Source organism: Octopus bimaculoides, chromosome 21, assembly GCF_046866305.1.
Source record: "Octopus bimaculoides isolate indiv1 chromosome 21, ASM4686630v1, whole genome shotgun sequence".
Classification (NCBI taxonomy): Eukaryota; Metazoa; Mollusca; class Cephalopoda; order Octopoda; family Octopodidae; genus Octopus; species Octopus bimaculoides.
This window is the reverse complement of record NC_142948.1, coordinates 7,462,185-7,534,273: the sequence shown is the minus strand read 5'-3', so window position 1 is coordinate 7,534,273 and position 72,089 is coordinate 7,462,185. Positions and strand designations below refer to the sequence as shown.

The window sequence follows — 72,089 nt, the reverse complement described above, 5'->3', positions numbered from 1 at the left end:
GTTGTTGTAAACCAGTGTCACCATCATATAAGCAATATCATTTGTTTCCAGCTATCCTGTCATGGGGAAATATTTCTTTGCTTTCAAACAGGTGAGGGTTGATAACAGGAAAGGCATCCCAGCTGTATAAAATCGGTCTCAGTGAATTCCATCTGACCCATGCAAGCATGGGAAAGTGAACATTAAAACGATTATGATTATAATGATCATGATGACGAGAGCATGTTAAATCTAAACAAATGCAAATACTTTCATTTCATTGAACTTTTGGTATTTTATGAGTAGGTCTGGTGGAAACATTCATGTGATAGGATCTTTCTTAGCTTTTGACCTCTTACGAACCATCATACTTGAAACTCATGAGTCAATTCTTTGCAGCATGCATTAAAGGAGACTACATCAATCTATTTGAGAGTTTTCCCCTCTTTCTGTTTATCATGAAATCCACTTTAGAGTAACTGTATCCAATCCCCACTTTGTGTATAGTAGAATACATTGAAAATAGCCCAGACCGAACTTCTGCATTATGCTATCTTTGAACATTCTCTGCTCCACTCCCACCCTCTTCAGAGAAAACTGGCATTTTTGTGTGAGAACTAATATGGGTGTTGCCGACTGCATTAAAGAATGAGCATAAAATAAACTGATAAATGTTTGGCATGGAAAAATAGCGATATAAGTTAGCATTATGTAATATGGTTTACTATAGAGCTGTTTTTTTTTTTTAATGAAATTTTATTTCTTAATACTAAATTTATATTGATGACACACACACACACACACACACACACACACACACACACACACACACACACACACACACACACACACACACACGTCTCTTGTGTCTATATATACATACACTTTTATTTATATATATATGTGCGTGCGTATCAATAGAAATTTGGTATGAAAAAATTGATTTCATAAATATACACGTTTGTGTATACATATATATATCATTGTTTTAATGTGCACTTTTTACTTTTTGTCATTTTTATTTTAATTTGATGATTTCAAAATAGAGCAATCTTCCATACATAAGAGCTGTAAGACATAGCCCCTGGCTAGATTCTTAACCATTGTCTTTGTAAATATCTCACAATAACCTATTTAGTGTTTGCTTCCTGTTCCCTTACAACTTTATCATTCTGTAACGGTATTGATTTTCAGCTTCACTATTATTTTCTAAGGTTAAATTTTTAAACAGTTGTTGCATCGCCTAAATTAAAGGTAAAGTTAAACTGATGGAATTTTTTGAAAAAAAAAAAAAAAAATTATCATGCAATATTGTTTCATAACAGGGTTGAGATGACTAGTGATGATTTAGAAGTTCTCTTTTTTTTTTTTTTTTTCAGTTTCTGATAATCTCACCATTTGAGTTTCTCTAAATTTTACTCGAGAATAATTCCATATTTCAGACTATTTGCAATCCTGTTTTTCATCTATCTCTTGGTTGAAATAAAATTATTGCTTTCAATTTCAGATTCAATATGAAACTGGCAGTCCTAATCTCCCTCATGAAGGTTTTTCCGATACACATGTTGGTGCCACTGGTTACAATGACAGTAAGTAAAAACCAATACTTTGAATTATTTCATACATGGTTTCACAGAATCACCTGGTACTGGGTGTCTCTAGTTAGTTCACTTTGTTGAACTCGTTTATACCAGGTCTCTAACCTGAGGATAATTTCCTCCAGTCTTGAAAGCCATAACAAATGTCAATGCTGCTATGCACAAGCGTGGCTATGTGGTTAAGGAGTTCACTTTGCAACTACATGGTTTCAAGTTCAGTCCCATTGTGCAGCAATATCCTTTTTCTGGTAGCAGCATGTCTATACCAGTAATTGAATCTAACTTTCCAAGGACAAGTTCTAGCTGCATTGCAAGTGGTATTATATTGACAAATGTTAGTCAGTTCATTGTTTAATTCAATTTCTTCTAGAAATAGGGAAAACTGTCTGCGGTGGACTAGTTTATCAAGACTAAACATTTATCTCAACTTAGTAGTTGCGTGGTGGATTGAGAAAAGTAAAAGATTTATTCTCTTCAGTTATTACAGTTGTTGATTGATAGACAATTTCCTTGCAGTAAATAGGAAACTGTTTCATGAGATAAGGGCCAAGCAACTGAGATTTCTTGGTCATGTGATGAGGAAAGAGGACCTGGAGGATTTAGTGATGGCTGGAAAGCTTGAAGGGAAAAGAAGCAGAGGAAGGAGAAGGATGATATGAATGTCAAGGTTGATGAGATGGTTGGAAGAAAGAGGTGTGGTGGGAGATGATCACCTATGTCATACATTCTGGGCATGGCAACTAAAGAGAGAGAGGGAGGGAGAGAGAAGTTTAGGCATAACTTAGAAAATATTTACTTAAGACCAGACAATGTTGGTGCTGGTGATGATGGCAGCTGTGTTGGTGTTGGTGATAACGATATATTGAAATTACCAATGATGTTTACTTATAGCAGTATTTTTGACTAAAGAATTCACGTAGAAGAGAAGCCTTTAGATTGAATTTAGTCATAAATAATGTAACGGGTAAAGACCTCTTTCAGTCATTAACGACCATAGGATTGCACCTAGAAAGTTACCCTCTGAGGCACAAGTCCGGGCAAGATTGTTTATGGAAGACCAGCAGTCACCCATGCATACCAGCCTCTCTTCTCCACGTCACCAATGTTATCCAAGGGAAAGGCAAAGACTGAGTGAACTGGAGCAACGTGAAATAAAGTGTCTTGCTCAAGAACACAGCACACAGCCCAGTTCGGGAATTGAACTCACTACCTCATGATTGTGAGCTTGATACTCTAACCACTGAGCCATGCACCTTCATAATGTAAAAATTCTTGAAATACCATGGCACAGATATTTAACTGTTGGTGGAATGGTTATTATGAAAATTTCAAAATGTGTGGTCAATTGGTTGAAAGTTAATGGAGTAGTAGCAGCCTTTTCAACTCTGATGTTTTAGGGGTGTGGTCATCTTGAATTGAAGTTCAGTTAGAAATTTGTAGGATCTTTAAAAGTTGCTGACAGAAACTTAAAAAATTAAATTATAAAATTGGTATAATATAGAATTAGTGGCCAAGTGGTGTGATTTCACTTGAAAGCAAAACAGCAAGTTGTTGATAGACTGAGAAAAATATGAGAGATTTCAGTTCTTTGTAGATTCTTGGGATTTGAACTGGAAGTTGACTAACCATTTTGCAGGCTTCAGACAAAAATTCTCTTTGAACTGTTTCTCACTTCATCTCTCTCTCTCTCTCTCTCTATTTTTGTCTCCTACTATTGCCTACTTGTTCTCTATCTCTCTTTCTCTCTCCTATTTTTGTTCACTTGTTCACTCCTTTCTCTCTCTCATTCTCCATCATTTTCACTTATTCATTCTCTCTCTCTCTCTCTCTATCTTACACGCACACTCAGTATCCTTCTTGTTAAGTATGGTACTTGGTTTCCTCATTAGTGCTCCATAAACTGGGATTATTTGAAGATACTAATTGGCAAATGTATTACCATTAGTGGCTTGTTTGTAGGAAATCCCTACTATGTAGGAGGATGAAAACTATTTGACAGCTCATCATTTAATGAGGCTTTTGTATTACTTTCTATTTCCTATCCATCATGACAAGCTTTTATTCAAATGACATCCTTTGGAAAGGCCTTAATTAATGTTTGTTTAAACCAAGGACTGTGTGGAACATTACCTGAGACAGGCAACCTGTTGTACTACTCACCCCTGCATACAACACAGAGGTCTCATAACTATTTCAATATCAGTAATTTTGTGTTGTCCTTAAGGCAAGTGGGTTACACTGTTTTCCCCTGCAGAAGAAGATACAAATAAAAACCGTAAAATAAAACTCAAAGCTACCACTTGTAAGTGAACATAACATGGTTGTGTGCAACACACTTTTGCTAACTGGTTTTAGGTGCCGATGTAGTCAGTCACAAGCAGACCTTGAAAATACATCGTTCAAACTCTATTTAATACCTGACCATCCTGTATGTGTGTGCTATAGTCTCCTTGCTTTGGCTTCATGTGATGGTTGTAAATGAGTACCAGTCTTGTCAACAGCATCCTTCATTTCCAATTTTCCATGAAAAAAAATGTCGAGTTACAGGGAAACGTGACTCAAAAATACCATCAGAAAAGATAGGCACGCAGCATAGGTTTACAATGTAGAAACAAACTTCGGATCTTTTTTAAAACGGGGGCCACATTTTTCATTAATGTTTTACGTAGTGTTTTTGGTACCGAAAGACTTTCAAACTTCGTATACTTATCTATTTTGTGTTATAGAACAGAAAAATATTTTTGTATTCGAATTTATTTCATGTAAAAGATTGTCTTATTTCGATAATTTCAACCAATCACTGACGTCCACTCAGCCGATATACATTAAGTGCCGACTACATAAACAAACGATTCTTCGTTTTATTTGCTTTTTTCATTTTAAATTTGCTTTAACCCTAACCCTAAGCCTAAGCCTAACCCTAACCCTAACTCTAACCCTAGGGTTAGGGTTAGGGTTAATTGTTTCAGAATCGTTTGTTTATGTAGTCGGCACTTAATGTATATCGGCTGAATGGACGTCAGTGATTGGTTGAAATTACAGAAATACGACAACTTTAACATGGAATAATTTATGGATTTCTTTTTTTTTTAAGAAGACTAAGAGAAAAAGATGTTTTATATGACACATTCTACCAGTGTTCCAAGTTTCAAAGTGTTTCGTTAATGAAAAATGTGGCCCCCGTTTTAAAAAAAGATCCCAAACTTCATCTTACAGCTGTGCCTACAGTTATATCTTGGCAATACTAACATTGTCATTTGGTATACTTTAATTTTTCTCTTTTTAAATCTTTGGGTTGTATATAAACTGTGAGCTTTTTTGATTATTTTCTTTTTATTTAATCGAAATATTTTAATGTAAAAATATTATTACGTAGACAAACAGCTGTTAAGTGAGAGAGTGTTTAATGATTCAGTTTTGTTGACTAAGACACATTAAAGTAATGAGTATGATCTAAATGTGCGGGTGGTATGAAGTACAGATGAGGTTAGTGACTGAGACTCCTTAAAAACACTTATCATTTTGCCTCTTAATTACCTCTTTGTGTGTGTGAATTTAAATGTATTTTGCGTTCTGTATGTGTGTATATCTGTACTCACACCTCTTTTTTTATTTTTTGTATTTTCTGTTATTTGTCACTCAAACATAAATTAAAGGCTTTTTTTTTTTTGTACTTGTTGCAATCATTAGATTGTGGCCATGCTGGGGCACTGTGCCTTGAAAGGTTTTAGTTGAATGAATTGCCCCAGATCTTTTCCTTTTTCAGTCTGGCACTTATTCTATCGGTCTCTCTTGCTGAACCATTAAGTTACAGGGATGTAAACAAACTAATAGTGGTTGTCAGGCAATAATGGGGGACAAGCACATACACAAAACACACACACACAACAGACTTTTTTCTAGTTTCCATCTTCAAAATCCACTCACAAGGCTTTAGTCAGCTTAGGTTCACTCAAACATAAATTCTTTTCTGCTCTAGGCACAAGGCCCCAAATCTTTTTTTGGGGTTGCGAGGGGGAGTTGATTAGATTTACCCCAGTACGCAACTGGTACTTAATTTATCAATCCTGAAAGGATGGAAGGCAAGGTCGACCTCAGTGGAATTTGAACTCAGAACGTGAAGACAGGCAAAATACCACTAAGCATTTTGCCCGGTGTGCTAACGTTTCTGCCAGCACCCTGCCTTCACTCAAACATAAATTAGAGGCTTTCTATAAATTCCAGATATTTGTAGAAATTATTGCCCATCTCAATAGTATCTGCATAATCGTTTGATACTCAAACTAATATGATTCTGGGTATGAAAGCAAGTGGTTGGCAGAACTGATAGGACATTAGACGCAATATCTTGGGATATATAACTCTTTTCACATTCTGAAAACAGATCCTGCTTGAATTTGACTGTCTTCCTTCCAGGGTTGATAAAATAAGTACCAGTGAAATACCAGTGTCAATTTGAAGCATTTCATAAGTAGCATTTTTATCCAGCATTTCATAAGTAGCGTTTTTGTGTTAAACAAAGCTTTAATGCATCATGACCTTCCAAATTCTCTTCATATGCTAACTGCATTCTGCAAACTAGTCCGTAGTGACAAGCAGTGTTTAATAGTGAGTGTTCAAAGTGCTGTTATAGTTATTTCCTTCAATCCAGAATAACAAAAGTTGGCAGGTCAGCTTATTAGATGCATAGTAATGATATACTAAGATTACAATAACCTAAGGCAGTCATGACTGCTTCTCTTAAAAAGAAGTCCAAAGCTTTTGGAATGCATCTCATACGTACAATTTATATATTGATATATACACATGTACACACAACAAAATAGGCTTCTTTCAGTTTCACTCACTAAGGTTTGGTTAGCTTGAGGCTGAAGGAGAAGATACTTGCTCAAGGTGCCACACAGTGGGACTGAGTTCAGGACCACACAGTCGGGAAACACACTTCTTCACCATATTGCCACACCTGTGCCGATTTATTATTGGTTAATGCTTGTACGAGTCTCAAAATTTGTGTATGAACTTTTATTCATCTTCTCATCTATATTCACCATTTCTTGTTATTCTCTGTTAACAGATTCTCCTACTCAGCGTCGGAGATTGTCTTCAGATCTGGAATCTGCCCGTCCGTCGTCTCTGGGAGAGGAGGAGCTGCAACTTCAGTTAGCATTAGCTATGAGTAAAGAAGAACACGAAGAAGAACTTAAAAAACAGAAAAACGATGACATCAAACTGGCTATGGCAATAGAACAAAGTAAACAAGATAACAGTGACGAGGTTTGTTGTTTTACAACTGAACTGATTGGTTCAGAAGAATTTTTGTTTCTCAATATTGTAATCTTCCAAACCTTGGTCACAATTTATGTTCCTAACACTAGCTTAATGATAACTAAGCTATTTTACTAAATTCTTTGTTATATTTAAAATTAATTGAAAGAAACATAGAGCATCTCAACAGAAATATGGTAACAAAAGGGTTAAACATTGATGATGTATATCCTAAGTAAACTAAATTCTCATTGTTAATACATTTGACACCAACTTGCCTGAGAATAACCTTGGTTCTGTGATACCAACTTCCTGTTTTAAGGTGATAAATTAACTCTATCTACACCACAGATGCATTTCAGCATCTTTGGGATTTTGTGGCTCATTTATCTGCCACTGGGATTTCACATGGTGTTAAAACCTTTCATTAAAGATTCATGTTAATTAATATTTAAAACACCAGCTTATTCAGATTATTCAGTCAAATGTAATGCCTTTTCACTCATTGTTTTTTAATTAATCGTGCATTATCTTGTAACTTGAAAATTTTGATGATGTTTACTGTATATTTTTAGAATAACACTGAAGGTGTGTGATCGATTGGATATGGTTGAACTGAAGATAAAACATCATTTTTTGGCCGGATGTGGCCGTTTTAAAATGCTAATGGCTTAACCACTGTCATTTTACTAAAGTCTTCGTTATTTTAGAAATTGAAACACAGGCGGTGTATTTAACCCTTTAGCATTTAAACTGGCTATATCCAGCCAAAATAATCTATCTGCTTTATCTTCAAACTGGCCAAATCCAGCTTCTCACACTCACCCTACAATATTATTCTAAAAATAAACAATCATGTCATTGAAAGCTCAAAGCTACAAGGTAAGGCATGACTAATTCATAGCAATGTGAATAAATAAGCATTACATTTGACTGAGAAATCTGGACGCTAAAGGGTTAAACAAAAATAAAGAAAAGGGACTGTTATAATCTAGCATGTCATGTCTTTATTTGCTAACTAGACACTAATGGACCCCACGAGGTTCATTTTAGTTTGTCTAATCAAAGCAGTTGTTCACTATGATATTATCCGATGTCTTTCATTTTTCATAGATGATGATAATGTAGAGTTTGAGGCAGGGATTTGACTATTATTTCTAACAGGTCATACAACTATATGCATGCATGTTTGTATGTATATTAGAAAGACTCATACACACATTTGCATTTCATTTTTTAAAATTTTACTTTTCTATTTTAGCCTGGAACTCAAAGTGGGAATAGATTGGCTGACAGTTTTGAAACGGGAACAATGAATGCTAACCACGGGACCACAACAGACCCTTGGGGAGTTCCCTTGCCACAAACAGCTTCTATGTCAGATCCTTGGGGTGGTGCTGGTGCTGGTAGTAGTATGTCTTCACCCCGGGCAGGTAGAAGAGAGACAACGACCACGACGACAGCCTCTGCATGGGAATCTCCTGTGGCCCTGAATCCCTCATCTAACTTGCAAGCACGTGCTCAGACACCAATAACCACCGATCCTTGGGGCGTACCAATTAGTAGTCCTGAAAGGTCAACACCACAATCCATTTCTACTCCAAGTAAGTACAGAAATAAATATATACATATATATACACCTATCGATGTATATTTTTATACACTCAAGAATTCCAATTACTATTCGCAGTCTTTTATTTAATTTTAAACATTGTGATAGAATAATGTTAACCATGCTCATTCTAGATTTAATTGGATATTTAACACTTTGCCTACCAAATCCGTTTTGCACCACACTTTCTTCAGGAAGGCACGTGGCTTAGTGGTTAGGTTCTTCGGTTTACAATCGTAAGGTCGTGAGTTCAATTCCTGGAGGTGTGTTGTATCCTTGAGCAAGACACTTTATTTTATGTTGTTCCAGTCCACTCAGCTGACAAAAATGACACGTTCGTTGTCATGCTGGATTTCCTTGAGAACTACCTTAAGGGGACATCTGTCTGTGGAGTGCTCAGCCACTTACACATTAATTTAATGAGCAAGCTGTTCTGTTGATCGGATCAACTGGGACCCTCATTGTGATAACCAAGAGAATGCCAGGCAGGCGGGTTCTTTTGCACAGGCATCTAATCTTGTTATAAATTATGCATTTTATTTTTTGTAATCATATGTTCTAGTTCACCACATTGATTTTTAGCAAGAGTATCACTGGTGGCTAACATGGTACAGAGCAAATATTATATCCATTCTGTACTGTGGGAGTTGCCAGTAATGCACGTTTAAGACTTAAAATATCCATCACACCTCCATTTATGGATTTTGTTTTCATTTATTTATGATATTTTCTCTATAGATTAAAACTCTTATTTAATTATATAAGCTTTAATGCTTTCATTTTCACAAAAATTATTTGATTGTGAGCAACATTGCAATGATGGAGATAACAGTGACTCATACCTTTCTGATATCTGTGTTTTTGTACATTTTGTAAAGTTCAAATAATGTAGTTTGAAGCACAGTAATGTGAGGTTCCATAAAAGAGACCTCACTGTTGGGAGTCACTAGTGACTCTCACACTAGATTAAGAATATAGCCTGAGGTATCGCTAGTGACTCCCATGGTTTATTAAAGAATATAGTATGGTGAGTCACTGGTAATTTCCATGGTATGCAAAGTGTTAAATGTTTGTTTTAATGTGAAATCTAAATTTTGAATATCACAGTTCAAGTGTTTCCGTTTCATTTTGTAGTACTAGCAAATCATCTGATTTATTATTATTTCATATACACTTAACAAATGAGACTGTTGGAAAAGAAACATTTCTAATATCAGGCTACAACAAGTAACCTTAGATGCCAAGAACCCTCCTAAGTATCTTAGCTGTCCCTAATAACACTTTTTCTGGAGCTGTTCTAAACTGGGTTTTATAAATATTTCCTCTATCCATCTATTCAAATCTTTAGGGATAGTTCCTACAACTACAAGGATACATTTTACCCACACTTTCCATAGTCCCTGTAACTCAATGGCTGGGTCCTGGTACTTTGCTAGTTTTTCTCTATACCTCTCACATTGACTTTTCTCGTCATTTGGGATTGTAAAGTCAATTATCTGACACTTTCTATTCTCTTTATCGATTACTACTACTAAATCAGGCCTTCTAGCTTCAGCAAGCTGGCAGAATTGTTAGCATGCTGGACGAAATGCTTAGCTGTATTTTGCCTGTCACTACATTCCAAGTTCAAATTCTGCTGAGGTCAACTTTACTTTTCATCCTTTAGGGGTTGATGTAATCGACTAGTCCCCACCCCTAAAATTGCTGCCTTTGTGGCAAAATTTGAAACTATTATTATTATTTAGTAATTTCTAAACTTTAAACAAAAGATTGAGTACTTTATAGACATAGGTATATATTGGTGTTAGGAAGGGGCTTTGACATGAGGAAGGGCATCCAACCATAGAAACCATTCCAAAACAGATGGCTGGAGCCTGATGCAGTCCTCCGGCTGGCTAGCTTCTGTCGAACTGTCCAGCCCATTTCAGCATAGAAAACGGAAGTTAAATAACAATGGTGGATGATGATATAAGTGTATTCACATCCTCCCTCTCAGTTATTTATTCAGGCTGATTTTGAACAATTAATTCATGAGCAAACCTTTTGTTTGTTGGAAATCATAATTGCATCCCATGGATGTTAAAACACATAGGGTTGAGTAGTTAAAGCACCAGACAAATATGAGGTCAGTGACTCATATCCTGTCACCTCCACAACAATGTGTCTCTAGTTCAAACACTTAACTCTCGGCTGTCCTAGTCCATCTGTATATGTAAATAAGTACCACAATTAGGAAGAAATTCCTGCTGCAGTAACAATGCTGTAAAATCAAATCAACAATAGCTTTATTTTTGTGTGTGTGCTAAAAATCGAATAATTATCAGAGGGAGATGGAAATACAGCCCAGCATGACTGCTTTCCAATGATGCGTTAAGCTCTGCCATTTGCCTTGAACATGTTTATGACAAATGTAAATTATGAATCCAGTAATTTTTGCAAAGGAAGAAAGAAAAAAGCACAACTCTAAAGGCAGGATAGAACAGATCACTCCTACACTCAAAGGATATCCTATCAAAGTTGGGACTCTTCAGTTGATTTACACTCTTCTTTCTTTTCCTACTGAGGTAGCCAAGTATCTCCTCTATAGTAAGACACTTATCTCTGTTACTTATTTATATTTTAACCTATCAACTGACACAAAGCCACTTCCCTTGGTTCCACTCCCTCTCCTAGCTGAGATGTCTACATTTCGCAAGTTACTTGGCAATCCCACTGGTGTTGGTGTCACATAAAATGCACCCAATGCACTCTGTAAAGTGGTTGGCATTAGGAAGGGCATCCAGTCATAATAAACTATGCCAAAGCAGACAGTAGAGCAGTTCTCTGGCTTGCCTTGTTTCTGTCAAACCATCCAACCCATGGAAGATGGGCATTATATAATGATGATGATGATGATGATGATGGCATGGCTGTGTGGTTAAAAGCTTCTTTTGCAATCGTGGTTTTGGGCTGTTTTATTGAATGGCATTTTGAGCAAGTGTTTTCTTGGGCCAACTATTTCCTTATGAGTGAATTTGGTAGACAGAATTTATGTGCAACTAATTTGGTAGACTGAACTATGTGTATGGGGGGGGGGTCTGTCTTTCTGTCCTTCACCACTTGATAACCAGTGTTGGTTTCTTTTTGTCCCCATAACTTACATGCGGTGCCATGTAAAAGCACCCAGCACACTTTGTAAAGTGGTTGACATTAGGAAGGGCATCCGACCGTAGAAACCATGCCAGATCAGACTGGAGTCTGGACAACTCCCCAGTTTGCCAGCTGTCAGCCCATGCCAGCATGGACAACAGGCATTAAATGATGATGATGAACTTAGCTGTTTGGCAAAAAAACAAAACAAAAAGAACAAAAGAACAAGTACTAGACTTTAAAAAATAAACATAAATACTGACCTCTATTTGACTAAACCCTTACAAAGTAGTGCCAACACATGTCAGCAATCCAATGATTGAAACAAGGAAAAGATATAAAACTTATTATTACACTACTGTATATCAAATAAGATAAAGCATTAATTAGTTGCTCATTTTAACAAACCAATTTTTATTATCAGTTTGATAATATTGCAGTTTATACTGCAAAAGCTTCTCTTCCCATCCACTCCTTGTATGGCTGTTGCATTGCTCACATTTGTGATATTCACAAATATTTTCCTGTTTGCTTTGCATAATAACATCTGACCATTGTTGCTGAGGCAGTGCATCAACAGTGCTATCTGTTAGATGTATTATGAACATATTTCAGGTTATTTGTAGTTAAAACCCAAATGAAAATGGGATCAGGAACTAGGCCATCACAATGTTGAGCCTTGTTTCTGAGGCTCTTTTTTTGGCCTGAATCTACTCACCCCTGAGCTTTCATCTAAATATTCTGCTATTTACACAATGTGTAAACACAGGATGATTTGACTGATATTGACAGATGAATTATACGAAAATCTATAATCTATTTTTTATATGTGATCACACTTTAGTCATGTTGTAGAGATTGTTTTAGTTTAACTCCAAGATAATGAGAGCAAGTGATCAGAAACTAACCCCTGATGACCTCGCTAGTACTAGTGCCATGAAAATAGTACCCAGTGTTAGGAAGGACATCCAACCATAGAAGCCATGGCAAAGTAGGTGGTGAAGCTTGATGCATAGAATGTGGATTTTAAATGACGATGATGATGAGGTGTGTTTGTTTTTGAGAAATCTGTTTCAGCCTATCATTATGGATTTAACACCATTTCTCAGTGAAAAACCTAGTTTGGCTCCACCTTCTTTAATTTGGTAATGGCATCACAATGTTTAAGACTGGAATGTCTATTTTTCATTATCAGATATAAGTCAATGAGCACGTACTACAATCACATAGTTTTGCTGCTTTTGCAGAATAATGAAGTGGATTTTGTTTGTTATTGCTAGTTATACACCCTTGATTTCTTTTCTATTTGCTAAACTAACAAACTAACGATCACATACACTACAAAGGAATTTACATTTTGGTTTATCTTGCAAAAATCCAGCAATGGATAATTAGTCTTATTGATTTCAGAAGAGGAGAAAATGGGACAATCATGCTCATCAAGTGGTAGGAAGGCATTAAATAATGTAAATTATGTGAAATTGCTACAAGAAAAATCATCATCATCATCTTAATGTTCACTTTTCCATACTTGCATGGGTCAGATGGAATTTGCTGAGGAAAATTTTCCATAGCCAGATGGCTTTCCTGCCACAAGTCCCTCATCTGTTTCCAAACAAGGTCATTTTTCCCCCCATGGCTGGACATGTTTTCAGGGAAGTTTTATATTGAGGTTGATCCATTTGATTATCAAAAAAATTCTTAAAGGTGTTGCTACAGTGTAGGGACTGAAACAAATAAAAGAAGGTAACCATTGTAATACATCTATAAGAAAGCTATACATTACTCAAGTTCAAATCACATACAGCAGCAAGAATATATTGATGAAAAATGGGAGAATGTGATATTTAGGGAGAATCTTATCTGTAATCAGATGGTTTGCTATTTATTAAGTGATATTATCTTGGGTTGATATTTGTGATAATTGTTACCTTTCCATTTAAACCCAAATTCTTATATATGTATTTTTGACTCCATACTATGTGCCTATTGTTACAAATCTGCATATGTAATCATTCAGTTAAAATTGTTGAGCCAATAATTGTAAATTAAAACCCTTGCAACTTAAATATTAAATTAACAGATACTCTTTCTAGAATTAATAGAATTAAATGCAGTGTGTGTATGTATGTGTGTCTCTCTCTCTATATATATATATTCACAATTTCAGTTTAAAAAAAAATTTATTAAAATTACAACCTTATATGTTCGAGAAAATTACACATTTAAAAAAATATTCTGAACAAATATTGAAAATAGTTAAATTATTTTAATACAAGGGAATGCTGAAAATTTCCTGGCTTTAAGGGTATCGCGAAAGGCCTGGTTGGAGGCCCAACCTTCTAAGTTCTTTTAGAAGGTTTAGAAAAACTGAAGAACTGCTGCAATAAGTGTGTGAGTCTGAGAGAGGATTATGTTGAATAGTCATAATTAACTGATCCTCCTGTATTTTCTTTTACCCAAAACCAGGAACTTTTCAACACCCCCTTGTAGAATTCATTTGGTAGAATGTTTTCCTTTCTGTATGACAATCATTGTTGTTGATTTGTCGGAATTGTTACACTCATTAAAATATACATAACACTACCATACATATATATCGATATATATATATATATATATATATACACACACACATACACACACTTTTGTGTAAGACAGCATTTGAAATGTAAATATTTTGTCCACTGTTTTCTCTAATATTCAATGATTTCAATTGCTTGCAAATGTGAGACAGACCCTTCCAATGCAGTTTTATATTTTCACATTCCACTACATTTCTTGAAGTTTGTCTTATGCACTGGTGTTAATGTGGTTATTTGTTGACATGATTAACCAAGTGGTGTCTGTAGTTTTTGTTTTTTTCTTCTTCTTTCTTTGTGATGCTTATTTTTCCATGGAGTCAGCCAATTTTAGTGCATCCTTCATCGTCTGTTTTCTGACATGAAGTGTAACTGTCTTTTGTCGTTATGATATGCTCATTATTTTCATTTGTATGTTGTTCATTTAAAGCTGTTGTTTTTGTAGTTGTATTTGTGATGTTGATGATGATGATGATGATGGTGATTTTAGTGCCTCCTTCGTTGTTAATTTGTGTAAGGTGAAAATTTGTCAGGTTCTCATCAGTCAGATCCTTGGACTGTTATCAACACAGGTTCGCAGCCACAACCAGCAACAACACCACAGAGTCCATGGGAACCTAGCACAGTACCAGCTACTGGTCAGACTCCGGTTCACACAATGCCAAATACTTTAATTGTAACTTCAACAGGTACTTCAGTGACCACAACTAATGGGATGGGCACCAGTAGTATAGATGACGCCTTCGATATGTTGGTTAATCGGAAAGCAAGTACTTCTCCTGCCCTGAGCATAGAGGAGACATCTACTGCCTTAGATGGATTTGGTCCTCAGGTGGCAGGAGGAGGGAAACTTAATATGGGTAGCGGTAAGTTGCTAGTGTATATTTTTTTCTTTCATTTAATGTTTAATATTGGAAAGCTGTACCCTGCATGCTGTTTGTTGACTCCCTATGATATTTGCAGTAGTTATTAGAATCATTACTTTTATTATTATTATTATTATTATTATTATTATTATTATTATTATTATTATTATTATTATTGTTGTTGTCATCATTGGTGTTGTAATACTTGACTGCTATGTGTACATTTATATATATATATATATATATATATACATCTATATTAATCATTGTTTAGATCAGTGGTTCTCAAGCAGGGTCCATATGGCCCTTGAGGGTCCAATGTAAGATTTTGTTGCTAAAATTTATGTCTAATTAATTGCTTATACTTCTCCAATACACAAAATATTTTAACAATTTTTTTTTAAACAATTCCTTTATAATGTTCAATTATAAAAATATAACGGGATTTTTTAAACATTGAATGGCAATGAGGCCCCACCTGAGTAAAATAGGAATCAAAGAGTTCCATAGGGAAAAAATGGTTGAGAACCACTGGTTTAGATAAAAGACCAAAATATTAAGATGTTTGAATCAAATACATATTTAGTAGGCTTGATGGCTAAGAAATTAGAAGAAACGTCTAAAATGATTTCATTTTCCTCCCACTCCCAGTATAAATTTTTCCAAAAGTACAAAGATACATGTTTTAAATTTAAACTACTTTGCATTCTCTATTAAAATGAACAGGAACACCAACTTCAGATCCCTGGCTTATGTCTGGTGTTGGTAAAGATTTACCTGATCAGGAGCAAAATAAGAAGAAAACACCTAAAGATTTCCTAGGCGAGAATGCAGCACTAGTTAATTTGGACAACCTGGTATCTAAGACCTCACCTTCGTTACCTAAAGGTAATTAGTTTGGTTACTCATTAAAAAACAGATTTAAAATGTTTTACATATAACCAGCTTTGTTTAGTTATATTTGATTAATTTATTTGTTCATTTTTTTTTTTCCGATTTTGATGAAGAAAATAATTATTTTTGATTTTTGAAAATAAGATTTCTACTGAGATATCTAGAGTTTGATAATTGCATTCGTGTGTTAATTGTATTTCCAAAGAATTAAGAATTATAATTATTATTTATTAACAATTGATATTTATCTCTATTCTTTAATCATTACTATATCATCATTCTATAAATGAGCACTTACACACATCTCCTTTTCCTAAATCAAAGAAATAAATGTAATTACTGTTAATTTTCTGAGACAGACAATAGACTAATTGTCCTTGCAGTATATAATTCTGTTCCTTTATATTCCAAGTTCAAATGATTCCAGATCAGTTTTGCCTCTCAGCTTCCCAAAGTTAACAAACTGAGTACCAATCAAGTTATTGGGTGGGGCTGATTCGCTTGACTTATACCCCTCCCTTACAAATTCCTAGCGTTGTTTTAAAGTGGGATATCTAAATGTTTTTTTTTTTTCACTTAAACATTTTTTTCTTCTCGTTGTCATCATCTTAATGCCTTCTTTTCTATGCTTGCATGGGGGCCAGACAGAATTTACTGAGGCAGATATTTTACAGGGAATTTATTTTTACCTTAAGAAAACTAAGCAAACAATTTCCTCATTCAAATTTTGTGTTTGTGTGTGTGTATGCATGCCACTCACCTCTCACAGGTATATAATTACCCACCCATACCACTTATTATTCACCTTCCTGTAGATGTGAATAGCCTGACACATCTTTACTGCTATCCTCCTTCTCTTCCAACTGGGCTAACCATGTATTTCTCCTACAGCAAGATGCCTGTTCCTATCTTTCAATCATACTTTCACATCTCATTATCTGGCATAAAGCCACCTCTCTCAACAACCCCACCACCACCACTACCTCATTTGAGAGGTCTTGACTTGCAAGTTACTTGGTGATCTCACTTTCTGCCAGTGCCATATAAAATGCATACAGTACACTCTGTAAAATGATTGATATGAGGAAGTGTATCTTGCATTAGAAACCGTGCGAGGGCAGGCATTGGAGCTTGATGCAGTCCTCTGGCTTGCCAGTTCCTGTCAAACCATCCAACCCATGCTAGTATAGAAAATGATTTTAACACACACACACACATGTATTGACATCAATTGTTTTATGTCAGTTTTTCCATGCTGGCATGAGTTAGATGGTTTTTCTGTGGTGGTGTATTATGGTTGAATGCCCTTTCTGTTGCTAAATTTTTCCTCACCTTTTAGGACATAGCGATGTTGTGTACAAGTTCCAAAACCAGAATACACTTCATAACAAACACACACACATTTTACATTGTCATTTTCCCTCTGCCTTCCATAGTAAATTATGTCTGCTCTCTATGCATTGAATTAATTGTCACACTCCACATTGGGATACACTGCTGGTGTCACATAAAAATCCACCCAGTCCACTCTGTAAAGTGGTTGGTGTTAGGAAGGGAATCCAGCTGTAAAAACCACCTAGTCCACTCTGGAAAGTGGTTGGTGTTAGGAAGGACATACAGCTGTAAAGGCCTTGCCAAAACAGACAGTGGAGCTTGGCGCAATCCCCTGGTTTGCCAGCTTCTGTTAAACCAATGCTGGCATGGAAGATGGACTTTAAATGATGGTGATAATAATGACTGCTACATGTCCTTCCACCCAACTGTGAGGGTAATACTTGAATGTTTCATTTTTGGCTTGGTATCTATGGTTGAATGCTATTCCTAACATCAACCATTTTATAGTGTGTACTGTGTTCATTTTATTGTGGCACCAGCACCAAAGAAATTGTCATGTTCCTGCTAAGAACTATACTTTAAATGTCTTCACAACCCTCAACATCATTCAACAACCACTATAAATAATACTCATTGCTTACAGCACTTGAGAGCTTGTGTCCTTGATGAAACAGGACTAAAGAGATCTCTCCTTCCTAAACTTCCTCTACTTGTTCACCAACCATATTGCAGAGTGTGTATTATTGTGGAACAAGTCAAGAGATCTTTCTTTGTACAAAAAGAATTCTTTTGTATCACTGCTCAAAACAACTTGATCATTTAGGTAAACACAGGAGAGACAGAAGAAATATATATATATATATATATATATATATATATATATATGTGTGTGTGTGTGTGTAAATAATAATAAATATATGTATTATAATTATTAATATTATTATACTTATTATTAAGGTGGCTTGCTGGCAGAACTGTTAGCATACCTGGCAAAATGCTTAGTGGTATTTCGTTTGGTTTTACATTCTGAGTTCAAATTCTGCCAAGGTCGGTTTTGCCTTTCATCCTGTTGGGGTCAATAAATTAAGTACCTGTCAAACAATGGGGTCGATGTAATCGACTGGCCCCCTTCCCCAAAATGTCAGGCCTTGTGCCTTTAGTAGAAAGGATTATAATAATTATTATTATCATTATTAAGAAAGGCAGTCAGGGCGGCGAACTAGCCGAATTGTTTGCACACCAGATGAAATGTTTCCAAGCATTTCTCCATTCTGAGTTCAAATGCCACTGAGGTTGACTTTACCTTTTGGGGTCAATAAAATAACTGCTATTTGAGTACTGGGGGCAATACGATCGACTTACCCCTCCCCTGAACTTGCTGGCCTTGTGCCAAAATTTGAAACCATTATTAAGAAAGGCAGTGAGCTGGCAGAATTGTTAGCATGCTGCACAAAATGTTTTGTGGTATTCCATCTGTCTGTATGCTCTGAGTTCAAATTCTGCCTTTCACCCTTTCAGAGTTGATAAAATAACAGTCATGCACTGGGGTCAATGTTATCAACTTACCTTTCCCTAAAATTGCTAGACTTTTGTCAAAATTTGAAGCTATTATTATTTTTTATTATTATAATTATTATTATTATTATTATTATTATTATTATTATTATTATAATTATTATTATTATTATTAATGCAGCAAGCTGTGGCTGAAATCTGGTGGAATCGTTGGCACTCCAGACAAAATGCTTAATGCCATTTAGTTCAGCTTTACATTCTGAGTTCAAATTCCACCAAGGTGGACTTTGCTCTCACTCTTTCGAGGTCAATAAACTAAGTACCAGTTGAGCACTGGAGTTAATGTAATCGACTTACCCCGCCCCCAAAATTGCAGGCCTTGTGCCAAAATTTGAAACCATTATCATTATTATTATTATTATTGCTGAATTATTAGCACACTGGACAAAATGCTTTGTAGTATTTCTTCTGGTTTTACTGTGAGTTCAAATTCCGCTGTGATTGATTTTTGCCTTTAATCCTTTTGGGGGTCAGTGATATGGTATCAGTTGAGCACTAGGATATATGTAATCAAGTATTCCCCTCCCTCAAAATTTCGGGTCTTCTGCCTATAGTTGAAAAAAAATTTTTATTACCATTTATTATTATTATTAATTTTTTTTATTATTACTATTTTTATTACGATTATTATTATTATTATTATTATTATTATTATTATTATTATTATTATTCATTAGAAAGCCTGCATGATTATTGTTTAGATGAGGTTGCTATAGAAATTGTAGAATTTATTTTAGATAACAACTACCATTGCTGTTTCTCTAACTGCACATGTCTGTGCATGCTGCTAGCACCTTTCACATTAGGTGATTGACAATTGCTTTAATTTAATAGTTTGTTATTTTCAGTATGGAAACCCCCCCCCCCAGCTACATACATTATACAGTGTGTTTTAAGTAATACTATTGGATACTATTGTGTGTATATGTGTGTGAGAGAGGGAAAGAGGGTTTTGTTTTTCTTTCATTTAGTGAGTTAAAGCAGGAAGGGAAGCATCCAGACTGGTGAAATCAATGTGTTGTGGTTGAAATATGAAGGGGTAATAATGTTGGCTGACAGAAAAATTCCAAATGGCTGCTGTTTTGGGAAGGAAGGAGTAGGTGGAAGTTTCGAGCGCAGCGGGGGTTTTGGATCTGGAAGTGTGTGACATTGTAGGGTTAATGAGTGCCAGAAAGACAGATAGACCTTCAGTCAAGAATCTGAGAGAGGGGGGGGGGGGGTGAGAGAATGAATGAGTGAGTGAGTGAGTTTATGTGCTCACCTTTTCCTAGATAATGCTATAGTACTTAAACCAACCATGTCTAGCTCAAATATTGTACCTGTTTTATATTAAAACTGGCCTGATCTGGCCTCTCACACCTATTTTACAGTGTCTTTCTAAAAATAAAGGATTGCGTCATCAAAATCTTGAAGCTACAAAATAATCCATAGTTAATTCAAAGCAATGTAAATAAATAAGGGTTACATTTGACAGCCATTTGAATGTTGAAGAGGTTAAGCAGTTATATTTGAATGAGTGTGTGTGTGTGTGTAATTATATTGATTTGATAAAGATTTATAATCTGTTTCTTTTAGATTCATGTTAAGCTTAACCAAATTTCATTCCATCCCCACCTCTCTCAACTCTTTGTGTTAAAAATTATTAAATGGAAGAGAAGTTCTTTCTTAAATCCAAATAAAAAAGCTTCAATAGGAAACTTCGTTTTTGTTAAAACATCAGATCTACATCTTTAATTAATCTTCTTCATGGGTTGACCAGTCTGTCACGTTTGGTGCATGACCTATTGGTATGGGTGGTAGGCTGATTATCAGGGTGTTGTGGGTTCAACTCATGGCCCCAGTCAGCATGTGTCCTGGAGATTATCTTTAAAATGAGAATATCAGAAATAAACTCGACTGCTCTCACAAACGAGAGTACTAAGAATGAACCTGACCGCTCTCAAAAATTAAATTAAAAAAAAAAAAAACGGAAAAATAATCCAGAATCCTTGTCCGGTACCGGATCGACCCCAAAATCTAATCAGTTTGTGCCAGTCACGAGGCCAAACATCCCTGAAAGTTTCATCTGAATTCATCCAGTGGTTTTTAAGATATTTTGTCCATGGAGAAACAAACAAATAAACATGACTGAAAACATTACCTCCACCTTCACTAAGGTGGAGGTAATAATGGCCATTACATATAATTCTTTTATTAAAGCAAATTTGGCTTACAGCTGTTTCCAGTAGTCATTATAGGTACATTACTGATAGTTTTACTCAACTGGTCTATTGATCAATTGAGGTAAATCGAACAACCTAAGAAAATTAATGCTACTTTCGTCAGAGCCATTGCTGGAAATAACCAGCAGAGCACTTGAGGAATGGCTGTTATATGTGTGTGTACGCACACACACACACACACGTACATTGTGTCTGTAAAGTCATGGTGACATTTCAAAATAATTTATTGATGTAAGTTGTGACAGTTTACATTTCATATTCATGTTGAATAAGAGAGCAACAGTTTAATGCAGTTTGATGTGACTTCTATTTGTTGCCCTACACACATCTAATTGATACTCCAGTTGTTGCCTCACAACAATGACTTTACAGACACACTATATATATATATGTATATATATATATTTATTAATATTTAGCTGAAACAACAGCAACAGAGTGACTCAAGGTCAAGAGTTTTGGACTTTAGCACTTACCAAACTTTTATCAAACTCTCAACCCTTGAGTCACTCTGTTACTTCTGCCAAATAATATATATATTCTGGGATTTTTTTGTTCTTTTTAAGGCTTTTTGTTGTCGATAGTTGTTGGGATAAAGCATTCAGAAATTTTCTATTATTATTGTGTGGTTATTTCATAACCTTTACTACACAACTCTTGCACATAGTGATTCAAGATTGAAATAATTTGAAATTGACTTCAGTTTCAATATTATATTGTTGGCGGGGGGGGGGGGAGGATCCTAATTCTCCACTGAATTCCAGCCAGTTCTCTTACCAATTCCGGAGATACCCTTGTCCCCTGTTTGACCTATATTTGTGGATTCTGAATGTAGATGAATGCAAGTGTTGTGAGGCCAGGGTTATTGTTATTGCAGACCTTGATCAACCTTGACTGGACAGATCACAGGCATTCAACCATGCCCAGCCTCCACCTCTGTCCACACCCTCTTTTTTTGTTTTGGGATATTATAGGACTCGATTATCCAATATATCCTTTCCTTTTTTAACCTTTTAGCATTTAAACTGGTCCCAAAGCTGCAATCCCATTGCGTGGAAATGTGGGAAAATGTCTTCTACTATAGCCTCAGGCTGACCAAAGCCTAATAAATGGATTTGGTGGATAGAAACTGAAAGAAGCATGTCATATATACATACATACATACATGTGTGTGTGTGTGTCTGTTTGTCTCCGTCACCACTTGACAAATGATGTTGGTGTGTTTACGTCCCTGTAACTTAGTGGTTCAGCAAAAGAGATTAATAGAATAAGTACCAGGCTTAAAAAAAAGGTATTGGGGGCGAGTCATTCAACTAAAACTTCAAGGCAGTGCCCCAGCATGGCCACAAGCTAATGACTGAAACAGATAAAATAAGCATTACATTTGACAGGGGAATCTGAATACCGAAGAGTTAAGTCAGTAGTAGAGTATTATTTAAGGGGTATTTGGTTGCTATTTCTAACAGGTCAAGCAACCATTTAATGCTTCCCTTACTGATTCAGTCTTGTTCAAGAAGGTTGGTTTGGTAGTATCTTAAGTTCAAATTATTACCAGACTCCACATTGCCTCATCTTCTTGGGGCTAAAATAATCAAATCAAATAAATACTGAAAGTGCAATGGAACTGATTCAATCAAATTAAGTCCTTTTCATGCAAAATCTTTTTCTTTGTGCCGAGTCAAAAGAAATCAATATTTACATAGTGCTAAAATTGATTAGTGACCAAAACACAAAAATCTTGATTCTTATTTTGCTGTGGAGGAAGAAGAGGTGGGACAGTTTTAGTTTATTTTATTTTGTTTCTTGTTTCATTTATTTATGTAATTTTTTAGTAGGAATATCAGTGTCTGCAGTTGTTCTAATCTTGTCTAGACTGGATGCGATTAGTGAGATTAATGATCATTTTGACTCGTTACTGATTAGGTTAGTTGGTAAAACTGGATGGGGGAAAGGAAATCTAACCGAAAGTAGTTCAGAAGACACTGCAGATGTTTAGTTGGAGATCTGAGAGAGATAGAGAGGAGTGAACAATAGCAAAGGAAGCAAACATACGTCAAGTGACGAGATCAAGGGATTGAAGTGGGGAGGGAGCAGAATTTCTAGGACCGTGGGCTATCATAATAACTGCAGGAGAAACCAGATACAAGGCTTAATGGCAGCTCGAGCAAGTGTGTAATGTAGCATTACATTGGCCCAAGCCTTCTGAATGAAAATTGAATAAACAGAAACTATGGAAGTCTAGCAGGAATACTCAGCTACATGTATTGCGACAGAGTAAGTAGTTCAGTTGATTGAGCAACTAGAACAATTATTGTTGAAACTGATGTGGAGATCCTTCTGAATGAAAATTGAATAGACAGAAACTATGAAAGTCTTGTTTTCATATGCTGGTTGATGCTTATATCATAAGGGTGCTTGAAGCTTATGTTATAAGTGTACTTGTCAGGAACACTCAGTCACCTGTATTGTAATAGAGTAAGTAGTTCAGTTGAATGAACAACTAGAACAATTGTTCTTGAAACTGATGTGGAGATCCATTAGGTGAGATTGTTAAGGAGATTTGACTAACAATTTTATAAAAGGTTAACATGCTAATTTATATAAGGGCTCACGTGCCAGTTTATTCATATACTAGTTTATTATATGAAGTTCCACGTACTTGTCTTTACAAAAGTTTGTATGCTAATTTCAAAAGTTTTTTTTTTTCATTCTTTTTAACAGTTATGTGAGACACTTTAATTATTGTTAAATATACCTTACAACAGGAATTGCTTAATTTGTGATGAATTGAAGAAATCTCTTCTGCATATTGTAATTTAAGGTGTTCTTATTGAGTTAGGTCTGTGATGGATTGTTGGTTTGTTTTTAATGTATGTCCTGATGTAACATTATTGAATTAGTTTCATTAACTGTTTCCCTCAGATTGGCTCGTTGATACTCAGGCTTATTCTGTTCTCGTTTTCCACCTATATCTAATATCAATGTTTATATAGTTAATTAATCTCTTCCATAACTAGTTGATCTCTCTCTCTGGCTGACCAAAGCTTTGTGAATAGATTTGGTAGACGGAAACTAAAAGAAGTCCATCATATATATATGTCTATATGTGTGTGTCTCTGTCTGTGTCCCCCCCCCCCATCACCACTTGACAACCGGTGTTGGTGTGTTTACATCCCCATAACTTAGCAGTTTGGCAAAAGACTACCAATAAAATAAATACCAGGCTTCAAAAATAAGTACTGGGGTTGATTTCTTCAACTAAAAAAAAACTATTTAAGGTGATGCCCCAGCATGGCTGGCAGTTAAATGACTGAAACAAGTAAAAGATAAAAGATATATATTGTAACAAGTTGATATTATCTCTTGGTCTTTCCAACTGTATCTAGTACCAGTGTTCATATAATTAATCTTTTCTGTAACTAGTTGCTCTATATATATATATATATATATATATATATATATATATATATATATGTATGTATATTGTAATGGGTTGGTATAAATTATTATTTGTTCATATATATTAATCAGTCTTCTACTTTATCCTTAGATAGGTATACTAAATTTGTTTAGTAAATTTTGTGAAACTTTTGACGAGAGGTGTTTATTCCAAATCTTAACATCTCTTACTTATGGGTGGTATGTCTATTGCTATCTGTTAATCCTCCTTTCTAGTACCTCACCATAGCTAATCCTGTCAAATCTTTATCAATCCACACACCTTGTATTAATCGTGACTTGAATGCAGTTTTGTTGTCATAAATTTTTTTCTCCAGCTTAAACAGAGATGATTAGAAGAACATAAGGTTTATGATATAAATCTAAGTTACTTGAACCTCTCCGCTGTAGTGAGAGTAATTTCCAGCAGCTTTAGATGTATAAAATGGTTAACAAGAGAAGCACTGGTCCCTTGACACCAGTGGTTCCCAACCTTTTTATTTAAATGAGTTTTCCCAAAGACCCCTTTTAATATGCTTATCCTTATTAAATTTTGAATTTAGTTCACGGACCCCCAGTACTATGTTTGAGGACCACCAGGGATCTGCGGACCCCAGGTTGGGAACCATAGCATTACACAATTTTATTGGCAAAGACACTTAACTCTTGATAATCTCAGTCCAACCTACTGTAAATTGAACATCGTTCATTGCTGCTGATGTAAGTGAGTTAAGAGTTACTATATAAATGACAATTGTTCCATTACTTTCTGTTGCTGGCCTTTAATTTTCCTGAATGTGAAACCAGTTTGAATAAAATGCTCCTATCGAGAAAGGAAGAAATATTTGCAGCACCTTGTGTCATGTAAACTAAGATAAGTAGATAAGTAATGGTTGATAAAGGGGAGCGAAGTAAAACAGTTACTTCTAGATAACTGAGAGTTCAAAGTATTTTCAAGTCTACCAGAGAATTGTCTATTTGAGTCATGAATGCACCTTTAAATTTTTTAAATTTGTAAAATTATTAGTTGAATTTGAGAGAAGTACCCCTATATTTTTTCCTGTGCATCATAAATCTTCTCCCCTCCTTCCTAGCATATATATATATATATGGGAGAATTTATGAAAAAAACAACAGACGAAGACAGGTGGTGTAAACAACAAATGGATGTATTAGTTTAACGCTCAGGAATAGAGAGTCTTTGACATTTCGAGCCTATGCTCTTCAACTGAAAGGAACACAGAAAGAAACAAGGAGAGACCAGAATGAACATTTAATATTCTCTCAGTAATTGTTGACATGCTCCTGAAGCTGTATGTCTTCTCTTCACAATCACCTAGAGTGGAGGATAATTATCTATTAATTAATTGATGTAGGGAGAAAGAAAAATAGAATTTTTAGATTATAGAGTAATGAGATGACAATTTCTTAAAGGATATCTATATGTTAAATGAAATACTTGAATTTTTTTTTAACTTTTAGGCTTTGTCCAAGTGAATGTTGTGTGTGTGTATGTTTGTATTTGCAAGTGGTGTTATGATCAATGAAAAGAGTGCACGATACTTGAAGCAGAATAGATATTTATTGTATCAGAATTAAACTTCTCTACTTTTCTCATTATTTCAACCTTCTTGTCAGGCAGTAATCATCAGATTGTACATACCTGAAATACTCTTTGAATTGCTACACCGATCTGATGATTGCTCTATCAGCAAGAAATATATATATATATGAAATGTTCATTGTGATAATCTGGGTTTAAAATTTCTCGAGTAATATTAACAGTAATTTTTAAGAACAAGAATGGCTGGACTCTCAAAGTGATCAGCTTCTATGCAATTAAGCTTTGTTATTCCTCTTGTGCCTCTGACCCCTATATTGACCAGCTGCTTCTCATGTATCTGTCCTAGAAATGAATGCTGCCCGTGACCCTAATCAGCTAAAAAATGACAACAAATACAGTCAACTGTCCAGGACATCACCATCTATATTTGAAGGTAAGACAATGGATGATCTGCAGAAGGAGCAACACAAACAATGGAATAGGGGTGAAAAGAAACAAAGCAAAAATTTTATTGATATTTTCCTTGGCTTGAAGACTTATTTTTTTCCTATTATCTCACCCCTTTTCTTTCCAACTTCTTGCCTCTTTTTTTTTTTTTTTTTTTTAACTTTAAAATAAGCCTGTTTATACTCCTCTCCAACCTAATTTCATTTCTTAATCCCTGAGCAATTTCTATTAAGTAAACCCTTTCTCACTAGTTAGAGTGAAATGTGTTTGAAGACCCTTTGCCTCCTACTCAATAGTAGACAGTAGGTGATCTCCCCCCTCCTGAATGTCTTTCTAGTCCAACCATGCCAATTTATTAAAATAGATATTTGAAATGGCCGCACTGCAATTGGAGTTGTCTGTTGTTTGCTAATCGTTAGAAACATTTTCTGTTATGTTCACAGATATCAATAAACACACAGAGACATATTCTCTCTCTCTCTCTCTCTCTCTTAACAAAACATGACAGCAAGCAATTAATTTTGGGCTTGTGATTGTTAGGCCACGAATTTGGTTCTTGGACCAGGTCATACATTGTGTCCTTGAATAAGATATATTTCCTATTGTTCCATACTACTTAGATGAAAGCGAGTACCTGTTGGCAACTGGGGGATGACTTTACAATAGACTGGCTTCACATTCAAGAGAGAATCTTATCACTTTAACTCTTTCAGAAGAATTTAGCTAAATAACAGTCATTATTATAACAGTGTTTGGAATATAATTTCACATGAAATTTTGTTTGATGGAAGGCTTCAACTTGTTTATCCTTTAAACAGAAAGTTTGAATCAATAGAAGCAGGGGTGGTTTGTTATCGCTTTGAAAACTAGTATAAGCTCTGGTTTGATGAGCTTCTGTGTTTGAAATAGACAGGCATTTAACAACACTCATAGTATGAGATTAGAGAAATATCTATCCACTATGTAATTAACATCCTTGTAATCCTAGAAGGACTACCATAGTTATTGTTGAGTTGTTTGGAGACTGCAATGTATTGTATTTCTGCTTCTGCTTCTTCATGAGATTTCACCCAACACAACTTCAAATGTTTAAACAATATCTATATTTATAGGTGGGAGCAATGTTTTAAATAGTTTATCCTCTGTGTGTGCCTTCAGTGTATAGTTACTACACTTATGTGTGTGCGTGTGTGTGTGTATGTTGCCGAGTGTATGTTCAATTTGCATCATATGCATTTTCTGTTTGCTATACATGTTGCGTTTTGGTTGTAATATTTTAGCACATTATTCTTCACTATATTAATGATTTACTTACGAAAGAAATGAAATTCACCAATGCCATCTTCTGATCACTCACTCATCTAAATGCATATATGTCATATATATATATATATATATATATATATATATATATATATATATATATATATATATATATTATATGCATATAATATGTATAATTATATATATATATATATATATATATATATATATATATATATTATATGCATATAATATGTATAATTATATATATATATATATATATATATATATATATATATATATATATATATATAATTATACATATTATATGCATATTGTATGTATATATATATATATATATATATATATTATATGTATTTTATATTTATATGTAATTTGTTTTTTGCACAAACTTGCTACATATGCACTCAAATTGCATCATATCTGGATTCTTTGGAACTATTTGCTTGTTAAGTTTTCTTCTAACAGTTTTGATTTACTTTCATCCCCACCCCCCTTTTAATTGCTACTATTTCCTTCTTCTGGTGTTTCGTATATTTGCGTGTACCATTTTTACATCCATTTTCTTGATACTAACATTTGCTGGTATGGAATTTTTTTTTTCTTTTTTCTTCTTCTTTTCAATGAGAGTAATTGTTGTTTTCACAGCTGGATGTCCTTGCTAACTTGCTAAACCAGTCGAGTATTTTTTTTTTTTTTTGGTTTCTTCTCACAGTCAGAGCAGAGTTATAGCCCTTGCTCAACACCAACAGCACACACTGGCTGGAAGAAAGGTTTGGACACACAACCATACAGTCAGTGGTCCAACACCTTGACTTCACAGCCATCTGGGAAGCTATAAACATTGATGTTTTACAGTAAACAAACATATATGAATCTTCCTCTCTCTGTCTCTCCCCCATCCTTTTTAATCTCTACTCTGGTGGTCTGAATTTTTTCAAGCTTATAGTAATTGCTTTTTTGTGCATGGATTTTTCTTGGTAAAATGAAGTTTTCTCTCTTTTTTTTTTTTTTTTTTCTTTTTTCTGTTTTAATATATTTTGATGGTGAAATTTTTCCCTGGAAGTATTTTGTATTTTGATTGTTTTTTTCTTTTTCACTGTTATAAATTAAATAAATTTTATGATATTGTTTCTATTCATATTGATAAAGTATATAATAGCTATAATGATGATTGTTTAAATTGATTAATTCTTTTTAACCAGTTAACTTCAATATTTATATTCATGTATAATATGTATTTTGCTTAGTGAATGAATACTTCCAAATTGTTGATATTAATGTTATTATTGTTATTGATGTTGTTGTTGTTATTAAGGTGGTGGTACCAGTCAAGTACTGGAGTTGATGCAATCAACTTATGCTTCTCCTTCAAATTGGCTAGTTAAGGGTTATCTCCACAGATTTTCTATAGAAATTATTGCCAGCACTGATTTGTTATAACATTTCGTATCTGAGTATGCTTATGTAAGCAACAATGAGATTGAAGAGGACAAATGGGTAATGGGTGTATATGCCATATTTTTTACTCCTTGATCAGCTCCCATCCAACCCATTAATCATCCATGAACCCGTTGCTTAAATATCCACCAAATAGAGCAGTGTAACATTATTGGATATACCAGTTTTACATATATATATAGACTTGTTGAGGCAAGTGAAATCGAAATCGAACTAAATTCGACGACTGGCACCCGTGCCAACGTCGTCTCCTTCATTGGACACGAAACTCAGCTTGCAAAGACTTATTGGGGCAAGCGAAAGCGAAATCGGGATGGCACCTGTGCCCAGCGTCGCCTTTCTGGCACTTGTGCCCATGACATGTGTAAGCGAGATCGTTGCCAGTGCCCCTGGACTGGCTCTTGTGCGGGTGGCACATAAAATACACCATTTTGAGCATGGCTGTTGCCAGTACCGCCTGACTGGCCTTCGTGCGGGTGACACGTAAAAGCACCCACTACACTCTCTGAGTGGTTGGCGTTAGGAAGGGCATCCAGCTGTAGAAACTCTACCAAATCAGATTGGAGCATGGTGTAGCCATCTGGTTTCACCAGTCCTCAGTCAAATCGTCTAACCCATGCTAGCATGGAAAGCGGACGTTAAACGATGATGATATATATATATAGATAGATAGATAGATATAGATATATGTATAAAAATATATTTATGTATATATAACAGTCCCATTAGAATGTTAAAGTGAAGGTAAACAGAACAAGCCTCCACTGAAAAAAAAATGAAGAGCACATTGACTTATTTTCTAGGATTTTTTCTTTTTTTTTTCTCTGCCTGCCGTATGAGATTATGGTATCAAACAAATGACAACAACAGTGGCTCAGTGGTTAGAGCGTCAGGCTTATAATCATGAGTTAGTGAGTTTGATTCCTGGACCAGTCTGTGTGTGTTGTGTTCTTGAGCAAGACACTTCATTTCATGTCGCTCCTGTTCATTCAGCTGTAGAAATGACTTGTGATGTCACTGGTGCCAAGCTGTATCGGCTTTTGCCTTTCCCCTGGATAACACTGGTGGAGTGGAGAGGGTACTTTATTTTATCAGCCCGAAGACAAAAGGTAAAGTCAACCACAACATGATTTGAGCTCTGAACTGGAAGAAAAACTACTCAACATTTTACCCAACTCGCAATTCTGCCAGCTGATAACAAATAATTATTGGTTCTAGGTTCAGTCCCTGTGCATGGCACCTTGGGCAAATGTTTTCTACTGTAGCTTTGGGCTGACCAAAGCCTTTTAAGTGGATTTGGTAGACAGAAACTGAAAGAAGCCAGTCGTGTGTATATATATATATATATATATATATATATAATAAATAAATATATATATATATATATATATATATATATATATATATATATACACCAGTTGAGCATTGGGGTTGATGTAATCTGTTTATCCATCCCCTAAAATCAGTTTAGTCATCCCCTAAAATTGTTGGCCTTGTACCAAAATTTGAAAACATTAATTATATTAATTGCTTTTTGTTTTGTTTTTTGTATCATTTGTGGATATTATTTTCATCTACTTTTTTCTTCTCTCACATTGTCAAATACTAATTGAGGTCAATTAGTAATATTAAAATAAGTAATTATTTTAAACATTTATTTTTAAGATTGTTTAACAACAGCAACAACAACAAAAAGTTGTTTTTCTTTCTTTCTTTCCATTCCACAAAAAAAAAAGAATTTTTTTAATATAATTTTCTTTCTTTCTTTTTTTTTTTCTTTTCTTTTGCTTTATTTCGTCCTTTTTAGGCACCAACCCATTTACCGGAAGTGGAACGAACCCCTTTGAACAATCTACAGCCCGAGTGCCCCTGCGTCAAATGCAGCAGTCTCAACAACAGAGTTTCACCTCGGTGAACAACGCTGATGTGCTCCCAAGACCCCTCATTCCATTTAATACACCTCTACAGCCTGGTATACAGCAACCAAATCAACCCAGCAATCCGTTTCTTTAACAGCAGTTTGTTTGACTGTCATGAACGATGACGATTTGAGGAATCCGTTCGAGGGTTTCTTTTGGTTTTTTGGTTGTTTTTTTTTTTAAACCAAACTCCTCCTGTTTCTTTTCCTTTCTATCTTCTCCTCCCTTTTTTTCTTATAACGACAAATGGAACAAGGAGACAAAATGGACGAGGAAAGAAAAAAAGAAAGAAAGAAAGAAAAAAGGAAAGAAAAAAAAAAGCAAATATATTTAAAAATAAAAAACAAATAACCAACTGGAAAAAAAAAATGGTGAGGAAAGATAAAAAAGAAAACAGAAGACGAAAAGACAAAGCAACTCTGAAGACTGCTACTTGTAAAAAACTAACCAATGACGAAAATAAGATATTTATATCATCACAGTCTGTTTTAGTGATAGTGGTGATGATAGTGGTGGTGGTGGTGGTGATGATGATGATGACGATGATGGCGGTGATGACGATGGTGACCAGAGATGGTGGTGGTGCTACATAAACAAGAAATAAGGAATATAACAAACTTTTACCTTTGTTTGTTCTGATGATTACCATTATTATTATTATTATTATGATTATTATTATAATTAATATTATTATTACAATTAATGTCATTATTATATTCATTTATTATTGTTATTATTTTTAATAAGAAATTTTGAACAAATTAGGTGGGGTGGGGGTGGGATATTGATAGTCTTTTACTACTCATCCCACCTAAAGAATCAGAATTGCACAATATGAGAGCGAGCGAGCGAGAGAAAGAGAGAGAGAGAGCGGGGTGAATCTTAGGTGAAATTTTAATAAGCACCAACAAAACTCCAAACGCAGCACATATAACTTTGTGTGTTTGTGTGTGTGTATGAATGCGAATATACACGCATGTATATGCGTTTGTGAATAAACACACATGTTCTGATGTGTCTATATGTTTGTGAATGCATGGATGTGAATTTACAGTCAAACTTTTGCATGTGTGCATATGCGGATGTGAATAGACTGTCATCCTCTTGAGTGACTGTTAGTGTATGCATGCGCGTGTGTGTCTGTGTGTGTGTGTATGAGACAGACAGAAAGAAAGAAAGAGAATGTGAACGCCAGTATACATGCATAATCTTGTGTATGTGTGAATATACATACATACTCTTGCGTTTTTGTGTGAGTCAGTGCTATTATACACACACACACACATACATACAAACATTCTTCCTTATATAACTAGTGGCTATTGAAAAGGAAAAATAAATATGCAAAGTTAATCCTATTGGCGGGAAGAAACTATTTCGTTACTTGAAGCCATCAATGGAATTCTTGGATTCTTTCGTCTTCAACCAACCCAAATTCTTACATTTATTTAACCTTTTGAATTATTTCTTTTTCTGTTTTTGCCATTACTTTTTCTTTATTTCTTTTTTTTTTAATGTTTATTTTGGGTTTTTTTTTTTTTTTAAACCGTAACAGTAGCAAGAATAAAACTTAAATATTGATATATAAAAATCAAAATATGGCTCGGATTGCATTTATGTTTTCATACACATTCACATATATATATATATATATATATATATATATATATATATATGTATGTATATACACACACACACACACACATTCATATGTATGTGTCATATATGATATACACCCATCCACACTTACAATTTTTTAAACTGAAGTGACAATGGAAGAATGTCTGCTGTACTTCTGAAGGAATCAGTACTTACTACAATTCTATTTCCTTATTTCATAAATCTTTTATTATAGATTTTACTTTGTGTGTGTGTGTGTGTTTATATATATATGAATATGTATTTGTGTATATATATATGAATATGTATGTGTGTGTGTGTGTGTGTGTAATATATGTACATATATGTATGTCTGTTTAAATATACATATGAATGTGTGTGTTTACATATACATGTGTGTGTGGATATATGTGTTTGTGTATATATATGTGTGTATATTTCCATAGGTATATGTGTGTGTGGGGGGAGGATATTTGCTTATTTGTTTTAGTTTTTAATTTAATTTAATTTTATTTTTTTAAATATAGTATGAGACATTAATAATAATAATAATAATATCGTGCTATGTTGGTATGAGTTCTGAAATATCTTTGAAAAATTGCTTTTCTGTAATTTTTGTACTTAATGCTATCATTCACTCCGTATAAATGACATTTTACAGTTTCGGCTTCATGTATATCTTTGCTAGACAAACAGCAGCAGCAGCAACCAACAACAACAACACCACCTTATTGCCTGCATGTTCACCTGCTTCTCAACTAATTAAAAATTAAAAACCCAGAAACAGAAAAAAAAAAACAAAAAAACAAGTAAATTTATTGGGGAGTGGACTAGTGGGGACGACAAATCAGAAATATGGTCAACTTCTAGAATGACAGCAACATGATAAAAGGAGGCAAAATTGCAAGCAAGAAAGTGGGGGGGGGGGGGGAGATAACTGTGAATACCATTTGGAAGGTGGGGATTGTTGTTTTTTTTTTGTTTTTTTTTTCGTCATTTCAATTCAAATTCTACCTCTTCCCTCCAGAATTTGCCAAAACAAAAAACAAAAAAAAAAATAGAAAAAAAATAATAAAGAAATAAAGATCCTGTATTGCATATTTTCTAATATTTGATGTGGACATCAAAACTAAAATCAAACTATTTTATTATACACACAGACACACACACACTGAAAGTATTGTTTTCTGCCCTCTCCAACACTCCCCTACTTCTTGCTCTGATGATACCCTTTCTATTCCCAGCTTTCCTCCAAGTCTTTAGTCCACCCCCTACCTGCCCCTTTCCCCCACCGTTCCTCTCTACCCCCCCCCCTCCATCTGACACCATGGCATTTTCTAAAAGGGACTCCTTAGTTTATTATTAACAGAAACTTATTATTAATCTGTATATTAAACTCGTGTTGATAATGAAGATAATAATCAGATAAGGTGTGTGTAAAAGAAAAAAAAAACAAAAAAAGCAAACTAGGAAACATGTTACACAGGTGGAAAGAAAGGTTTAAATATCTACATAAATGTGTGTGTATTTATATATAATATATATATATATATATATATATATATATATATACATACACACATATACATATATGTTCGTGTTTAGCTAACGTGAAATATTCTGAATTTTGCAGTTGGGGCAAATGAACAGGCATTCAATTTCCCCCGAAGTCATTGGCATATAATGTCGCTAGTTTCTATTTAACTCAAACATTTTTATATTTCATTATAGTTTCATTATTTATATATATATATATATGAGAAATATGTCATTTGTCATTTCATAGAAGTACTTCAGAGTCTGGCATTCACAAAATAAAAAAAAAACAGGACAAACAAACATTTGGGGGTAAACACTGAGGATGTTGTTGTAATCCGTTTTTGAATGCAGGAATCGATATTCTCATCAGGCAGTGAAGCAGCTCCATAGATGCTTTGATCACTGGCATCACAGCACTAAAGCTGTTTGGAACCATCTACTGCTATAAGCAACAAAACTCCCATACAACAACACAAACTTTGCTAAGTCAGATGTTGTGGCTTCTGGGCCAGATGTTTCTGCCACTCGCAATGCTCATTCTCACTTAACCACTGCAGATGTAATGGCTTTCATTCTCAGCAGCTTCTGAGAATTTCTAACAGTGTTTTTTTTTTTTTGTCCCTTTTGTTTCAAAATGTTTATTTTTGAAAGTGGAAGATTTGAATGTCTTAAGTCCTTATCATAATTTCAACTAAGCCAGTGTACAGTCTTAGCAAACTGTGAACTAGTTTTATTTCTAATTGAAACTAGATTTTTTTTTTGCAATTAAATATTACATTGCCTGTTCTCTTGAAAAAGGCAAGTCCCTTCAACCCCTCCCCTCTAAAAATTTACTGTTTTATACCTTTCATGTAATAAAGTATTATTTTAAACAGCATGTAACCTCCTAGATTTTTCAATATTTCAATGCTGTATCCCTCTCCACTATTTAAAAATATAAAATTTTTTTTTTTAAATTTATTAATTTATCTACCCAGAGCTTTAATTACTGATATGAGCTTCCTTTTTGTGTATGCTACCACTATCATCACTACCACCACCACCTCTACCTACGACCAGTTTCACTGACCACCACCACCACCACCACCACCACTATAATTTCCTGCTGTCATTCCAAAACCCCTCATGTTCAAAGCTACTGATTTGTGCGGTTGATCTTCCTTGCTAACAAAAAAAAAAAATGACTGCATTTGTTCCTATCTACATGTATGCTTGTTGGGAACTTGCCTTTTGCTATTACACAAAACCCACCCCTTCCCCCTTTCCTATTTTTACCCTTTTTTTAAAAATATTTTTCCTTTATTTGATTTTGTATAATTTCAGGAAAAAAAAAATCTCATCAAATTTTTTTTTTTTTGTTATTTTTATTAAATCTAAACAAAGTATAATTTATAAAAAATATTAATACTGATAATAATAATAACAGCAAAAAAAAAAAAACAAAATTAAATTTAAGAAATAAAAATGTGTGCATGAAGTTGTTACTGAGTCCAGACACGACCATCTGGTTAAGGAGTTTATTTCATGACCATATATGGTTTTGTATGTGATGCCATTGCACAGCAGCAACACCTTGGGCAAGTGTCTTCTACCACAGCCTCCAGCATGGCCTGTACCTTGTAAATGAAATTCGGAAAAAGAAAATTGTGTGCGAGCTCATAGTGCGTGTGTGTGTATATACATATGTGTATATATGCGTGTGTGTATATGTGTATGTATGTATATGTGTGTCGTTGTGTATGTGTGTATATATGCATGTATGTGTGTGTGTATATAGATATAGGTATATATACACACACGTGTATGTATGTAAATTAATGTTAATCAAAAATACCTAGTGGTATTGAAATATGTCCCTTTATCTCAAAGGACGACCAAGCCAGTCAATTAATTAATTAATTTACGTTGATAAAAATTAATACTGGGCTAAGTACTTGGATCGATATCATTGACTGGAGAGAGGAGGGGAAAAGCCTTGAAGGTGGTGCTCCAGCATGGCCATAATGCAGTACATGAATAAAAAGTACTGCAGTGTGTTTTTGTATTTTAGGAGAGGCTGCAGCCGAGTAACAATTATTTGGGCTTTACAAGTACACGCAGGTTGATTCCCGCCATAGTTATTATATATTTTCTAAATGTCGCATGGAGTTTGAGGTATTCAAAGCTATCTTATTAAACCATAATTATTATTATTATTGTTGTTGTTGTTGTTATTATTATGGTGGTAGTGGTGGTGGGAAGGGATAGTCAAAAGTAAACATACATATATATATATATATATATGTGCATGTATGTATGTATGTGTATACATAGACAACCAAGTGTTTTTTTCTCGTATTTTTTTAAAACTTTTTGTTTCCAGAACTATTTGCTGATTTAAACTAACTTCCAATAGTCCATAGAAATCTGGATCATTTTGCTATTTGGGATTTTACTTCAATACTACATATTTGCACTCACACACTTATATGTATATATGCAAGTGTATATATATATATATATATATATATATATATGCACACACACACATATATGGAGGCTTCTATATATATATATATACACACACACACGTATGTGCGTATATGCTTATATATATACACATTTGTGTGTATATATGTTTATATATATATACATACATATTTGTGTATATATGCTTATATATACACACACATTTACGTACACACACACTTGTGTATATACATGTTTATATACATGCTTACACACACACACAAATATATTTCATATATGGATTGTTATTTAACTGATTCATTCTGCTGACCATCATGGTTTAATGCCGTTCTTCCAAGTAATTTTTGTTTGCCATACTGACCACTGGCTATTATAGGCTTTACATGTATGCATAAATGTGTGTGTACGCATATGAGTGTGTATGTATATGCATGTATTTGTGTGTGTGTGTGTGTGTGTTTGTGTATATGCGTGATGTTTGTGTATGTATGTATGTATGTGTGTGTGTATATAACACCCTCAGAAGAAAAAGAATCAAAATAATTTATCTTTTCAGGGCAAAACTCAAGAGTAAACATCTGTGAAAGCCATACTTCTACTGTGGTTATTATTATTATTATTATTATTATTATTTAAAAAAAGGATTGACGTAACTCTTCACGAAGGTAAATAGTCAAAACGAAGAGCGCGATTTTAGATCTTTTATTTTTTGTCAAAAAATAAAACATCTAAAATCGCGCTCTTCGTTTTGACTATTATTATTATTACTATTATTATTATTATTATTATTATTATTATTATAAAGGTGAAGAGTTCACAGAATTTTTAGCATGCTGGACGAAATGCTTTGCAGTATTTTGCCTGTCACTATGTTCTGAGTTCAAATTCCGCCGGGGTCAACTTTACTTTTGATCCTTTTGGTGGGATCGATAAATTAAGTCCCAGTCATGTACTGGGGTTGATGTGATTGACTTTGCTGCTCCTGCAAAATTTCATGTTATTACTATTGTTATTCCCAAGGTGGCAAGCTAGCAGAATCGTTAGCATGCTGGACGAAATGCTTAGCGTTAATCTGCCCGTCGCTACATTCTGAGTTCAAATTCCGCCAGGGTCGACTTTACCTTTCATCCTTTAGGGGGTCGATAAAATAAATACCAGTTGAACTCTGGGATCAATATAATCAACTCATCCCCACCCACCCCTAAGCTGCCTTTGTAGCAAAAATTTGAAATAATTATTATTGTTAATATTATTTATTATTAACTCTGGTTTGAGTAGTTTTTCTTTACGTTTGTATAAATGTGAGTGTGCATATGTGAGAGTAAATGTGTTTATATATGGATGTATATATGTATATATATCTATATGCATAACTGTGTGTGTGTAAATGTAAATATTTATATTTTTTTTGTTTTCATTTTAACATCTGAACAACAAATGAAAATCAATAAAAAACAAAACTAAACTAAAATAAAATAAATCTACACAAAAAGAAATTGGTGAGAAACAAAGAAAGAAGAGGCTTAGAGCTGATTCCTATCTGTGAAGTAGTTCTATTTTCTAATAATCGCTTTGTGTCCGCAAATGAACTGAATTCATTTTGCACAAATTTATATTCTCTTAAAAAGACATTTCGAAACAGTTCCTGAGAAATAAAATTGCTTGGGCTTCATTAATAATACGAGCAGTATTTCTTTTCCTCACTCCTGTGTTGTGTTGTGGATACATTTTTCAGCTGAAAAGAAAATCTAAATTGTACAGAACTTGAGAGTTTGTATACAAAGAGATAACCTGTGATTTAAATGCACTTGTAAAAATGTTTAATATACTTTGTAGCATACTATGGTTGCATAACAAAATACTGTGTGCCTACAAGTCATTAAAGAGAGAATAATTTGTGTGTGCGTGCATTTGTATGATGCTGGAGGTGTCTATGACATTATCATCATAATGTCTTTCTTCTATTTAAAGGTGTAGGTTGTAGTCCAAGGGGGAAATTTTTCTCCAAATAAACTTGAAGAGCCAACATATGATGGTGAATGAATGCATGTCTTTATCTTTTCTTTCAGTCAGTGGACTGCAGCCATGCTGGGGCACTGCCCTGAAGAGTTTACTCAAACAAATCGACCCCAGTAATTTCTTTTTTTTTTTTTTTTTCTTCTTTTAAGGCTGGTACTTACTCCATTGGTTCTCTTGCCAAACCGCTAAGTTGGGGGGGGGGGGCATAAACAAACCAACACCGGATGACGAGCAGCAACGGAAGACAAACACAAAGAGATAAACACATATATATTACATAAGTGTGTGCTTGTGTAATAATTAAGAAGCAGTTTGTTTAATAGCACTATTTCTTTCCATCCTTTGGTGACTCAAGAAGTGTTTTTATTGTAATCATTGTTTTTAATAAAACATATTGGCACTTAGTCCCAACACACATGAAGTTGATAATATACTGAGTTTGGAAAAGAAAAAAATAATAAATATATTCTGATGAAATTAACTTCATCAGTTGTTTCTCAGCTGGTCTTCTTGTTATAAATCAGTATTATAACTAAGATGGCAAGGCCAGGCAAAATGCTTAGCAGCATTTCATCTGTCTTTACGTTCTGAGTTCAAATGTTGCCAAGATTGACTTGGCCTTTCATCTCTTTCAGGGTCGATAAAGTCAGGGTCAACTTAGACTTTTATCCCTTTCAGAATCGATAAAATAAGTACCAGCTGAACACTGGGGTGGATGTAATTGACTTACCCACTTCCCTCTAATTGCTGGCCTTCAGCCAAAATTTGGTTTCTTCTAGTATTTATTTGTGAGTGACCCCTGTTCTTAGTCTCAGAATGGTTTACTTTGAAGTGAGAAGTTAGTTTTGTGTGTTTGTGTTCTTTCAGATGTTTATAGTTTGATCTAGTTTGTTGTTTATTCATTTCTGTATATGTATTCTAGATTTTTTTCAGGAAGGGGAACACTAAGGGAAACAAAATGAAACCCCACACCTCATCTCAAAATACTACCCTATATATCAACTCAGAACCTTAGAAACAATAAGACATACAACACCATTGTACAAAATCTACCAATGCTCTCTTGGGATCTAAAGATGAACTACATTCTTAAAACACAAATTCTTCAATTGTAAAAAGCAACCCAAATCGTTGAAAAGACTACTGACAAATGCAAAATTATACACAACAACAACGAAAGCAATAGTTAAATGTGGACGTCCAAACTGTGAAACATGCTCCAACCTACTGGAAGGCTCAGAATTCCACTTCAAACAAGGAGAGAGATTCACAATCGAGACCAACTTCACTTGTGCATTTACGAATCTAATTTGTTATAACTTGTTCAGGTTGTGGATACAACTATACAACTAAGTGACAAGTATGTCACTTAGATTGAAAACAACACTGCATAAGGAACAGACCTGTTTCCCAAGATATAGACAGGTACCTTTGAGTGAACACATGTGCAGAGTATCTCCAACCAAATTTCATGGTTTTCCCTTTCTACCAGTGCAAAGACACAATTTCTGTACAAGAACATTTAAATACAGAAAATTTATCTGTAGAAAAATACAAAACATACCTACATATGAATGCATAACCGATTTTGGTCTCAGTATATATTTTCCCATCGTTAGATGTGCTGGTGGCACGTTAGAAAATCATTCGAGCGAGGTTGTTGCCAGTACCACTGGACTGGCTCCAGTGTGGGTGGCATGTAAAAAACACCTTTTCAGCAAGGCCGTTGCCAGTACCGTGTGACTGGCCCTCGTGCTGGTGGCACGTAAAAGCACCCACTACACTCTCGGAGTGGTTGGCGTTAGGAAGGGCATCCAGCTGTAGAAACTCTGCCAGATCAGATTGGAGCCTGGTGCAGCCTTCTGGTTTGCCAGTCCTCAGTCAAATCGTCCAACCCATGCTAGCATGGAAAGCGAATGTTAAACGATGATGATGATATATATATATATATATATATATATACATACACATACATACACAGGTAGGCACATAAGTGCAAAACAATGTGGAAAAAATAGTACTCAGATACCAAGGGTAGAGTAATATGTTTTGATATAAAAGCTTCAAAATATTACTCAGAGTTTCACATTCCCGTTCGGCAGACAGTTTTAATGAATACTCTGAGTAACATTTCTGTGAATATTTTGCAGCTTTTATAATCAAGTATACACACTCACACACATATATATGTCTATATGAATGAGAAAAAGAAGAAAATGGAGAAATTGACATATAGACATCAGTTTATTCAAAGATATTCAAATCAATATAATATGAAATTCTTATCCCTACAGCCATTTCCATAGCCAATTAATTCAATTAGAGAAATTTAATAAATTTAAAATTTTCAAATTGAAACTGGTTAATAGGGTATTTTGTCAGGGGAAGATTTACCAGAAAGGAGTTACATTCTAACATATTGGTCGACCCTTGATAGACTCTTCCTTTTCTCATTCATAAATAATTTAAATAGCCATATCCATCAATGCAAAACTAATGTATTTAGTTTTCACTGAACACTGGAGAACTGGAATGCAAACATCCCTTAAAGGATGGTTTTTCTCCCATAGGAATCTGTATGTGTTTGTTTAAGCGAACATTTTGACAGAATGATTTGTCACAAGTATTACATCACTTTGATTTTTCTCTTGTATGAATATTATATTTGTGTGCCCTTAGTTTACATGGAACTGGGAATGATTTACCACAGATCTCACAACGATATGGTTTCTCACCAGTATGAATACGTGTATGGCTATTTAAGTTATTACTTTTAGAAAATGATTTACCACAGATACCACAATGATATGGTTTCTCTCCAGTATGAATACGTTTGTGACTATTTAAGTTACTACTTTTAGAAAATGATTTTCCACAGATATCACAATGGTATGGTCTCTCTCCTGTATGAATACGTTTGTGAGTATTTAATATACAATTTTCAGAGAATGATTTACCACAGACATCACAGTGGAATGGTTTCCTTCCTGTATGAATAAATTTGTGTTTATATAAGGTACTATTTCCAGAGAATGATTTACCACAAATATCACAGCGATATGGTTTCTCACCTGTATGAATAAGTCTGTGAGCATTTAAGGAACTACTTGCAGAAAAGGATTTACCACAGATATGACAATGATATGGTCTCTCTCCTGTATGAATACGTTTGTGAGTATTTAAGTTACTATTTCCAGAGAATGATTTACCACAGATGTCACAGTGGTACGGTTTCTCTCCTGTATGAATAAATTTGTGTTTATATAAAGCACTATTTTCAGAGAATGATTTACCACAGATATCACAGTGATATGGTTTCTCACCTGTATGAATACGTTTGTGACTATTCAAGTTACCATTTGTAGAGAAAGATTTACCACAGATATCACAATGATATGACTTCTCTCCTGAATGAATATGTTTATGAGTAATTAAGGAACTAGCTGTAGAAAAGAATTTACCACAGATATCACAGTGATATGGTTTCTCTCCAGTATGAATAAATTTGTGTTTATATAAGGTACTATTTCTAGAGAACGACTTACCACAGATACCACAGTGAAATGGTTTCTCTCCCGTATGAACAAGTCTGTGAGTATTTAAGTTACTATTTCCAGAGAATGATTTACCACAGATATCACAGTGATATGGTTTCTCACCTGTATGAATATGTTTGTGAGCATTTAAGGAACTACTTGTAGAAAAGAATTTACCACAGGTATCGCAGTGATATGGTGTCTCTCCCGTATGAATACGTATGTGAGTATTTAAGGAACTACTTGTTGAAAAGGATTTACCACAGGTATCGCAGTGATATGGTGTCTCTCTCGTATGAATACGTATGTGAGTATTTAAGGAACTACTTGTTGAAAAGGATTTACCACAGGTATCGCAGTGATATGGTGTCTCTCTCGTATGAATACGTATGTGAGTATTTAAGGAACTACTTGTTGAAAAGGATTTACCACAGGTATCGCAGTGATATGGTGTCTCTCCCGTATGAATATGTTTGTGAGTATTTAAGGAACTACTTGTTGAAAAGGATTTACCACAGGTATCGCAGTGATATGGTGTCTCTCTCGTATGAATACGTATGTGAGTATTTAAGGAACTACTTGTTGAAAAGGATTTACCACAGACATCACAATGATATGATTTCTCTCTGGTATGAATGAGTTTGTGATCAGTTAGGTTATGTTTATGAGAGAATAACTTTTCATTGACATCACTGGAAGATGATGTTTCTTCTCTCTCTTTCTGCATCTCATCTGGAAAACCAGCGCTGTCAGATTCTGTTTTGATTTGAATTGGTTCCTCCCAGAATTCACTTTCCATAATTATTCTTCCCTGACACTTGTTCTTGTATTTTCTTTACAGCTATATTCCCATCACATGTAATTTCTGTTGATGCCTGAAGATACTGTAAACTCTTTTCTAATTATGTCCAACTTTAAGTAGAACACAAGCTACTTGCAAACATATTTGAGGCAGTGAAGTAGAGGAACTTTGCTAGTGATCTCATCTATTCCTTCACAGATTTATAGAAGCAGGACTGTATTCATTCCATGTAACAACTTACTTTATTTTTAACATTATAAATGTCAACAAGACGTCTAAAGTAAGAAACACTTGTATGCCAATGTCAGCTGATAACTCTGAAATGATAGAGAAATGGTATACGACATAAGAGGATACTTATAGGTAGATTCAACAATGTAAAATTTATTACATTTTTATATTAATAAACTGGAAATATAAACATTTACAACAACATTTGAACAACCCTTAAGCATTCGGATTATTCTGTTAAACATAATACTTATTTATTAGCATTGTTTTGAATTAATTATGTATAATCTTATCGCTTCAAGATTCAGATGATTTGGTAGTATATTTTAAGAATGATATTGTAGAGTAAGTGTGAGGGGTCAGATTTGGCCAGTTTGATCATAAAGTAGATAGAATATTCTGGACAGATATGACCAGCTTAAATTTTTTATTAAAATCACATTAATCTCGTGTGAGGTCTATACATCACAGACAGAAAGTATGAAAAAAGGCAAATATTTCCTTCAAACTTTGCTTTTGTTGCATTTATTTAAATCCAAAAGAATCCCTCTCAACACACGGCTGTTATGCTCCCCACTACTTCTCATGATCCCTAAGGGACATGTTCAGCTGGTGAAGGTTAAGTAACCGACAAGCAAATCTGTGGTACTGAGTAGAATATTTGCTATGACAACATTTCTGCTTCAGTAATTCAACACTGAATCTGTCTGAAATATAATGGATAATAGATCAGTTTCAAAACATTGATGCCCAGATCAGAAAAGCAAAGTTTGAAGGGAATAGTTATCAATTCCTTTAATTTCTGGATAGAAGCAAATAACACTTACTGACCCCAAAAAGACAAAAAAAATATTGAAGAACATCAATACATGTCAGAGTGAAAAAAAAAGAAAAAAAAAAGAGAAAGGTGGTCGTGAGATGTGCAAGAAACAATAGCTAAATCTCCCTTAAATCACACCTTTTCGTCTGAAAATATTTCCAAATTTTTTTTTTTTTTTTTTTTTTACTGAAAAGGCTTTTCCCATCATAAAAAGTGCATAGGACAAAAAAAAAAAAAAGGGAGCTGGAATCGGTTCGAAGTGGATAGGTGGGGGTGGAATCATAAATATTTAGACATGCTAACAGAAGTGTCCCCCACCACCACCACCACCACCACCGGACTCCTATCCTCGTAACAGAAAAAAAAAGGGTATGTTAATACTAATTGAAGGCAAAGGTAAGGAATACGCACACCTGGTTAGAGGGTTATGCCGAAAACGGGTGACATGCGTATTCTCCACCTCCGCCCATTTGGAATACATATTTCTTCCATTATTTTCATCGCTGACTTTATCTCTCTCTTTTCGAACAAACACAGACGTAACCCATTCTGTATGCACCATTTCGCATGCTAGAAACAGCAAGGATCACAGGTTTGTTCCTAACGCTCATATCTTATCAAAAACAGCCATTCAACCAATTCATCTCTGATATTTTGTTTTCAAATTATGCTCGTATGTGTTGGTTTACTTGTTGCAGTCATAGGAATGACCATGCAGGGGTAGCGCCCTTTAGTCGAACAAATGTACCCCAGTACTTATCTTATTAAAGCTTGATATTTATTGTATCATTCACTTTTGCCAACCAGCTTAGGTACGGAGACAAACAAACCAACACTGGTCGGGAAGCTGTGGAGGTGAAGGTCGGAGACACTTACCATGTAGTGGAACTCAATCCAGAACCATGTGGGTGAGAAGTAAATACTTGTGGAAACGAAGTTTAGGTGACAGATTTCGTTAAAATGTATCCACTTATGGGGAAAAGTCGGGGCGGGGGTACATACTTGTTTAGGAATGCCAATTTTCGAAACAATTCTTTCAAAAAAGCACCCCCACCATTATTATGAAGCCCGTGGTGAAAAAAAATCTTCATGAAAACAAAATCCAACTTATGTGGATGTCCTGATCCGAAACTCCACTGAACATTTAAATATGTTGACATTTAAACTGACAATAAAATTGTATCGAATGTTCTGATGTGAGATCTATGAATTACAAACTAGAGTAACGCAATCAGATTAAATACATTAAACAATATAATAGTGGACAAGGGACTTTCTGTCCAGGAAGGACGGACGATTATTGTTAAACCTGAAGTTAGTTATGTCAGAGCAGAACATCGTTGCTGGCATACAAAATCCGTTATTTCTCCTAAATTTTACACATTATTCCATCATTTCTTGTAAAGGAATGTGTATTACAGGAGAAAAAAAACAACATCCGATTTAGGTTTTTTTTAATTGTATGACAAAAAGTGAAAAGAAAAACGAGTGAATGAAGAGAAAATTAAGAAAAATCACCTCGTTAATATGCAGACAAGAATGCATTGTCAGAATATTATGGTCGCGGGAATTGATATCCGGTTGCACAGGCGCTTTGCAAAATATCAATGGAAGGTAGCCTCTTCCCATGCTAATGGAGAACATTGTAGATGCGTGCTTGAGTGTATGTGCGCGTGTAGGTATATATGTATATATATACTTTAACTGTTTTATTTTTTTTTGCAGTTGACTGCAGCCATGCTGGAGCACCGCCTTAAAGTGTTTTAGTCAAACAAATCGATCCCAGGAATTTTTTTTGTCGAACCTCTAAGTTACAGGGACGTAAACACACCAACATCGGTTGTCAAGCAATGGTGGGGGACAACACATACACAAATATATATATATATATACGACAGGCTTATTTCTAGTGAGACAGTTGCAAGAGAAATACCTAGCCAAGGATAAACCTCTGTACCTGGCTTTCGTTGACATGGAGAAAGCCTTTGACAGGGTCCCCCGATCCCTTATCTGGTGGTCAATGAGGAAACTTGGGATAGAAGAATGGCTAGTGAGAGCTGTGCGAGCCATGTACAGAGATGCGGCCAGTAAGGTGAGGGTTGGAAATGAGTACAGCAATGAATTCCGGGTAGAGGTAGGGGTCCACCAAGGTTCCGTCCTCAGCCCCCTATTATTTACCATAGTCCTCCAGGCAATCACAGAGGAGTTCAAGACAGGTTGCCCCTGGGAGCTCCTCTATGCTGATGACCTTGCCCTAATTGCGGAGTCACTATCAGAACTAGAGGAGAAGTTTCAGGTGTGGAAGCAAGGTCTAGAATTGAAGGGCCTTAGAGTCAACCTAGCTAAAACCAAAATCCTAATAAGTAGGAAGGTAGATAAAACACAAACCCCTTCAGGTAGATGGCCCTGCTCAGTATGTAGAAAAGGAGTAGGTAGTAACTCTATAAGATGTACCCGGTGCAAGCTATGGACACATAAGAGGTGCAGCAACATCAAAGGCAGGTTAACTAGCAAGTTAGTTTTTGTTTGTGGCAGATGTTCAGGTGCAATAAAGACTGCAAACAAACAGGAAACAACTTCTATCTCATTCCAGGGTGAAAAACTAGAGGTAGTCGATAGCTTCCGCTATCTGGGCGACCAAGTTAGTAGTGGGGGTGGGTGCGCTGAAAGTGTAGCTGCTAGAATAAGAATAGCCTGGGCAAAGTTTAGAGAGCTCTTACCCCTGCTGGCGACAAAGGGACTCTCACTCAGAGTAAAAGGCAGACTGTATGACGCATGCGTACGAACAACCATGCTACATGGCAGTGAAACATGGGCTGTAACTGCTGAGGACATACGTAAGCTCGCAAGGAATGAAGCCAGTATGCTCCGTTGGATGTGTAATGTCAATGTGAATACCCGTCAGAGTGTAAGTATCTTGAGAGAAAAGCTGAACATTAGAAGCATCAGTTGTGGCGTGCAAGAGAGACGATTGCGCTGGTATGGACATGTGGTGAGAATGGAGGAGGATAGCTGCGTGAAAAAGTGCCACACCCTAACAGTTGAGGGAACCCGTGGAAGAGGTAGGCCCAGGAAGACCTGGGCTGAGGTGGTGAGGCAAGACCTTCGTACATTGGGCCTCACCGAGGCGATGACTACGGACCGAGACCTTTGGAAATGGGCTGTGCGTGAGAAGACCCGGCAAGCCAAGTAAGATCGTTGCCAGTGCCCCTGGACTGGTTCTTGTGCGGGTGGCACATGAGATGCACCATTTTGAGCGTGGCCGTTGCCAGTACCGCCTGACTGGCTCCTGTAGGATTTTCGAGCGAGATCGTTGCCAGTGCCCCTGGACTGGCTTGTGCGGGTGGCACATAAAAGACACCATTTCGAGCGTGGCCGTTTTCGTGCGGGTGACACGTAAAAGCACCCACTACACTCTCTGAGTGGTTGGCGTTAGGAAGGGCATCCAGCTGTAGAAACTCTGCCAAATCAGACTGGAGCCTGGTGTTGCCATCCGGTTTCACCAGTCCTCAGTCAAATCGTCCAACCCATGCTAGCATGGAAAGCGGACGTTAAACGATGATGATGATGATGATGATGATGATGACAGGCTTCTTTCAGTTTTTGTCTACCAAATCAACTGACAAGGCTTTGGTTGGCGCGAAGCTATAGCAGAAGATATTTGCTCGAGATGCCATGCAGTGGGACTGAACCTGGAACCATGAGGTCGGGAAGCAAGCTTCTTACCACACAGCTATACACACACACACAGCCGAGGGGATGTTGAAAAGTTCTCAGCTTTGGCTAAATGAAAATACAGGAGGATCAGGTAATTATGACTTTATTGAACATATTCCTCTTTCAGATTCACACACTTATTGCAGTAGTCCTTCAGTTTTTCTAAGTCCTGTAAAAGGACTCAGAAGGTTGGGCCTCCAACCAGGCCTTTCATGACACCCTTAAAGCCAGGAACTTTTCAGCACCCTCTCTTCTTGTGTTTGTATCTATATATATATATATATAAATTTATGTCACAATATATTGATTCAACTAATTTGGTGTTACTCTTAAATAAAGTTACTTAATGTATCATTCTACAAAACATAGAATATATATATATATAAATAGATAGATTATATATATATAGATAGATACACACACACACACACAGGGCCGGCTCAAGATACTGGCAACCCGGGCAGTTGCCTGGGGCACCAAGAAAGGTGCGACAAAGATAAGGAAATTTCCACAACCTTCAGCTTGATGAGTTGTGTCATCACTGGTGCCAAGCTGTATTGACCTTTGCCTTTCCCATCAATGGCATGGAGAAGGGAGGCCGGTATGCATGAGCGACTGCTGGTCTTCCATAAACAGCCTTGCCCGAACTTGTGCCTCAGAGGGTAACTTTCTAGGTGCAATCCTATGGTCATTCATGACCGAAGGGGGTCCTTTTTTTTTCTCTTCAATATTGTTATTACGCTGTCTCATCCTACTTTTGACCATCTACATATAGTGACCTTGATGCAGAACAAGAATCACTATTTCTACATCAGGTAACTTCTCATTTGTATATGATTGGTAACCCTGATGTGAGAACTCCACAATCGTCCATTACATTTGGCAACCTCTATGTAAGAAACATATCTTATCGTTACATGTGTCCACATATATATATGTATGTAATTATGTTACAGTATGTGTGTTGCCATGTTACACAAGTGTGTCAATTTGTTTCCTCATAACTTCCATTCTTTAATGAAATTTTCTACATATACCTTTCCAAAGGTATATACCTATTGAAACTTCATTTGAAAAAAATTGGTGACCACACACATAGATATACTAATACATATCACTGATATAGCTACAAAATGGAATTTGAAATTTTGAAAACAATTGTGATGTGTCAGTATGTATGTGTGGGTGCCCACCATTGCTTTTCGTTTTTTTTTTCCACATGTTTTACTTGTTGATGTTGTTAGTTGCAGCCATGCTAGGACAATGCCTAAAAGAAGTGACTGAAAAAAATCAACAATTTATTTTTTAAAGCCTGATACTTATTCTGTCAGTCTCTTTAATTGAACTGCTAGGTATTAGGAATGTAAATACACCAACACTAGTTGCCAAGAGGTGGTGGAAGACAAACACAGATACACACACACATATATATATCATCATCATCATCAATTAACGTCCATTTTCCATGCTGGCATGGGTTGGATGGTTCGACTGAAAACTGGTAAGCTGTACCAGGTTTTAATCTGATTTGGCCTGGTTTTTATGGCTAGATGCCCTTCCTGTAGTGGACGCATGGGTGCTTGTTATGCAGTATCAGCTTCGGCCACAACAACGATTTCCCATGGTTTGACAGGTCTTCTCAAGCACAGTATATTGCTAAAGGTCTTGGTCACTTGTCATTGTCTCCATTAGACCCAATATTTGAACAGTGCTTTTTACATGCCACCAGCACGGGTACCAAGTTTTTCTGGAAAAGTGTGTATGCTTTAGGGCTGCTGTTCTTGTATAATTGGAATGTGCACAGTGGTACTATATGTAGCGTTTTTGGGGGTAGGGTGAGGGCAGCCAAAGGCATCAGTATGTTTTTTGTTTATTTGGTTAAAATCTTTGGAGCATTTGTATAGGTATTGTGTGTGTGTGTATGTAGGGGTAAGTAAGTGTACAGTATTATATATCTTTTACAAACCCTCTTACAAATTGGTTTCACACTAGGGCATCAACAGGATGTTAGGTAACAGTCTGCTTATGTAACCCTTTGCTCTGCAGAGTTGGTAGTTATGGAAAGAAATATGCTGTCCTCTATTGTTAGAGGACCAGTTTGTGGTTGCTGTGAAAAAAAGACAACACAATGATCTAAAGGATAGGTTAAGAGTTATGCTCCTTGGCATCAAACTGTCTCTGGAGAGTTGTAAAGTAACAAGTTTTGTAGAAATGTATGGTTTAGTATTTTGTACAAATGTATGGTTAGTATTCTTGTGGGGGTTTGAATGTGTGCAGTGATACTATATGTGTAGTGTTTTTTTTGGGGGGGGGGAGAAGAGGAAAGTCACTTAAGTGCCTGTGTGTTTGTTTGTTTGTATGTGTTTTGTTTATTTCAGTTAAATTCTTTGGAGTATTTCTGTAGGAATGTTGAGCGTGTGTAGATCCAAGCAGGAGCTGATCATCCTTAGTGGATATTAAGCAGAGGATCTAATGATAGAATTAATTATGGACACATACATTTATTGATGTGTATAATACACACACACACACACACATACATACATATGTAACACACTTTAAAAACAAAAATTCTGAAGAGCATGCTTTTCGGCTGTCATCATGTGAAAAACTTATTTTATTTTCATTATTATTATTTTTTGTATTTATAACCAGATGATAAATAGGATATCAAATACAGATATTATAATATATAAAGATAATGGCAGCAAGATAGCAGAAGCATGACTGCGATAGATAAAATGCTAAGTAATTTTTCTTCTGAGTTTACTTGCTGGGCTGGTCAATGTAATTGACGTAACTCTCCCCTCAAAATTGCTGGTCATGTATCCAAATTTCAAACAATAATATATTGTTTGAAATGGTAGGGGGGGGGCTAGAAAGGGGTCTCAGGGAGCAGCATCCCTGCCTTCCTAAGCTAGTTTTCCACCACATTTCTTAAAAATCGTGGTAAAGGCCTTGGTCTCGGGACCACTCATGTCTAGAAACTGAGGTTGGGAGTAAGCAAGGGCATGCTCCCCGTAGAAAATCCAGCTGCAAAAAAGCCTCATGATAGCAAAGAATGGGTATCAGCCAGCCCAAAGGTTGGGGTGGGCTGCACCTGCCTACCTCAGTTGCTATGGCATTGAGGTAGATCTTGTCACTCACGTTAACGGTGATGAATATATATAAACATATATCTGCCTGCCCTCCCTTTTTCTTCACTATCCCACAATTCCTTCTTCACAGAAATATTGCTATTACATATTGCAACTATCACTCTTGCTTGCATAAATTATTTCTTGCCTCTCTATCCAAATAATCTGTATGATAATATTGCTGAAATATTTGTTTTCTTTTGGCAGTAAAACAATAACCATCGTTATATTTGTATAATGTCCCTTAATGAATAAAATTTCAAGACTAACAACTTAGAGGTGTGACCCAGAGACGGAGTAGCTAAAAAATATCTCTCTGATATGGTCACTCCTGTGTATGAAGATGTTTGTGTCTAGTTAACTGGAAATTTCTAGAGAATGATTCACCACAAATATCACAGAGAAACAGCTTCTCTGCTTTATGAACATACTTATGATTAGACAAGTTACTTCTTTGAGAGAATGATTTTCCACAGAGAACACAGTGATATGGTTTTTCACTTGTATGAGTACGTTTGTGTAGATTTAAGCTTGTATTCCTGGAGAATGACTGACCACAGATATCACACTGATATGGCTTTTCTCCTGTATGGATACGCATATGTATAAGTAAGGTACTACTTCTAGAGCAACATTTACCACAGATATCACAGTGATATGGTTTTTCTCCTGTATGAATACGCTTATGTTTAGTTAAATCACTACTTTTAGAGAAAGATTTACCACAGATATCACAGTGAAACGGTTTTTCTCCTGTATGAACTCGTTTATGGTGAATTAAGGTACTACCATCAGAAAATGATTTACCACAGATATCACAGTGATATGGTGTCTCTCCTGTATGAATACGCCGATGTATATGCAAGGCACTACTTCCAGAGAAAGATTTACCACAGATGTCACAGTGAAATGGTTTCTCCCCTGTATGAACACGCTTATGTTTAATTAAGTCACTACTTTGAGAGCAAGATTTACCACAGATATCACAGTGATATGGTTTTTCACCTGTATGAATCCGTATGTGTTTATTTAAGTCATCATTTTGACTGAACGATTTACCACAGATATTACAGCAATGGGGTTTTTCTCCTGTATGAACATATATGTGTCTCTTTAGTTTACTCCTATCCGGGAAAGATTTACCACAAATCTCACAATGATATGGTCTCTCTCCTGTATGGATATTTCTGTGATATGTTAGGGAACGTCTGTAAGAGAATGATTTACCACAGATACTACAGTGGTATGATTTCTCTCCTGTGTGAATGCGTTTGTGAGTATTTAAAGTACCACTTTCAGTGAATGATTTACCACAGATATCACAATGATATGGTTTCTCTCCTGTATGAATACGTTTGTGAGTACTTAATGTACCGCTTGTAGAGAATGTTTTACCACAGATATCACAATCATATGGTTTCTTTCCTGTATAAATACATTTGTGTGTATTTAAGGTATCATGTGTAGAAAATGTTTTACCACATATGTCACAATGATATGGTGTCTCTCCTGTACGGATACGTTTGTGCCCAGTTAGGTGACATTTTTGAGTGAATGATGTGCCACAGATATTACAGTGGTATGCTGTCTGTCTTGAATGGATATTTCTGTGTTTAGTTAGGATACATTTTAGAGAGAATGATTTACCACAGATATCACAGTGATATGGTTTTTCTCCTGTATGAATACGTTTGTGATCAGTTAGGTGACTTTTATGAGTGAATAATTTTTTACAGATATCGCAGGAATATATTTCTTCTATCTCTTTCAGCATCTCAATGCTTTCAGTCTCTGTTTTAATTTGAATTGGTTTCCCACAGAATTCATTTTCCATAATTATTCCTCTTTGACAACTTCGTTTCTTTTTATTGTATTTTCTTAGCAATTATATCTATTGCTAAATTTCCATAAAACTTGATCTTTGTTGATGTCTGATGATACTGTAAACTCCTGTGAAAATATGTCCATGTTTAACAAGAAAACCATCAACTCTTGAACAGACAAGGAAACAGAAGAATTTTGCAAATGATCTCAGATCACAATAAGAAATATTTCACACCAATTCCATCACAAATTTATAGAAACGGGAATATATCCATTCTGTGTAACACCTTCCTTTACTTTTTAAAAGATGATAAATATCAATGATACATCTGAAGTTAGAATTACTTTCATGCCAATGTCATCAGATATTTCTGAAATAATAGAGAAACAGTATAAGATATGGGGTGGGATACTTAAATGTAGATTCAACAGTGGAAAATTTACTACGTTTCTATAGTGATAAACTGTAACATTTACGTCGATATTTCAATTTTAAAACAGGTTATTAAAATTATATAAATCACAGACTACAGGCAAATAAGATACAGTAATTTTTTTACAATCACACCCCAATACTACCGTTGTTGATGTACAAGTACTACAGGAAAAGGGACCCCTCTCAATTTAGGCGACTTAGGAGTAATTAAACACAGGACTAAGAAAAAAGAACATTATTCGTCAGGTGTAAAAAGTCACGAGAAATTATGGACTTTCTATGTTTGTTACGTCCGCAGTAAACAATGTTTCGATTGCATTTCACTATTTTAAGTAAACCATCATGTTTTTATACATGTCCCCATATCTTCAAACTTATGCCCTAATTCGTCATATTCAACAAAATTTATAGGAACGAAAGGAGAAAGAAAAGAAAGAAACGATTGAATGATGAGAAAAACATTTGAGAAAAATACCTAGTATAAATCACAAGTCAGTGATGCTGATCGTATATGTTGTTTCTGCACGCACGCACACACGTATAATATTTACTACAATGTACTGGATAAATATGAGTACTTTTCCGCCAGTAAATTATGATTTCTGTTGAAATAAAATTATTGTTTTGAAAAGTGATTTCATTGTCAATACTAATCAAAATAGTTCAAGGTGGTGGCGGGAATTGATATCCGGTTGCACATGTGCAGTGTGAAATGTCAGTGGAAGCTAGCATCATTCCTTTCTAATGTGGCATATGCACGTGTGTGTGTGTACTTGTGTGTTTAGCTATCTATCTATCTTTCTTTCTTTAGATATGTGTGCGTTTAAGTATGTATTAACTCGTATGAACCATTTCTACCTCTCTCAGTTTTCCCCACTATACGGATATTTCCCATTAAGCCGTACCTCCACTCCATTTCATCGTTCAGTCCTTGGTGCTTTCCACTTGTTGAGTGTTAATAATATTTATAATGAAGTCCGTCTCCACGGATGTAATTTATTGGTAATTGGCGTTAATTTAAATGTTATTTAATAAAGGTCATTGAGCCGGCTTCAAGCGAGGAAATAAACAGTATTTAGGCACAAGTGTCGTTCTTTTGGGTTGTTTTTAGAAACCAGTTTTTCACAGGTTGGGAGAGATCATGTAAAGTTTCGTGTGTGCTGTTTCCACGGGGACAAAGAATCACGATTTCCAGTATGCCTTGTAATAGAGGCTGCCAATTGGCGAAAATGACATAATTTTAAATGTTTGTAAATTCTTTATTATCAATTTCCGGAAATAATGAATGCAATTTTTGTCAATAACATGCAGAACTTTATCAGAACTACATATGTTGAAAATAATCTGCTAAAAATTTAACTGGTTGGAAGAAATTTAACAAAATCGTTTTTTTTCTTAACTCATTCCCCAACACTTTAAGGAATCTTGCAACGATTGCAAAACCGGGCGTTGCCGCCCATTACACGGAGAGAAAGAAATCAAAATCGTATGAATTCCCGTGTGTAGAGCACAAATTCGCAAAAAAGTTTCTGAAAATTCCAAAAAGTAAAAAAGTTATGAGAGGTGATATGAGTTCCGCCCGCTGGTGTTCTCGGACCTTGCATTGCTGATTTCCAACGCAAAATCAGGAGAACAACGAATCATCAGAGAAACGAGCCCTACGAGCTGGGGTGGCTGTTGCTGGCCATTTTCCGCGGTGTGCGGCTGAACACACCATTCGGGTTGGGGTGTACAACCTGTTAATCCCTCGCCCCTATCTTGTACTGTTTCATTCTCCTTTTTTTTCTTTGTTTCCATGTTGAAATAATTCTGTTTTTTTTTTTTTTGTCTCGATAATTTAACCTTTTATAGTTTTAAGTTTTTTTTCTTTCTGTAAAAATTTGTTGCTAAATAAATATTCTATTTATTCGATAAAAAAAAAGATTAATTTCATTCAATTAGGGATCATACGTATGCGAACACTGATAGATTCGTACACACACACATCCAGATAGATACAAAAACACGCACACAGATAGCTACGAACACATACCCAAACACACACACACAAATAGATACAATCACGTACACATGCACACATAAATACAAACATACACACACATATAGATATAAAGATACACGCACAAAGAGAGATACATTCAAGCACTCACGCACACAGATAGATATAAAGGCATTCTTTTGTTCGAGTTGACTGAAACGAAACAATGCCGATATAAACACACACTGATGCTGAGATACACACAAACACACACAGACCCCAAATAGCCAATACACACGATACGGGGTCACGACCAAGTGACATCCTAACATTTCGACAACGAGGCTGATATATACAACTCAGATAAAAAAAACAAAAAAACGCGCGAACTGTGAAAAATTAATCCAAATGCAAGAGCTATGAGGCGTTTAGCATAAATCAAACCATTTTCTAGACACATATCCATCGTCTAATTTTTAAAATTCATTTTTATCAACTCACTCACCATTTATCATTTTAACTTCCATTTATATCTTAAGACTTATATATAATTTAAGTCGTGTAATGATCTCTCCAATATTATCACTCGAACACCAACCGATTGTTCATTTTCGTAAATAATTTTTACCTAAATACCAAATAGAATTTGGAACAACCGTAAATTTTCAGGTATGTTTTATAAGTTTCAACTACGATTCCAGCATTTTCGCCACTTTTTTTTCTTTCTTATTCTATTGTATAAATTCACGCGTTTTGCGAGTAGTGAGTTATACGGTAAACCGATGTCAATTCCCGATACGAACTGTTTTACATTTATGCGTTATCCAAGTTTTGGTTAATCAATGCAGTTTACCTTGAAATCAGCGAACAAAATTAAAAAAAAAAAACAAACCGACCTCAAAGTAAAATCTTTTATCTACTCCTTTACTCGTTTCAGTCATTGGACTGCGACCATAAAAGGTCGCCGTCTTGAAGGGTTTAGTCGAATAGATCGACAGCAGCTTATTTTTGAATCTGGTACTTATTCTAGCGGTGCTTTTTGCCGAATCACTAAGTTACAAAAGCATTGGTGGGGGACATACACGAAGATGAACAAATATTTATCTTTTAATTGTTTCTGTCATTAGACTGCTATGTTGGGATATTGCCTTAAGGATTATAGTTGAACGAATCGACTCCAGTACTTTTTTTTAACCGGTGCTATCATCGTTTTTACCAAACCTCTAAGTCACGGGGAGGTAAACACACCAACACCGGTTATCAAGCGGTGGTGAGCGCAAACACACACACACACACATATACGACGAGCTTCTTTCAGTTTCGGTCTACCACATCCACTCAAGGCTTTGGACGGCCCGAGACTATAGAGAAGAGCTTTTTTTTTTTCAATTTTCGTCTACTAAATCCACTCACAAAGCTTTGGTTAGCCTGTGGCTATAAGGGGAAGAAACTTGCTCGCGGTGCCACGCTTTGGGGCTGAACTCGGAACCATGTGGTTGGTAAAAAAAAAAAAAAGAAAACAGCCACGCTGATTTAATTCTTGAGTTGCTCGCAGAACATGGAGAATCTTAACGTATCTGTTCATTCTTAAATACGTTTTGGAAAATTTGAACGTAAGAAAAAGCAACTACAATCTATCGTCATCGGTGTAAAGTTTTATCCGAGTCATCGATCTGTGGTCTGTGATTGAATATTTTCGTTTTGATGGGTGCGAAGAGTGCCAGTTCTTATGGTGGCTGTTCAGGTCAAGTGCGGTATACAAGAGGAAAAGCAACAACGATCTATATTCACGTTCGGATCAGCCAGAACGCATTTAGAATGAATAAATACATTATTAATCAAGCATTTACTTTGGAACATGAATCGGTATACGGAAGTAAAGTTAAGTCGTTCACGCTGAATAACAAGTGAGGTGAGAGCGATTTGTGTGTGGTTGCAAACATTTCTTCTATTCACGTCAATGATATCTTTTTGAAAGACTTGGACATCGCCAGTTCAAATACCATTCAGTTGTTATTTGTTTTTATCTGCAAAAGAAATTTGAAACTTCTATTTGGCGACATATTTTTACTGGAAGTAAAAATTATTCAGGGGATACGAGGCTGCTACGAAGTAGTTGCTCGACGTGCTAGAAATAGCTGCTAAATTTCCTTGAAACAACATCCAATATTAAAAAAGAGAAGAAAAACAAGATGGAAGGACAGATTAGACAATGTAGTTGGAGACATACAAAACGATGGGATGGTCTGTCGGGAACATCTTTGATCATAGGTCTACTGTCCCTGACACAAAACCAAACTACATCTCATCAAGACTAACTCTCTCCCTAATTAGTTGGACTTTATGTCAAATAAATCAGTGACACCTTATAGTGTCAAAAACGTTTCAAAGCCCCTCCCCATTTTTTTTGGTTTTGGAGTGTTATATAAGCTAGCAGGTACGTTAATATTGCTGCACAGTGTTTGCATATGAATATTGGTTTCAAATTTTGGTACAAGGCCAAAAATTTCAGGGGAAGGGTAAGTGGATAAGGGATGAAAGGCAAAGTCGAAGTCAGCAGAGTTTAAGCTCAGAACATAAAGACAGATGAAATGCCATTAAGCATTTTGCCCTATGTGCTAATGATTCTACCAGTTTGCCACCCTATCTGCATGTGTGTATTAACAGTTATTTTTCCCTGGCATGCTAGCAATCTTACCAGCTTGCCATCCTATCTGCATGTCTGTGTTAACAGTTATATCTGTGTGCTACATGAAGTTAAAGCTTTCTTAACAAAACTACTTTCATTTCTCATTGTAGTCCATAGCTGATATGCAAAGATGAGTTTATTAGAATTTACTGAGCGACAACTAAATGGTGACCTTGACCTTTATGATGATATTCTCCAGGAAGACTTTGAATGCGAAAAGGATTCTATTAATGAGGTTTGTAAAAAAAAAAAAAGAATCAAGGTCTAACATTGACCCTTTAGCTTTCAGATTACTCAGTCAAATGTAATGCATACTTATTTACAAGCTTTAATTAAGTTATCACTCCTAAGGAGCGTACCAAATCTTGGTCTGTAACGCTCACTAGTGGTTGGGGGACTTTTGGCTTACAGTAAAGCCTTGATAATCCAACCATTTGGTATATTATCAAAAGCCTTCTGGTAGTCCACCCACAATACAGTTAAGTTCCTGTGACTTTCAGCTGTTTTTTACTGGATCATTTTGTTAATTAGTAGCTCCTTCTTTCGTCCAGCTTGCTCAGGTGTTATAATGTTGTTGGCGACACAATGATCCTACAATTAAAGCGTTTAGTCCTCGAAATATATCCCATCATATTTTATTGTCTGTTGTCACTGTTGTGCCAGAAGCTCAATTCCATGCTTATACCATTTAGCTGTTTCAGAAGCAGAAAATTCCCTGCTCCCATTTTCAACACCATCCACATTGTTGAAATTCTCTCTGTGCTGGAAATGAGAGCCATGGCTCGGAAAGTGTGCTAATCTGATGGTGCAAGGTCAGGCAGCACTTCCAGCCCTTCAAGTTCCTCAGATTTGTGCTTGGTTACATTGGCAGTGTGTGCTGGGGCATTGTAATGCTGTAGGAATGCACGTCTTCGATTGACTAGTGCCAGGTAGTGGGCTTTCAAAACATCACATACTCACTGCAGTTGTTGAGCATAAAGGTTAGTGCTCACAGCATGACCTTCTGGGACAAGCTCAAAGTGCAACACCCCTTGAAATTCCACCAAATACACAACATCACCTTCTGTTCAAATGGTCCTTGTTTGACAACAGGTTTTGATGTATGGATGGATTGGCTACCAAGTGGTGTGGTATGAAGCATAAACACACACACACACACACACACAAAAACAATGGGCTTCCACTTAGTTTCTGTTTCCTAAAATTCACTCACAAAGCATGGGTCAGCCTGGGGCTCTACTAGAAAACCTTTACTCAATGGTACCGTGAAATAGGACTGAACCTAAGACCATGTTTCAAAGTAAGAGTCTTAACCATGAAAAATATCTATTCTTCGTTTCAGTTGCAACAAAAATACCAGGAAGCTATGCAGAAGATTGCTACTTTGGAAAATACTGTGAAAGAACGCACTGCTGCAATGGAGATATTGGAGGAGAAAAATACTAACTTGCAAAAGAATATATTGAATCTGTACAAAACTGCATGCTTGACAATCAAGGGGAAAAGTGGTAATATTATTTCTTTAAGAGAGCAGTAAGTCTATTTGGTTTTTGTTTTACTTTTGTTTTTCCATGCTAGCATGTGTTGGGTGGTGACTTATTCTGAGGCAGTGTTTTGCAGTTTGGTGCAATAGGTGCAGAAGTGGGTGTATGGTTAAAAAGCTTGTTTCCCAGCCATATGATTTTGGATTCACTCCAGCTCTGTAGCACCTTGGGCAAGTGTCTTTAACTATAGCCTCAGGCTGACCAAAGCCTTGTTAGTGAATTTGGTAGATGGAAACTGAAAGATGCCCCTCATATATATATATATATAACGTGGCACTCTGTCGGTTATGACGATGAGGGTTCCAGTTAATCCGATCAACGGAACAGCCTGCTCATGAAATTAACATGCAAGTGGCTGAACACTCCACAGACACGTGTACCCTTAACGTAGTTCTCGGGCGTGACACAGAGGGTGACAAGGCTGGCCCTTTGAAATACAGGTACAACGGAAACGGGAAGAAAGAGTGAGAGAAAGTTGTGGTGAAAGAGTACAGCAGGGTTTGCCCCTGCTGGTGCCTCATGGAGCTTTAGGTGTTTTTGCTCAATAAACACTCACAACGCTCAGTCTGGGAATTGAAACCATGATCCTATGACCGCAAGTCCGCTACCCTAACCACTGGGCCATTGCACCTATATATGCGTGGTTGTGGTAAGAAGCTTCACAACCACATGGTTTGGGGTTGAGTCCCACTGTATACCATCTTGGGCAAGTATCTTCTACTATAACCTCAGGCCAACCAAAGCCTTGTGATGCTTGCTTATAAGTATCGATCCTTTGATGTTAAGACAAGGAGGTATATACAGGTGGGCAAAGTAGGTAAATGGTTGCTTAATATGAATGGAATCTTCTTATCATTTCTCTATTTCTTTGTTAAACTTAAGTAATTCATAAGTCAGCTTAGGGATCTGCAGGAGATGCCTAGTTCATTGAGAACCCTGCTTTCTGATTTCTGGAGACTTTGAATGAATGCTTGAGCCACAAGCATTTCATGTTTTTCAGTGGTAACACTGATTGGCCAATTATAATTGGAGCTCAGTACAAGCTCTCTGGCTGGCCAGCATGTAAAACAGACATTAAATGAGTATGAGGATGATGTCAATACAAATCAACGTATGAACTTGTAGAACATGCAACATATGTATTCTTTGTTTCTCACTCTGATAGTTGAAGATGTGATTTTACAATGTAACATTATTTTTTTGATTTCTTGTTCTCTTTCCAGAATAGAGTTCTATGAAAAAGAAAAGTGTTTGAAACAGAGGCAGTCGGGATATTCACATTGGAATTCTCATCATCAGAGACACAAACCTTCTCAAAGAGATCAAAGAGACACCAAAGAAAATGATAGGAGACATTCAAGACAGTCTGATATAAAAAGTCCCCGATATTTTGATAGTAAGTCCAATTCTCACCATTCTGGCTCAAAAGAACGAAGGCATGATGACCGAAGATATGAAGAAACGCACTCGAGTCGTCGAGATTTACAGAAGCCTGAAACAAAAGATAATCGATCATTGGAAAGGAAATCTTCAAGACACTCCAAAACTAGAAGTAATATTTCAGATACAAAAATGGAAAATTCCTCAAGAGAACACAAAAGGGGCAGTAGTAAACATCATTATCAAAAGACACCTTCATCTACACAAAAATTGTCTTCAAGGTCTGAGAATAGAAAATCTCATACTACTCCCCTCAAAGAGAAGCACAATTTATCTAACAACTCCAGTGAGTCTGGTAGTGCCAAGAGACAAGATTCTAAGTTGATTGATTGTCAGCAGTCTGTAGAACGAATCAGTATATCAGCAAAACAGTCTGTAAAATCTGCAGGATCTGATGCAGAGAGCTCTAAATCTTCTCCTGGAAAATTCTCTCCAAGTGACAAACATCACAGTGAAATGTGTGAACTAGTTGTAACTTCTCCAGAATTGACAACTAAGTGTGACAGAAACCACTCGCCTGTTATTTCACCACCAAAGTATAAAACCTCAAAAGTATTCAATAGTCCAGAACCTATAGTTATTAAATGTTTTGGAATATCTAATTTAGAAGATTCTCATTCTCCAATAATTATTCCTTGCTTTTCTAGCAGTGCAACAAACTCGAGAACACAAGACTCAACAAGCAGCGAAGATTCTGATTGTGAGGATGCTGTGCCAAGAAGCAAAACCATTGTTCGTAAACTGTTTTCGCCAAGTAAAACTGAATGTAATCTGTCTATAGAAAATTCAATCCCAGATGACGAACTTGCAGAGAATCACAGTTTGGAGTTTTTGAATGAAATGAAGAAGAAGCTATCACAAGAAATTGCTGCCCATAACAGAAAGCAACAAAATGAAGATTGTGAAGATACAACACAGTTAGTTGATATCTATCAGACTCGTGATGAGGAATATTGTAGTAATGACAGTCTGAGAGAAGATCAGAATTCTCTCAAAACATTTTCTCCTCAGCCACAAAGTGATTTACATGCAGTCACTGAACAGTCAGAAACTGAGTGTGTAGGCTTAGAAAGTGGAGAGATTGTGAGCGATGATGATGGTGATGATAAGAAGAAAGACCAAACTTCCTCATGCAAAATCTCATCTTCACAAATGAAGGTCAGTTCCCACAGCAAAAAACATTTGTCAAAGCATAGCACTAAGCATGGAAGTAAACATTCTTCAAGGAAACATTCCAAAAAGAGAAAGTTTTCGGGAGACGAGACATTAACCAAAATTAGGAATAAACATAATAACAGCTCTTCAAGAACTGAAAACAAAAAACGACGAGAAATTCGGTGAGAATTGAGACCTTTGCCAAAGTTATCTTTAACTCTATCTTATTTAAGTAAAACAAAATTTTATCCTCCTCTTTCTTTTCATCCTGTTTATGATTGTATTTGTATGTTTATGTTATTTACATGTCATTTATACACCACGTCTTCAATCGAAAATACCTCCAAAATTATTCAGTATTTATGTGCGCATGATTAGGAATTTTTAAAATTAAATTTAAATTTTAAAAAAAAGTTAAACATTGATTTCAGTTTTGTGTTACTTTGGTGTCTTATGTTGTTTAACCCTGAGTCAGTCCAGATTGACCAGAATGTTGATGAAAGGTAGCAAAGCCATACTGATTCGTCTTTGCTTAACCCATTAGCATTTAAACCAGCCATATTCTACCTGTTTTGTATTCAAAATGGCTAGATTTGGCCTCTCACACCTACCCTACGATGTCATTAAAAAAATAAACATTCACATCATCAAAATCTTGAAGCTATGAGATAATGCATAATTAATTCAAAACAATGTGACTAAATCATCATCGTCGTTTAACATCCACTTTCCATGTTAGCATGGATTGGACGATTTGACTGAGGACTAGTGGACCAGGAGGCGACACCAGGCTCCGATCTGATTTGGCAGAGTTTCTACAGATGGATTCCTTTCCTAATGCCAACCACTCCGAGAGTGTAGTAGGCGTTTTACGTGCCACCGGCACGAGGGCTAGTCAGGTGGTACTGGCGACGGCCATGCTCGAAATGGTGTATTTTACGTGCCACCTGCACAGGAGCCAGTCCATTAGCACTGGCAACGATCTCACTCGAATGTCTTTTCACGTGTCACTGGCACAAGTGCCAGGGAGGCGACGTTGGTAACGATCAACGGCCACGCTTGAAATGGTGTAAATAAGTATTACATTTGACAGTCATCAGAATGCGAAAGGGTTAAAGTATAATATATAGATATTTACTGTGTGCTCTATGTTGATGTAATCCTTTGCCTCCTTGATTTTATAGTTTCATAACTCTATTCTGTTTATATTGGTCGGACTCCTGCCCTCATCTTGATTGTTATTTTCACTACATTTTGGTTGTTTTACGCTTCACCCTCCTCGTGTTTTGTGTTGAAATCAGTTGTTGTATCAGAATTTCGAATTCGACCCTTTATTTGATCTACAGGGCTACAGAGAATGGAACGAGAACACTGTACTCCTGTAGATCAAATAAAGTGTAAGGACTGAAATTCAAACGCAACGACAGATTTCAACGCAAGACACCCGAAGGAGCCTAGAACATACAACTGCTGAAACATAGTGAAAGTTAGCAGTGATAGGCGTAGGAGTGGCTGTGTGGTAAGTAGCTTGCTTACCAACCACATGGTTCCGGGTTCAGTCCCACTGCATGGCACCTTGGGCAAGTGTCTTCTACTATAGCCTCGGGCCAACCAAAGCCTTGTGAGTGGATTTGGTAGACGGAAACTGAAAGAAGCCCGTCGTATATATGTATGTATATATATATATGTATGTGTGTGTCTGTTTGTCCCCCCAACATCGCTTGACAACCGATGCTGGTGTGTTTACGTCCCTGTAACTTAGCGGTTCGGCAAAAGGAGACCGATAGAATAAGTACTAGGCTTACAAAGAATAAGTCCTGGGGTCGATTTGCTCGACTAAAGGCGGTGCTCCAGCATGGCCACAGTCAAATGACTGAAACAAGTAAAAGAGAGTAAAGAGTCAAGATGAGGTTATCAATCCGATTAATATAAACAGTAGACATAATATAAATTCTCCATCTCAGGAATATAGAATTGTATTCTACCTTGTGCTACGTTTTCAGTTCACGTTTTGTTTCTATGGGATTCATTTTAAGACCTGCTGAGCTATGGGTATCCAGCTCTGTCAGCATGGTTCACAGATTATTTGTGGTCTCAGTGATGACTATGATGTCGTCTGCAAATTTGAGGTGTGTTAGTAGCTTGCCTTTGATATTCATTGCAAAGGCATAACCGAAATGAGGTAATTTGAGAATGAATCTGAGCAAACTGTGATCACAGAAGGCTGAAAGCACTGGATTGGATATACTGCAAGGTTAACAAGTAACAGGTGGACCTGTACAGTTACTTAGTTGTAGCCAAGAGATTGGAAAACACCACCTGGAAGGTCTCCACAAAATGGGAAGACAATTGAAAGGATTTGGGCTGAAATAGAAAAGAGTGATGTAATCAAGAAAGAATTGGATGTGCATTGTGACTGGCAGTATATAATAACTTCTAGTAGCCTGGTCATTAATATATCCCTTAAACATTATCGCGGATACATATTTCCTTCCTTTAAGATCTTATGTGTGTCTTACATTGGTTTCAAATTTCGGCACAAGGCAGCAATTCCTGGGAAGGAGTAAGTCAATTTACATCAACCCGACTGCTCTAAAATATTGATTTTAAATTTTGGCACAAGGCCAGCAATTGGAGGTGGGGTAAGTTGATTACATTGACCCCCCAGTGTTTAAGTGGTATTTATTTTGTTGGCCCCCAAAAGAATGAAAGGTAATGTGGGCCTTGGTGGAATTTGAACCTAGGACATGAAGTCAAATGAAATGCTGCTAAGAGTTTTGCCTGGTGTGCTAATGATTCTGCCAGCTCATCACATTAAATGTGTCTATAATGTTAACATAATTTAGAACAGACAACCAAACTTCACTGGATAAACAGAAATGTCTTTTAATATATTGACTCCCGAGCTACATTTCTCATTTTAATAGCACCACCATGTTTTTTTCACTATATCATGTGTGAGGTATGTATTATATATCATTTATCATTTAATGTCCGTTCTTCCATGCTGGCATGGGTCGGATGGTTTGACCAGGGCTGGTAAGCTGAGGGATTTACCAGACTCCAGCCTGACTTGCCACGATTTCTATGGCTGGATGCCCTTCCTAATGCCAACCACTTGGAGAGTGTAACCAGTGCTTTTACATGCCAGTTGCGTGACACCACTATCCATCACGACAACAATTTCACTTGGCTTGGTGGGTCGTCTACTCCAGCACGGCATATTGTCAAAGGTCTCAATCGTTTGTCATTGCCTGTGAGGCCCAACATTCGAAAGGTGTTTTACGTGCCACCAGCATCAGCTATATGGATTTTTACTCACTAGCCACTGGTGGGTTGTTTGGTATCTTCTGTTTTCATTATTATGTTTTTTGTTTTATTTATTTCATTTTACCACATTGCATGGTGAAACTCCGTATGATATAAATGAAAAAATTTATAAAATTTGTTTTCACCCATGTTGTGTGTGTGTATACTTTTATTTGTCATTTGATGATAGCCAGGGATTTTCAGTCGAAGAAATCAACCCCAAGAATTATTCTTTGTAAGCCTAGTACTTATTCTATCAGCCTCTTTTGCCAAACCGCTAAGTTACAAGGACGTAAACACACCAACATTAGTGATGAACGACTCTTGGAAAGTGTTATCAAACTATGGAAGGAAAGCTGTGTGTTGGAAGAAATAAATTCCGTTCAACGGTGGGAAAACAGTTTTCATTTTTTCCTTAATTATGAAGCTCAGTTTAAAAGAGAATACAGTTCAGGTCACCCTTTCCTGAAAAAAAAGTCAACAACCAAACTGTAACCAACATTTATCATAAACCAAAAGACTTGAAGCAATATCGTGTTTAGTTCATGCTACCTGAACACATCAAAAGAAATATTCCCTTTAATTTAGTGAAAAGGATTTGTACAATAGTGTCTGATGGAAATACTTTGGACCTCTGTCATCAAGACCTCAGAACAACACTGAGAGACACTATCCACCCTCACTTACAGATGATGGAATTAAACATGCCAAAAAAAAAAAAAAAAACAATGAAAAATCTTGCATCCTTAAGTCATCTACACGGAAAAGGCCTGACAGAAAAAGAAATAGATTATATCACCTACCTAAAATATACAAGAGCCAGATAATTACTGAAGCCTGCAAACAATCAGCAGGTACATACATAAATATCCTAGCACCAGAACATTTTGAGTTGAGACCCATTATAACTGTCCCAGAATGTAAAACCCACTGCCTAAGCAACTTTCTAGACATCCTACTGAAACCCTTGTTGAAATACATGGAAAGTTTCATGAGAGACAATCTAGATATGCCAAACCACTTGCCAAAATCAACTAATGAAAAGACACTAATGGTTTCCTTCAATGTTATTAATCTTTAAACCAAAATTCCACATGATTATGGAATAGAAGCAATAAAATTCTGGCTGGAAAAGTACCCCGAAGAACTTCGAGAAACAAAACCAAACACCACACCTCATCTTAAAATACTACCAGATATATCAACTAACAACCCTAGAAACGATGAGGCATACAATACCAATGTACAAAATCTACCAATGCCTTCTATGGATCTAGAAATGAACTACATTCTTAAAACACAAATCCATCAAATGTAAAAAGCAACCCAAATCGTTTACTGGTAAATACAAAGCTATACACAACAACCATGAAACCAATGGTTGAAAAATGTGGACGTCCAAACTGTGGAACATGCCCCAACCTACTGGAAGGCTCAGAATTCCACTTCAAACAAGGAGAGAGGTTCACATTTAAGAGCAACTTCACTTGTACATTTGAGAATTTAATTTGTTATAACTTGTTCAGATTGTGGACACAACTATATCGGACAGAAAAGTATGTTACTTAGATGGAGAACCACACTGCATAAGGAAGAGATCGGTTTCCCAAAATATAGACAGGTACCTTTCAATGAACACAGATAGATGTGCAAGGAATCTCCAACCAAATTTCAGTTTTCCCCATCTACCAGTGCAAAGAAACAATTACTGTACAAGAATATTTAAATAAAGAAAATTTATTTATCGAAAAATACAGAACATGCCTAAATATGAACACAATCAACTGTGGTCTCAGTATATTTTAAATCATGATCACATATCATTCACTGTACATATTTCATCTCCCTACTTTAGCTCATGAGTTTTTGTTATGTTCATTTTATCCCACCCAAAATATGAGCAATTACACTCCGTCCCAAATAATAGCTACCACCAGTTACCTCCCCTTAAATTTTTGCACTTGTTGATTCATTCACAAACTTTCATACAAAAACATGGGCTGAAAAGTTCTTAAGAAAATATGAAATCACAATTTCATTGTTGTGATTAGCGAAAGTGAAACCTGTAGACAACCACAATACTCTTTCATTTAAAATATATTAAAACTATGTAAATTGTGTGCATTTTCCCTCTTTTATTATGTATATATATATTTTTGCATTACAACTCACCAAAAGGGGATAATCGAAATTCTCTTCCTCTGTTTTCTTATATAATTTAAACACGCTACAGGCTTCTTTCAGTTTCCGTCTACTAAATCCACTGACAAAGCTTTGGTTGCCCTGGGGCTATAGTAGAAGACACTTGCCGAAGGTGCCATGCAGGACTGAACCCAAATCCTTGTGGCTGGTAAGCAAACTTCTTACCACACAGCCATGCTTGTGCCTATATACAAACACACAGGGTTATAGTGTCTGGTGTGAATAGATATTATTCATGGCTAAACTAAAAATTGGTGCAATTGTCATTGATTGGAAAGGAATAGTATTTTATAAGATTTCCATTTTAGAAGTCACTGTTATAAATATTACTGGAATTTTCATGAAGTGCTGTGACAAAAATCACAATATCTTTATACTTTACTGAATGCCTTTTATAGTTATTTATTTCAATTATAAATTTATCTGGTATTGATTGATTATTGGAATATAGATATGTAACTAGTATTTATTTTACAGTAGTAGCTGAACTCAAGAAATAGATAAGGCAATGAATTAGAGATTTATTAAAAGAGGAAAAAATTAATCCTATCTGTCTACATTTTTTTGGTCTGTTTGACTAGAATATCAAATCAAAGATAAAGCATACAATGGTTACATCTGTAAGCTTAAGCATATACACACATACAAAGACATACATACACGTATATAGACATGCAGGTAAAAATAAAAACAAATTGATACTACTATATACATATATATACATACTACTATATACATACAACTACATACAAACATACATAGGAGAGAGAGGGGGGAGTGTATTTTATAATTAGATGCTTGGACTGTCATTCAAATTTATTTTGTTTGTTTAACTTTGAGAAATATCTTATTCTGTATATACTGTGAGAAAATACTTTGTACATGGCGAGTATGAGAAAATGAAATGAGATCAATTTACAAATAAAAACAAGAAAAATATATTCTTGACTATAAAACGTTTTTCTTAAAAACATAATAAGAAAGAGAAATAAAGATATGTTCAAAGAGTGTGTGTATGTGTTAAAACATGAATGATTAGATATATTTTTCGTGTGGAATTTATAACTTGTTTGAAGGAAATTTTGAAGACATCAGCTATGAATTAATACAAGTTATTGAAGAAAAGAAGTGATATTTAATGTCTTAAAATAGTAATAATTTTATGTAGGAGATGTAACAAGTTTGTAATTAGTGAAGTTGGTTGAATGCAGTGTCACAAAAACAATGCTGTTTGTTAAAATGTATAAATTTCAAAGCAGGGTATATTGTAAACTTTAATGGTTTGAATAGATTTATTGTTGAAGAGGAGTAAATATTTTAAAGAAACAAATATATATGTTTATATATTATAACATATGTAAATATATATTTTATGTTTGTTAAAATATATAAATTTCAAACAGGCATATATTGTACGATTTAATTACTTATATAGATTTCTGTTTTAAGATGATTAATATTATAAGGAAACATTTGTTAAAAGATATGTTAAAGTATATAAATATATATATTCATATATATTTTTTAAAGAGTGAAACAAATTTGAAAGGGGAATATATTGTATGCTTTGATGGTCTTTTTCAATACCTAAACCCTTAATAGTAACCTTCTGAGCAACTTATGAATTAGCGTTAGACTACTGAATGGAATCCTCCAACTACCTAGATTTCTATTTGAAGGTTAATGTTTAAAGAAACATAATGTATGATTAATGATAAAATATTATGACAAATGATTTGTGCCAGTGAAAGTTGTCTATAAAGAGGTTTCTTTCAAGAACTGTTTTTCTGTAGTGGAATATGTTAAATTAGTTGCAAACAAAGAAAAATTGCTGGCTTGGCTTTGATAATTGGTATTTGTGTTGGATTTATTTGAATGAATATTATTCATAGCTTCTTTGACAGTTGCAAATATTTTTGGTTCATTCCATTCAGTGGATTCTGGATTCCTTCTGTCGTGTTCTTCAATGATTTGTCGAGTAGCTGAGTCCCATTTTCCTATTTGCCTGTTGTTCTTTGTGTTTCGTTCAAGAACAGGAAGAGATATTACATGACGTCCAACTGATCTTCGTTTATATATTATCTGTTCCGATTCACATTTCACAAAAGTCCTGCTGGATATTCTGTAGAAATTCTCTTTAAAATGACCTTCTAAAGAATTACATGTTGTTTGGTTGTTGTCAAGGTGATTAACCCATTCCGGTTGTCTTTTATGTTCCCAGTTCAGATAATTGTCACTGCTTGGTTCCTGGTAGTCTTCTGTTGTTAGTATGGAATCGGAGTCAACTACTTGCTTATCCAGCCGTTGCATGTCATGGATCAATTGTAGAGTGTTAGTCTGTGCTTTCTTTTGCCATGGATGGCTGATGTTTAGGTCTATCGATGCTATGATATGGATAAGGGTCGACGCACGATGGAAAAGCATTGCTAACATCTGGCAAACAAGTATCAACCCAAACACTATTACAAATATAACTGAGAGAGGTCGAACTTTATCGTAAGTAACATCTTTGAAATTACAAGAGATCAAGAATGTCAACTTGTCGTTAGAAAGGCTGCTATTCTCAAGAGACAATACCAACAAGACGAAAGACATGTTAGTTAACAGGTACAATGTGGCCAGTTTATTCCGAAGTCTTTCCAGGCTGGATTTTTTTTGCTTCTGGGCTTCAGGATTACTTTTTAAAGGTAGTAGATATTTGCAAATGAAGTCCTTCCAAAACTTTGACTCTTGTAGTGAGATGTGAGCTATTTCACTTTGGCCGAGTACTTCATCATCACACCAGTGATTTGGATTGACAGTAATGTTAGGGTGGGCATTATTTTCAGTACCTTGGCAAAAAGGAAACAAAAAAAATAATTAAAAATAAATTATAAATATTTATTATATAAATTTAGTAATTTAGCCATGTCATCTTCATTGTTTTAACTTCTATTTTTCAATGCTTGTATGGGTCAGTTGAGTCTACATTGTGGAAGAGTTTTGTATAGCTGGATACCCTACCTGATGACAAACCTCATATTTCCAAGCAAGGTTATAGCTATCAGGTGATGTCAAGATAAGGAGACACAAGCATGTGCATGCACACACACACTGTGCTTCTTTCAGTTTCCATTTAGCAAATCCACTTACAAGGCTATAGTGGAAGATATCTGCCCAAGGTTCCATGCAGCAGAACTGATCTGTAACTATGTCGTTGGGAAACAAACTTCGAATAACCAAAGTGAATGCAGCTTGCTAAGAAATAGGAATTTCAGAAAACTGATGATGTTGCCTCTAGAAATAGCAGCTAAATTTACCTCGAACAACACCATGTCTTCTTAAAAATGACAGGACACATTGAACAATGTAGTCCTTGGTATACTTACAAAGAAGAGTTGGACAGGACTAGAATATGTATCATCATAGATCTGATCAGTCAAAGTTTGCCTGGGGGTAAACAACAATAGCCCCGCAATCTATATGGAATGTTGCTTCTCAAATCCCCTTAATTTTCAAGGATCTTAGAGAGAAAAGGTAGTGTCAAGGGCAAACAAAACTTGAACTCGGAAACATGTAGTATTGAAATATGGCTTCTTTACCCACTGTTCGAATCTTACATACAGTCTTGAAGTTAATTAACCCGTTTACTGAGGAAATCAGATATGTCCACTCAAAATTTCATTATCCTTAACTGTAGAAAGCACTTTTATACACCAGTCTACTTTTTGTTGAGGAATGTCATATTTGGAACTATTTTTTGTCAGTGCAGCTCCTATCAAACCGTCCAATCCATGCCAGCATGGAAAAGGGACATTAAATGATGATTATGTCAAGTTTATTAAAACAAATCTATTTTTTGGTAGATATTTAACATTATTACTGGAATAACCATGACATTTAATTTCGGAGATAAAGGATTAACAAAGGAAAAATCCGTTAAGTTACATACCAATTTCTTGAAAGCCAACCGACTCCAATGTGCAAGATGGCCTTTCATGATTTTGTTGGTTTGTAAGTTTGTTTAGTTTGGATTCTAGTTCTTGGATGCGTGTCAAAATTTCTTGATGTTGAACATCGCATTGTTCTGGTGTGGATTTCTGGAAACATTTTCGAATGGCGTTGATGAAGCTGTGGACAGGACATAAATAAGCTTTTGAAATATAAGCATTGTTTCAAAGTCCATTGTTTCATGCTTGCATGAAGAAGATGGAATTCATTTAAGCAGATTTTCTATGGCCAAATGTCCTTCCTGAAGGCCAGAAATGTTCATTACAGAAGATTAGGTTGTTACACATCACTATGCTGCTGGTAAAAATGTTTGTTAATCAAACACTTACCTTTATAAATTGTTCAAAATGAAAGTCTGTTGCATTGTCTAGATGTTGAAAGAGACAGAAACACACACATACATACAAAAAGTTGGCTCAAATATCTTGCGATATTTGAGCCAACATCTTAATAATGATTAAG

At 35.6% G+C, this 72,089-nt stretch overlaps 5 protein-coding genes across 61 annotated transcripts in view; 2 read left to right on the top strand and 3 right to left on the bottom strand.

Moving 5' to 3' along the window:
- LOC106882013 (epsin-2) overlaps positions 1-31,564 on the top strand; it is a 99,217-nt gene extending 67,653 nt beyond the window's left edge. For 10 of the 50 annotated variants that reach the window (XM_014932560.3, XM_089339371.1, XM_089339389.1 and 7 more), the window contains 7 exons: positions 1,487-1,568; positions 6,652-6,851; positions 8,104-8,446; positions 14,738-15,031; positions 15,758-15,919; positions 26,406-26,492; positions 31,059-31,564. In XM_014932560.3, the coding sequence (XP_014788046.1) occupies positions 1,487-1,568; positions 6,652-6,851; positions 8,104-8,446; positions 14,738-15,031; positions 15,758-15,919; positions 26,406-26,492; positions 31,059-31,264 (1,374 nt within the window). In that variant the 3' untranslated portion in view covers positions 31,265-31,564. Of the gene's footprint in view, positions 1-1,486; positions 1,569-6,651; positions 6,852-8,103; positions 8,447-14,683; positions 15,032-15,757; positions 15,920-26,405; positions 26,493-31,058 lie in introns of all 50 variants that reach the window. The other 40 variants (XM_014932559.3, XM_089339366.1, XM_089339377.1 and 37 more) reach the window with 6 other exon arrangements.
- A 9,478-nt stretch (positions 31,565-41,042) lies between these two features.
- On the bottom strand, positions 41,043-45,860 carry LOC106882004 (uncharacterized). Its single transcript, XM_052975597.2, has 2 exons — positions 45,725-45,860; positions 41,043-43,472 (listed from the first exon to the last, which is right to left on the bottom strand). The coding sequence occupies exon 2, from the start codon at positions 43,150-43,152 to the stop codon at positions 41,449-41,451; it is 1,704 nt and encodes a 567-aa protein (XP_052831557.2). The 5' UTR covers positions 43,153-43,472; positions 45,725-45,860; the 3' UTR covers positions 41,043-41,448.
- On the top strand, positions 42,796-62,545 carry LOC106882020 (uncharacterized). 7 transcript variants are annotated; one of them, XM_089339408.1, is made up of 6 exons: positions 44,667-44,798; positions 45,932-46,104; positions 47,796-48,014; positions 58,098-58,222; positions 59,330-59,520; positions 60,755-62,545. In XM_089339408.1, the coding sequence occupies exons 4-6, from the start codon at positions 58,118-58,120 to the stop codon at positions 62,310-62,312; spliced, it is 1,854 nt and encodes a 617-aa protein (XP_089195534.1). In that variant the 5' UTR covers positions 44,667-44,798; positions 45,932-46,104; positions 47,796-48,014; positions 58,098-58,117; the 3' UTR covers positions 62,313-62,545. The 7 variants fall into 7 exon arrangements, with proteins under 7 accessions (XP_089195535.1, XP_089195533.1, XP_089195534.1 ...); XM_089339409.1 differs by lacking the exon at positions 44,667-44,798 and adding an exon at positions 42,796-42,912 and having other exon boundaries at positions 45,932-48,014; XM_089339407.1 differs by having other exon boundaries at positions 44,532-44,798; positions 45,932-48,014.
- Positions 50,510-54,089, bottom strand: LOC128250474 (uncharacterized). The gene is made up of 2 exons (XM_052975598.2): positions 53,796-54,089; positions 50,510-53,255 (listed from the first exon to the last, which is right to left on the bottom strand). Exon 2 carries the CDS (start codon positions 52,892-52,894, stop codon positions 51,386-51,388), a length of 1,509 nt encoding a protein of 502 aa, XP_052831558.1. The 5' UTR covers positions 52,895-53,255; positions 53,796-54,089; the 3' UTR covers positions 50,510-51,385.
- Positions 62,546-69,261: 6,716 nt separating the features above from the next.
- The window catches only part of LOC106882006 (chitin synthase chs-2-like), a 23,060-nt gene continuing 20,232 nt past the window's right edge, over positions 69,262-72,089 (bottom strand). For both annotated transcript variants that reach the window (XM_014932546.3, XM_089339359.1), the window contains 2 exons: positions 71,569-71,747; positions 69,262-70,468 (listed from right to left, as the gene is read on the bottom strand). In XM_014932546.3, coding sequence (XP_014788032.2) covers positions 69,393-70,468; positions 71,569-71,747 — 1,255 coding nt within the window. In that variant the 3' untranslated portion in view covers positions 69,262-69,392. The remainder of the gene's footprint in view (positions 70,469-71,568; positions 71,748-72,089) is intronic.

Bases quoted from the DNA above. Each gene is read 5' to 3' on its own strand.
- LOC106882004 (XM_052975597.2), bottom strand. From the start codon at position 43,152: ATGGAAAGTGAATTCTGGGAGGAACCAATTCAAATCAAAACAGAATCT.
- LOC128250474 (XM_052975598.2), bottom strand. From the start codon at position 52,894: ATGGAAAATGAATTCTGTGGGAAACCAATTCAAATTAAAACAGAGACT.
- LOC106882020 (XM_089339409.1), top strand. From the start codon at position 58,118: ATGAGTTTATTAGAATTTACTGAGCGACAACTAAATGGTGACCTTGAC. The intron at 58,223-59,329 runs GTTTGTAAAAAA...TCTTCGTTTCAG, and splicing joins AAAAGGATTCTATTAATGAG to TTGCAACAAAAATACCAGGA. The intron at 59,521-60,754 runs GTAAGTCTATTT...TTCTCTTTCCAG, and splicing joins ATTATTTCTTTAAGAGAGCA to AATAGAGTTCTATGAAAAAG.